The 69,703-nt window shown below is 41.3% G+C and overlaps 6 protein-coding genes across 21 annotated transcripts; 2 read left to right on the top strand and 4 right to left on the bottom strand.

Annotated features, from left to right (window-relative positions):
- Positions 1 to 1,259: 1,259 nt before the first annotated feature.
- LOC105055516 (uncharacterized) lies at positions 1,260 to 1,936 on the bottom strand. Its single transcript, XM_010937357.3, has one exon. The coding sequence runs from the start codon at positions 1,793 to 1,795 to the stop codon at positions 1,388 to 1,390; it is 408 nt and encodes a 135-aa protein (XP_010935659.1). The 5' UTR covers positions 1,796 to 1,936; the 3' UTR covers positions 1,260 to 1,387.
- A 4,792-nt stretch (positions 1,937 to 6,728) lies between these two features.
- Positions 6,729 to 17,077, bottom strand: LOC105055370 (uncharacterized). Of its 5 annotated transcripts, none has more exons than XM_029267653.2 (10): positions 16,898 to 17,077; positions 14,699 to 14,786; positions 14,462 to 14,588; positions 14,144 to 14,257; positions 13,439 to 13,637; positions 13,274 to 13,319; positions 10,794 to 10,869; positions 7,825 to 7,982; positions 7,650 to 7,719; positions 6,729 to 7,239 (listed from the first exon to the last, which is right to left on the bottom strand). In XM_029267653.2, exons 2-10 carry the CDS (start codon positions 14,753 to 14,755, stop codon positions 7,226 to 7,228), a joined length of 861 nt encoding a protein of 286 aa, XP_029123486.1. In that variant the 5' UTR covers positions 14,756 to 14,786; positions 16,898 to 17,077; the 3' UTR covers positions 6,729 to 7,225. The 5 variants fall into 5 exon arrangements, with proteins under 5 accessions (XP_029123486.1, XP_010935444.1, XP_010935441.1 ...); XM_010937142.4 differs by having other exon boundaries at positions 6,729 to 7,208; XM_010937139.4 differs by lacking the exon at positions 6,729 to 7,239 and having other exon boundaries at positions 7,547 to 7,719; positions 14,699 to 14,793.
- Positions 17,078 to 19,854: 2,777 nt separating this feature from the next.
- LOC105055371 (uncharacterized) lies at positions 19,855 to 25,470 on the bottom strand. Of its 8 annotated transcripts, none has more exons than XM_073246960.1 (8): positions 25,192 to 25,464; positions 24,874 to 25,015; positions 24,328 to 24,424; positions 23,692 to 23,833; positions 22,681 to 22,782; positions 22,487 to 22,580; positions 21,687 to 21,864; positions 19,855 to 20,490 (listed from the first exon to the last, which is right to left on the bottom strand). In XM_073246960.1, the coding sequence occupies exons 4-8, from the start codon at positions 23,710 to 23,712 to the stop codon at positions 20,424 to 20,426; spliced, it is 462 nt and encodes a 153-aa protein (XP_073103061.1). In that variant the 5' UTR covers positions 23,713 to 23,833; positions 24,328 to 24,424; positions 24,874 to 25,015; positions 25,192 to 25,464; the 3' UTR covers positions 19,855 to 20,423. The 8 variants fall into 8 exon arrangements, with proteins under 8 accessions (XP_073103061.1, XP_073103059.1, XP_073103058.1 ...); XM_073246958.1 differs by having other exon boundaries at positions 23,692 to 23,758; positions 24,874 to 25,020; positions 25,192 to 25,463; XM_073246957.1 differs by having other exon boundaries at positions 23,692 to 23,758; positions 25,192 to 25,463.
- A 24,870-nt stretch (positions 25,471 to 50,340) lies between these two features.
- LOC105055373 (inactive leucine-rich repeat receptor-like serine/threonine-protein kinase At1g60630) lies at positions 50,341 to 55,034 on the top strand. The gene is made up of 3 exons (XM_010937153.4): positions 50,341 to 50,541; positions 50,801 to 52,506; positions 54,016 to 55,034. Exons 2-3 carry the CDS (start codon positions 51,120 to 51,122, stop codon positions 54,711 to 54,713), a joined length of 2,085 nt encoding a protein of 694 aa, XP_010935455.1. The 5' UTR covers positions 50,341 to 50,541; positions 50,801 to 51,119; the 3' UTR covers positions 54,714 to 55,034.
- A 932-nt stretch (positions 55,035 to 55,966) lies between these two features.
- LOC105055374 (uncharacterized) lies at positions 55,967 to 60,331 on the bottom strand. Its single transcript, XM_010937155.4, has 5 exons — positions 59,924 to 60,331; positions 59,198 to 59,320; positions 57,511 to 57,610; positions 56,921 to 57,036; positions 55,967 to 56,360 (listed from the first exon to the last, which is right to left on the bottom strand). The coding sequence occupies exons 1-5, from the start codon at positions 60,254 to 60,256 to the stop codon at positions 56,124 to 56,126; spliced, it is 909 nt and encodes a 302-aa protein (XP_010935457.1). The 5' UTR covers positions 60,257 to 60,331; the 3' UTR covers positions 55,967 to 56,123.
- Positions 60,332 to 62,120: 1,789 nt separating this feature from the next.
- On the top strand, positions 62,121 to 67,131 carry LOC105055375 (uncharacterized). 5 transcript variants are annotated; one of them, XM_019853968.3, is made up of 7 exons: positions 62,121 to 64,653; positions 64,861 to 65,208; positions 65,326 to 65,360; positions 65,617 to 65,701; positions 66,397 to 66,542; positions 66,652 to 66,757; positions 66,870 to 67,131. In XM_019853968.3, the coding sequence occupies exons 1-2, from the start codon at positions 62,135 to 62,137 to the stop codon at positions 64,985 to 64,987; spliced, it is 2,646 nt and encodes an 881-aa protein (XP_019709527.1). In that variant the 5' UTR covers positions 62,121 to 62,134; the 3' UTR covers positions 64,988 to 65,208; positions 65,326 to 65,360; positions 65,617 to 65,701; positions 66,397 to 66,542; positions 66,652 to 66,757; positions 66,870 to 67,131. The 5 variants fall into 5 exon arrangements, with proteins under 5 accessions (XP_019709527.1, XP_073103025.1, XP_073103026.1 ...); XM_073246924.1 differs by having other exon boundaries at positions 65,601 to 65,701; XM_073246925.1 differs by having other exon boundaries at positions 65,326 to 65,532; positions 66,667 to 66,757.
- Positions 67,132 to 69,703: the final 2,572 nt, after the last annotated feature.

The raw sequence follows: 69,703 nt of genomic DNA, 5'->3' as shown, positions 1-69,703 counted from the left end.
TGTTTTGATGTCTGATCCTAAAAGTCTATGGGATTCGTAGGTGGGGCTCAAACAAACAACTAAATAAGATTAGATTAAAATTATAATTATAAGAATCCACAGGATCATAGAAATCTTTTTTTCTCCCAATGGGATTTTGGTCGGCCCTTTTCAGTAATTTTCTGAGTTCTTATCATTATAAGCGTAAGTCAATCTTATTTAGCCGGCTGTCAGTTTCATAGGATTTTGAGTTTGGATATCCAGACAAACCCTGATATGTTGGTTTGCAATTTGACATAAGAATTTCAAAAGAGTGATGAGAAGATCAAAATATAAAAGGGGAAAGTTCATTTAGATTGTTTGACTTGGACAATCTCGATAACTATATCAGCTTAAAGTAATTCTATTAGACCTTGTAAAATACTTGTACAAAGTTCCTCCCAATTTGAGAAATCCGTGTATACCAATCTAAAAATTTTTGATGGTCTAGCAATACCCTGCATCTTGCCTTGGCTTCACTTTGATCTCCCTTGCTATTTTTTCCTAATAGTCTTATTTACTCCTAAATTTTTTTGCAACCATTGTAGCTGCATCATGCTTGATGGATCCTCATTTTTTAAATTTTCTTCCACTTCTTAAACTAGTATGAGATCACACAAGTTCACCGCAATACTTGCATTTGATTAGTGTTTATCATGAAATAGTAATTCCAGCTGATCACCAACCGCAGCATTTGACTATGATGATTTTCATTTTCCAAACTTGGATTCTAAGAGAGCTCGCATGATTGGGCATTCCTAGTTTGTCGACAACCTAAAAGACAGTTTTGTGGTTCTATCGAATTCTTTTTTTTTTAACAAAAAAAAAAAAAAAAAAGTAAGCAACAGTGGCGGGCGGAATGCTTTATATGACCAGTGGCGGGTTACAGAAGAAATTATAAAACGTAAGTTTGCTACAAAACAAACCTTTTTCTTGCAGCGAAATCCACCAGAAGATCTACGACTTTTATCATCAACTTGATGGCTCATTGTAGTTGGACTCTATTATGGGTTTTTGACCATGTTCTCCCCTCCTTCCTTCCTTGCCAAGTCAATTGTGTTATTTTAAAACAAAAATAGCTGAGATTGCGATTGAGCCTTGGTTCTCTGAATAAAAAAATTATAGGTTTGAGTAAAAGGAATCATTTTGATCCCTAAACTCCAAACAATGATAGAAAAGAAGTAAAAGAGGAAGAAAAGAAAAGAAAAGAAATCCTTAGATGAATCGTATTTCTGATGAAATCATAGGAACAAAAAACTGAGATTATTACTCCCATCACAGCATATACATTACGAGTTTATTACTCTCGACACACCAACAAATCTTAATATTTTTGTTTACAACTTCCACTGTTTTTCTTATTAACAACTCATTTTTGGATATCCCCGGGTGGAGAGCTGGGTGGTGGCGCCGCCGGCGCCTCCTCAGGGTGGCGGCGTTGGGCGGCGCTGGCCTTGATGGCGAGGAGGCAGAGGTCGGGGAGGGAAAGAGGATGGCGGGAGGAGGAGATGGGGAGAAGGAAGTAGAGCTGCCCCGGCTGGAGTTCCTCCGCCTCCGCCACCCCCGGCGGGTGGGCTCCGACCTCCATGGCCTCGCCGGCGCACAAATAGCACCCCGGGCTCTTCGCCGCCACCAGGCCCGCCCTCACCGCCCCATTGTACTCCTCCAAACTCCCGTCCAAGCGTATCACCTTCGCCGTCACCGTCCCCACCGCCGCCGCCGGCCGGCGGTCCCGCCGTTCGACACTGTTGCTCTTGGATGGGGCACAGTTTCCCATGTATAAAGAAGCTTGCCAGGATGGGAGCGATGGGTTGATTAAAGATGCTCGTTTACGCCGCAGAGACGGAGATATGCCGAGGTGGTGAGTGAAGGCCACTAATAACGGAGCGAGCGAGATTTTAGGCCCCTTCGATGGTGAATATCATAAAAAAAAGTTCGTCAATTTTTTTACCGATCAATTTATCAATATTTTTATATTTTTTAAATTAGATGAGTTATTTTTTTATAAATAATATTTATTTATAAAATAAAAAATAATTTTATCCATCTAGAAAGGGGCTAAATCATTTTTCCATCAGGAGTAGATCGGGTATTTAATCTTATTCTTAAAATATTCCATCTTCATTTTCAATATTTTCATCGTTCAATCCAATAATTCAATCATTTACTTTTTCTAAATAAAAAAATAAAAAATATTATAAAAAATAAAATAAACTAATAAAAAAATTTTCATTGAGTTAAAACTTAAAAGCAGCTCTTCATTTAAGTTTCAAATAAAAAAATACTCTCCATCTGAAACATAACTTAAAAGCAGCTCTCTAAATGGCATAAAATGATCGAATTACCTCTACAGTTACAAAATAACACTATATTATTATAAAATAATACTGCATTATTATAAAATAGTACTGTCTTTTTATAATATAATACTATTTTATTGTAAAAAAATACTATCTTATTGTAATATTACACTAATATAATGTAATACTGTACTATTATAAAACAATACTGCACTATTATAAAACAGTACTATCTTATTGTGAAGGAATACTGCCTTATTGTAATACTGCACTAATATAATGTAATACTACCTTATTGTAAAGAAATACTGTCTTATTATAAAAAGATATAAGGATATAAGGATAATTTCAGCTAAAAATGGGGAGTTGCTTTTAATTTATGTTTAGAATGGAGAGATATTTTTTCATAAAACTCAATTAGGGAGCTGTTTTTAAGTTGAAAGTAGAACTAAAGGTTTATCCCTAGTTTTTTATAAAAAAAGATGGATAAATTTTAGCAACATATCTAAGAAAGTAGTAATGCAAGAAAAATATGGATAACAAATTTCAAAGTCATTTTTCTATATATAAAATAATATGGATAAATTAATTTTTTATATAATTATTATTTAGAAAATATTTACCTAAAAAAATAGATTTTCAGATGACTTTTTTATTCACAAAAGAACAGGCCCTTAAAGTTTTTATGTAATAATGAAAGTAACTTTCATCTTATCTGAATTTATGAATTTTGTTTTAAATTTTTTTAAAAAATTTTTTTAAAAAAAATAATGCCTTAAATCATAATCTTTTATTATACAAATTTTATCATCTCAAGGCGCACAGCATGACAAAATTTTATGTCTTAGTGAGATAGAGATATTCTAAGAAAATATGATCGAGATAGACTCAAGACTCCAAAACCTACTCACGTTAGGAGAGAAGAAGAATTGAAAAAAAGAAAAAAAAGGAAAAAAAAAGAAAGAAAAGAAAAAAATTTGAATGAAAAGAAAAGTTAGATGAAAGAAAGAAAGGAATGGAAAAGAAAAAGAGAAAAAAAAAGGAAAGAAAAAAAGATAGAGAAATAAGAAGAAATAAGAAAAAAAAATATAAAAATATAAAAGAAAAAAAGAAAGAAGGAAAGATGGAGAATATCTAATAGAATACATGACTGGGATCACTGTACAAAGGGGATGGAATAACAGGGCATCTAGTTTTAAGAAGAAATTGGATTATTCGTATCTTATGGTAGTTAAAATCTTGGGCTATGATGATAATAATATTTTATTTTTTAACTTATTCAGGCATCGGGGTATGTTGCAAATGTAGCCTATTTGCATATTTATTTATCAAAAAATTCTATTTACCTATGCCTCTCAAATTATTTTGTTTTTGCATGTCCACCAACAATATTAATAAAAATTTATTTTAAATATAAAATTACTTTATTATCCTTTTACATTAATATGTTTGAAAATTTTATATAAAAATATAACTAATTTCTAAATATTAATTTTCCAGTAATCTTATAAAAAGAAAATTGAAAATAATTATTTATTGCACCATCAGTCAAGGGGAGCAACGTGCAAACATAGAATGATTTAAGAAACTACAAAGGAGGATAATAATCATATCCACCGCCATTTCTCATGGAATGATTCATCATATTTCTTTTAGTGGGCTTACTTTTTAAGTATTTAACATTTTGAAACTATGAAGAGTAAAAAATTTTGAAAAAAGAGAGAATTTGATTACAGCAGTAGCAAGTTACATCGAGCACCACCATCATTGAGGGCAGGAGCAAAAATGCTATGGCTTCTCCAAAGCCTTATCATTTGATCAGGTCAAGTCACTTGAACTGAATGCAATGCTTAATCGTTTAATTTGTTTAACTTGATTCAATTCATTATAGATCAGATTCAATCTATTATAAATCAGATTAAATTATCTATTTAATATAATGATCACACTCAAAATTAAATTTTTAATTTATTTAATAAATAAGTTATTGACAACATTTTGACTTATTCTGTATCCGATCCTTATGTGGATCGGATCCTTATATTGCACGGCGCAACCCATTTGCCACTCCTAACTTTGAACCAATGCATGTAAAAAAGCACTTGAAGATGGGTTCAGATCCCCTCGAGCACCTAAAATAACCGAACGGCCATGCAAGTGGATCCCACAAAGCAAAGAGTTGGTAACTTAACAAAATATGGGACCTCTTTTTACAAAAAAATATTTGTGACAACGATGATACCATATCAAATTTATCGATTATCATGTATTTCATCGATTTCTATAATGATATCCTATACTGCCCTACTAATTTCTAATTTTTTATTAATTTATTGTAAATTTAATATGATATCATCATTGCAACAAAAATCATCTTCTATTTCTACTTCCACCACATATTTCATCTTGTCAACCTACCTTCCATTGATGAGTGGAAGCTCCTCCTCCTGTGGCGTAGGGTGAATAACTAGACCATCCAACTGATTCAAAAACTTGGGTTCAATGTTCTCGAGGGCGCACGGTTAGTTTCTCTATCATTGTTACGAGACATTTAATAGTATCATTCTCTAAAAGAAAAAAATGATGGTGTCTAAGGTTGAAATCTGAGAGCACAATAAAATAACATAATTAAAAAAAATAGTTGTGCCCAAGACTGGCTCTCAACACTCCTCTGCTTCTTTTAAACAGTGGTTCAAATTCTTTTCCACAAAGATTAGTTTAGGGCCGAATAGCTCACTGCACCTCAGTTTATAAAGTTACTTGGATTCCGCCTTACGGTAAAGCACCAAAAAAGACGGAGGGTGATAGGATGAAATCCAGATGTAACTGTCTATTTTATAGATGAAGATAAGGATTTCTTTTTCTAGTTTTTCTTAAGCCATATATGGATATTGGCATATTGTCCACATACAAAACGGATATATGAATAACAAGTATGAATACGGCATATCAACATACATAATAAATGTGCACATGGCATAATTATTTCTAAATTTATAAGGACTCATTTGATTGACAAAAAATGAAGGAGAGAAGAAAAACTTCTTGAGAAGTGGAGGAAAAATTATTGCATGCACCTGATGTAAGTGATCCAGTGAAAATCCCGAAGCATATGCACGATGGAGAGCACGCAATCGAGAATCGATGAAATACAAAAGGTAGCATGGCATGTTATCCACCGTGGGATTTGCACGGTCCAATTGCACCTAGTACATGCAATACGGAGGCGAAGTAAAAAGAGGATCTTTGTTTGATTGAAGTTTTAATAAAAAAAATAATGAAAAATTTTTTTTCTATGAAAAGTCATTTTTCACATTTCATGAGAAGTGAAAACCCACACGAAATGTGAGTTTTGACACTTCCAATAAGATGAAAAGTGATGATACTTTTTTCTTTTCCAAAATATTCTTTTAAGATCTATGACCAAGATTTTATAAAATATCAATCGATGAATACGATGAAATATGAAATAATGATATAATATTATATTAATATTATCCTAATATTTATATAATATTAATATTTTAATATTTTAATATTTTAATATTATTTTAATATTTACATTAATATAATATTTTTATTAATATTAATATAATATTTATATTAATATAATTTTATATTTAATATTATATTTATATCGCTATTAATAAATTTATTATATTATTATAATATTAATTTATATTAATATTATATTAACACAATAAATTATTATAGTCTAATATTATATTTATATTAATGTAAATATAATATTAATATTTATATAAAATTTAAGAATAAAAAAGTATGGTCTTATATCTACTAAAGATATAATATATATTTTATATAATTTTTTTAAAAAAATAAATATTCAACCATATATATGCTAATATGTAATTAGCCATTTTTTCATGATCAACCAAATGTATGAAAATTCTATTTTCAGAAAATAAATTTTTAGCAAGTTACTTTCTGATAAGTTATTTTTCAACAAAAAAAAAATTTCTTACGAACCAAATGAGTCCTAAAAGATTAGCCTATTAGTACATTTATCATTCGTCAACTATATTTTTTAAATCCAAATTATTTGCATAAATTACATACAACAATAGTAAAACACATTGTAACTTTCCCAAGTTGTGTCTGTATTCATTGTTTCAACTATCACAAAGGCCTAGGTATTAGTATATCTAATGCATAATCCACATTAATTCAAAATGACTATGGACATATTGTTTAAAACAAGTGCACCTGCACCCAGTTTCACCAAATAAATGAGCATATCAATATCAATATACAAAATCAAACTAATGAATCTCGACACCAACATTATCTTTTTCTGCTGGTTTTTTAACCATCTTTCGATTTAGATATTTATTGAAAATAGACCTAGGATGTTCATGTAACTTCACAGCGTAATTGCAAGATGATATGTATGAGAAAAGTCCTTCAGAATTAGGAAAAGGAACTACTATGTGACAACAAAACAAAAACAATTGAAGCGCACAGCTATAACATATGCTGAAGAATATCTGCCGCTAACAAGATTTTCTATATCTTGCCAATTTTTCCAAAGTTTCCATGCTTGAAATTACACTGCATATTAAAAAAAGATTCAGAGCCTACTTAAACATGCATTCAATCAGGAACTCTCATTTGCAACAGCCAGAAAGCTGTTCAGTGCACTGTACTACCAATACTGGTTTGACGGCCAGACACAGGCATTAAGACCGCAGTGAACTCACAGACCATGTCTCGAGAGGCGTAGCTTCAACCCCTCCAAGAACATGGTCTTGTATGACACAAGGCACCTAACAAGGAGATGGCAGCTTGTCACTTTCTCATGGCTCTAAACTGTGTGCTGAAGCGTACGCCCCTTTTTTCCTCCATCGGCAGCTCAGAGGTAAATGCTCCCTAATCATACGCAAAACTTAAAATTCATGGCCTAGTTTGAACATTTGAGAAAGTTTTAGGGAACATGCATGTTGCTGAATAGCCTAGCAGGTAAAAACAGACATCTCAAAAAAATTGGGTGTCAACCAATGATTAGAGAATTTTTTGCAAAGATGACAAAACATATTAAATAGCAAAGGGGGGTAACACCAGAGATGCATATCATAGAGGATGTAGCATATCTTGATAGAGCAATTATTATGTAAAAAAATTCTCTGAAAGTGTCTTTGCTGTCTATGGTAATTACACATCAACAATGGCTGTCCCAAAGACACCACTTAGCTAAATCAACATCTATGTAAAAAGAAGGGCAAATACTTGCAAAACTGAAATGAAAGATTGGTCATACTGAATCCAACTACAGCCCACATCGCAGGATTAGAAAGGGTTTTCCATGGGTACCTGTTGATCTGAAGAGAGGCTTTGAACAAGCAGCCAGCCCGAAGCATTTAACAACTGTCAGTTGCTGGTGCTGAGTTTAGAAACCAAATATACAGTCAGAAAAACCAGATGAAAACAGGTACGCTAGAAACACTTATTCATTCAACAGGTGTACTATCTCATTAAAACCATTAACTGCCACAATCTCATTCTGATGGCTAATTCCTGTCTGTTTATAAAATGCTTCTTTTTGAGCATCCCATTCTTTCACAATCTCCTGTACCATGTCCCCCACCATTTTGTTATTTTCTGCTATATGCTTGATGTCTTTGATTTCCACTGCATGGCTAGCCTCTTTAAACAGGGAAAGATAAGAAAATAAGTATATCATCAAAGAAAAGAAGGCACTTGGAGATCCAGAATAACAAAAATAAATAAAAAATAAATATAAATATAAGCTTTGTTAATCAAATAAAATGATTTGCATTAATGTTAACAGATAGCAGGAATGATATTGGAACTTTACAATCCATATCGCAAAACTAAATAATGTCAGAAGTTTTTAAGATTACGCCATGTGACAAGCTGTTTTGCATGGCAAAATTTTAGGATGGATAAGGCTGACTGACTAGCAGATGCTAAAGATTTTATGATTGTATGATTAAATAGTGTAGAGGTTTTATTGCAATTTCATATGAAGTAATTCTGACAAACAGTTCAATCAAAAAATAGTGTGGCTCTGTTATGCTTTTGCTACACCCAAGAGGCACTTAATGTGCCTTTCTGCAGATTGATCGGAAAGGAGCTTTCCACTTCTGCCTCCTCTGTTCCAGATCTTAGAAGCCCTCAGATGAGCACAAGTACAACAAACTTTTGAGACACTCCACAAGAAGCACTGCAAGACTTCACACATCCCAAGGTGCAGCTGCCAATCCTTTTTCAGCTGCTCATTACAGCTTAGAAAGAATGTTGAGTGATGCTTTTTTAAAATCAGTTACAGAATTTAAGCCCAAAACTGCCTTAAGGTACCTGTGCCTTATAGGATTTAAGATCCAGCACAAGTAGATCAAATAAATCAAGAAGTGCAAGCTAGCCGCTGTTTGACACCAACATTCCAACCACGGGGATTGGGGATTAACCCAAAGAATGTAGTCCACCGAATATTCATGTCTTAACCAAAGTTATGTGATCAACGTTCTTAATTTTTTAAAACAAAACAAAACAAACCCAAGGACTGTGTATTGCCTAGATAGCTTCAGCACCAGTGGATTAAATAAATTGAAAGTGCAAACTAGTTGCTGTTGATATCAACATTTCAACCATGGGGATTGGGGATTAACCCAGAGAATGTAGTCAACCAAATATTCCTGTCTTGGTTAACAAAGACCAAATTGTTTCTCCCTACCTTTCAGATGAAGCAATTTAAGTAGCAAAAACTGACTATCCAGAGTGCATATCCTAAGGGATGGTAGAAGAATATCCCTAGTCAATGTTTGCTGCGTTAAGAACGTGCCACTACAAGATTTAAGCTGAAATCTGGATGTCAACCGACATGAATCAATTTCAACCATGACTGATCTGAAATTGACTGAATTTTTTGGTTTTGTTCAACTTCAGCCAGTTCTTGCTGAAACCAATCGAAATTGTTGTTGCTATTCTCTTGTGACAGAACTGCTGTTATAAAGGGTCTAGTCTCAAAAGATCCTGCTCATCTGATTATGAACAGGCTTCAAAGTTCAAACAAAATCTGATCACAAAAACTGAATCTGATTCATACATCAAGCATCTGTCAACTTCCAATCTGTTTTTTTTAATCTAATGCATAGGTGAATCTAGTGTCTAATTTCTACTAAAGAGATAATAGATACTGCCGTTCTAAGTATAAATCTTAAGAAAACTAAAAGGTTATTATATTTGAACAAAGGGTTGGCATGGCTTTTATGATTTAAGTGCTTATAATATCTTATGGAAGCATGGACATAGCAAATTAAACTGCTCCCTCTTAACTAGACATTAGGCGGGATTGCATTATTGCTTTGGTTCTTGTTACTCATCAACTATGTTCCGAATGGCATGACTTTGTCAAGGTTATGCTAAGAATAAGTGAAATTCTAAATTTTTATTCAAGAAGCCGCTAGTTATTCTCTTCACCATCTCTTCAAAAAATTAGAAATAGAGAAAAGTCCTGCACATGTACTATTTCTTGTTCCATTCATAACTTAACAGTTCCAGGCAGCTGTGTTGAAGATGAAGCTATTGAATAGATAGAGTGCAAAGATACAGAGCACTGGATTACTCAAGCTACAAAATTTATAATCATAAATAATTCAAAATATAATAAAATGATGCGAAATAACTAGCCTTGATTTTTTTTCCCTGGCTTTTCTATATTTTGGGATTTTATTCAGATTTATTTGACCGAAACCTAAAATTCAAAGCAAAACTGCTGAAATAGCCAACTTCATCTAGGGGACTGAAAACAAGTTTTAAAACCTTGATCAAACAATGATTAAACACAATGCTTCACTATAACAGCTTAGATGTGACAAATGACAATATCCAGCCCTCATGAAAAATCACAAGCATGGCACATTCCATTGCCACATCAATCGTTACATTCCTTGTATTGCATCACTGCAAAACCTTGTAACCATGGTCTTCGATAAGCATTGCCAGGGTAGGTGGAACTAACACAATTTTTAAGTCAATCTTTGTGAGCTATAGTAGCTCTTATGGAGGAAAATAAGCCGTTCATCCCTAGAATACCATACTAAAAGGAATCCTAGACAAAATTTTCAATTATAGTTGAAAGATAACAATCTAATTTTCAACTTGAAAGATAACAATCTAATTTTCAACTATAAGTAAAAGATGATAATCCAGAAAATGGACTATTTATCCAGATTGAAAAAAGTTAAATAAGTCAAGTGTGCCTCGGTCAAGCTTATGATTCTTTTTTCCCACTGTCAATATGACTCATCATCAGTGGTTCGGGATAATTTAAAACTTGCTAGTAGTAATTGCCCATTAATAAACTAGGCAAATTGCAAATATTCACACAATCAAAAGTATAAGAACCTTATTTGATATACAAAAACAGTTGATACCGTAATTTCTTCAGCTACTATGCCATTAAAATGTTTAGGAAATGAGTAACGAAATTACCTTGGATAGCCAGTTCCTTCACTTTCGCATATTCTGTTGACATTTTCTTGAGTGTTTGCAGCTCCAGTTCTGTGCCCTGAAAGGGCAAGGGTCAAAAAAATCAGCCACATTAAATAAAGAGAAGCAATAATTTGCAGATAAACAGATATACCAAATATTCTGTACCAATATAACATTTCAAAAGGATAAAAAGGAATAATCCAAGCTTTTCTATGGCAAGGGACTCAAAGTTGACATGCCAGCTTATGTTCAAAAGTTAAACATGGTTATCAAAATCACACCCTCACATGTATCTGCAATATTCTAGTTATACAAAGTCCTAGACATGAAGATAAGGTTCATTACATAAGTTTACACTTACAGTATTGCTGAACAAACAATTAAAGTTTCAAAACAAAAGAGCCCCTTAAAGAACTTAAGAAACATGGTTACAAGGCCTTGTTATAACCACCTGTCGCAACTTTGACAAACCTCTGCCAATCATCCACTACTAAAGGGTTACCTTTCTATTGCACAAGCTTTTTATGGTCCTAACTAACAACTCAGTCCGTGATCCCTTCAGCTTCCCCTATCGCCTGTGACACAAATCTGAACACCTCAATCTACTGGCGCTGCCTTATTATTTATTTTAAACGCCTATACTATCTTTATCAATTCTCCACTTCAATCCTCAATTGGTTGTTTATAGAATAAAGAAACTTAGGTGAATCCTACTATGTATTTTTCATCAGCAGACTATCATCGTCAGAAAGGAGCATCTTCAAACTTTTCTTCACAGACTTTATCATAATCACAGAGAAGTGTCACTTTGGAGGAAATAAACATCTTCAGTTTCTACTTGTTCTTGCTTACCAGACTCACTTATAACAGATCACCATGTGAAAGCATATTCGACAAGTTCGATGGTGTCAAGATCTAGCTTTTTGATCGTCAGAAAACCCTACATCTAATCAAGAAATTTCGAGCTACCAAATTGCCCTTTGAATTCAGAGATCCTAAAATTTGTACCCTCAGTTACACTCTAACTTGCTGATTATTCAATACTATGAAAATGCTCTCTGTCACTGGTCTCATCAAGAGTAGTGCCATGGCACAGAGGGAAGGCAAAAAGCAAGATTTTATCAGCCAACAATCTGAGCAACAACCCAAACATCAATATATCTAAAACTCCTCCCCAACAATCACTAAACATTAATATAATAGCTTGACCACACCCATTAAATGCTTAATTGCTTCACTCCCACTGACTGGGATAAAATTGATATTCTGGCTTGCATCAGGTCATGGGGCACAATGATAGAGTTTTTCAAGAACAAAACCTCCAAATATGCAATTCATTGGCTATTTTAATCAGCAGATCTTGGCCATGTTTCAGTGAAAGATAAAATAAGAGAAGAAACTTGTCAAGAACATCTTGCTCAATGACTGGGTTTGTTCAAGAATTATGGAATCTTGCACCACAGGTTGTTGAAGCTCTGACATAATCCTAGCCTTTGATGGGCACTAATATTTTGAAACTTGACAAACAGTAACCCATCAAGGTACAAAGTCCATCAATATGGCAACAGTGGCTTACATGTAAGGAGCAAGGTATCACTCCAGGGCTATACCTATACAAAATCCATGTAGCTAAGAAAACTACAGAGTCACAGAGATCTCATGATTATACATATACTAGAGTATGCTACAAGCATGTAAAGCTATAAATAGTTTACTTTATTAATTATCTCTCATACACTCCTAACATGATTCATACCATTCAACAAAAGATACATAAAGAACATTAGAAAACAGACCTTTGCTAACAGATAACAAAATGGGAAAAGTACTAGTTATGTAAAAGTAAACTAAGAGAAGGTTGGAATTGTAAAAGTTATCAAAAATGCTACTTCAGGTAGCATAATGTTTTTTTTTTTTTTGTGCATGCTACAAGCCAATGATGTGTCCTGGCTATCCAAAGCTATGTGACTGATGCATCTAATGGTCTAGTAAATATATCACCTGTGACATAAAAATCCCATGAAACATTAGGCGACAGCAGGCATCAATTTTAGGTGTAACTAAAAGAAACACCTGATATAATTTCTGATATTTGTTTACCATGTTTCTGAAATTTCAAAAATTCGGATGCTTTATTCTTGTCTGGTACATGGTGGTCAAAACTCCAAATTACCGTGTCACAATCTGACAAATAAATACACAGTGACAGCTAGGCTCAAACAACTGACAAACTTTTACACTTCAAATCCATAAATAAAAAATAGTATATACACTGTATTAGTATGGTCTTCTAACAATCAATAATGGACAGTTGTTAGCAAGTTGGCATGCATTGACCAATCAGCTATTCTGGTCCCATGTTTGAATTCTTATGGAACCTTATTGGATGATCATCAGATTGTTCTTGTGATTCTTTCCTATAATTATGCATAAAATACAGGCTCTCTCTTAGTATTTAACTAAAGAGTAAAATCACTTACAAGGTCCATCCGCAGGTAGTCCTCAATATGAGTATTTGTTAGTAATCTGCCATTGCAAAAGAAAGAAATCACTGCATGCTACTACAAGTACAATATTAGAAAAGAGCTCAGCGATGTGTGGGTGCATGTGTGTTAGAGAGAGAGAGAGAGAGGAGTAGGAGTTACTTTTCACATGCAATTTGTGCCCGCCTGTGCTGTAGCTTTGTGATTTCATCAACTCTCTGAGTTACAGAGCCACCAACTATATCAACAAAACCAAATAAAAACATGTTCCCATCTAGCATCCTTTTGACTAGCGCAGGTGCAATGCCCATGTTATTTTCTTTTGCATCAACAACCAGAGCTTTTAGCCTCTTTAACTCTCCTATTACAAGAAATAGGAATTCAGGTGAAAAACATAAACAAAGATGCATGAAATCCTCAATCTAAATAATTCAGTTTTACAGGCAAACAATAGGATTTCAGGTTTGTGAAAATTTTGCTTAAGATCATAAGATGTAAGTAAATCACAAGCATAAGAATGACAAGCAAAGGATTCCATCAAAAGACAATATTTATTTTACTTCCTCCAAAAAAAAGGTAGACAACATTTATTTGCCTCGACTCTCTAGTAAAAAAAAAAAAAATTCTCTGTAAGTTAGAATAAATCCAAGAAAGATTATGCCTTTTATCTGCCAACACCAAATACATAGGATAGAAGAAATTTTGCAATATAAGATGATACATTTACATTTGCAAATTACAAGAAACATTAACAATCTCCATAAGATTTAGTTAGGAACAAAATGACTCATCAGCTTAAAGCAATCAACTCTAATTGTTAATGTAACTAAATAATTTTTTAAAAAAATATCCAAGTATGAAGCATACCAAGAGATATATAAATCTTGAAGCGAGGTTTGTATGGTTGAATCTCATAAAGACAGTAAAGGCAATAAAGTCCACCCAATCTCCGTGATAGAGAACTAGTAGAACTCATATGACCTGCATAAGAGAGTACGTACTCACTAATATCCTGAACAAAGGAGAATTCATGGTAACCTGAGTATAAAAAAAGAAAACACAACACAAAAAAGGTATACTTCCTTCAAGTCTCCAACCATGATATCATTATTATTTTCTGAAAATCGGTCTTGACTCATGATGTTAAGAAATAGCAAGAGAATAGGGAGGAGCATGATAACATACTGATGCAATGAGCATAGAGGGATTGCATAAATAAGGCTGAATTGGTAGTTGGTTTTGCTTCATAGATGTAAGAAAACTTCTTAGCCATCCACACCTTCTTCATATCTGCCAGCGTGGTAAAGTTCCCCTGCCAGTTAAAATCATGAACCCATTTTATTTTATTTTTACAGAATCAAAATCATTTAGCCGTAAATTTAGGAGGAAAGCTGCAAAAATGAAAACAGACTAGGTGAGGACCTTGGTGAACTCATCTAGAAGTTCGTCAATGTCCAGCTTCAAGGGTGAAAGGTCCATATCAATACACCTTCAGAACTGTAATCAAAACCTGCAATCTATATACTGATTATCTATAAAACCTCCAACTGTTCAATATATATAAAAATATAATGAACAATACTTAGAAATTGGATATAATTAAATATCTACAAACTTAGAAATATTTAAACCATGGTTCGTCGTACCGCCCCATACCGGATAGTATAGGGCATACCGGTACCATTCCGATCGGCCGAACCTTCCCATACCGACACAGCCATACCATACCGTACCACGTACCTATATTATAATGAGACTTCATCAGTATGGAGTTTGGTACCAAGACGGCGAACCTTGATTTAGACTATGAAAATGCTATATCATCCATTCTACTCATTATTCATGAGTCCATTATAGCTTCAAGCAAGAGCTCATAATTATAGGACTCCACTTTCTCAGTTTCAACCACCGGGACTACCATTCTCCCACTCACTATGACTTGTTTACTATCAAGTCATATACTACCGCCAATAACTACCTTTTTGACCTTGTTCCTATGTCACAATCCCTTTGGTTAGGTAAATGGGTAGTGAACCATTGTTCAATATGCACAATCAGGCCAATTCAACATTATCTTCAGTCAACTCTCTAATGGCTACTTGGTCTATTAGTAATCTTACTTGATCTGTTAAGTGACATTCAAGCCGCTTCTTGGTTAACCAGTTTGTTCCTCGGGCAAGACTGAATGACAGCAAAGCTTCAGTCTTCAGATATTTGGCTTAGGTACTTGGTTCGAGACTTTGCTTGATTTGAAATCTTTGCTGCATTCTATCTCAGAGTGCATGTACAATTATTCCCAGCTGTCAGGATTTGGTGAAACAAGAAAAGTATAGAGAAGGAGAAATAGAGAGAGCAAAGAATGGAGAGAGATAGAGAGAGAGATAGAGAAAGAGAGGGCAGGGAATTTAGTGTGAAGAGAGGGAGTCATACATCTTTCTTCAGTTTGATCTCTTTCTTTTGTTTCCTTTCAAGACATGGAATGAAATGAAGAGTAGTAAAAAATGGAGGTATTAGAGCATTGAGATCCACGATCAAAAATGGAGGTATGGTAAGTCCTGATGGGGGCCCGATAACGATGATTTGAACGATTGGAAATGGTCTATTATCTACAAACTACTTCCTGTTAAATGATTATATGATTTGGAGATCCTTGGTCTATACATCCAGTGATTAGAGAATGGCCAGTGCAGCAAAGTGGATATTTTTAGCAAGCCTTTAGTAAGGAAACTTTTAAGGGGTAGGTGCAGGTTCCTGATTGTAGGGAGATTCCTATGTAGATGCCTTAACTTAGGTAAAAGATCCCAACTACTAAGTACACCTTCAGTGCCAAGCATCTTACTAGTGGATTAGTTGGGTATCGACTATGGAGAATACATATATCAAGTAGAAAATCACCCATGAAAATGCATTTACAAACGAAAGAATTCCATATAGGATGTCAAGAAGATAAACAACATGAAGTAAGGTGAACAACATAAGCTCCTGAAAAAGAATCTAAGTCCACTTTTTCATCTGGAAATGACATTGAAGTGTTATCATAGCATAAATAATCTTGCTGCAATTATTAATCTAATACTTGCATACTCTATAACCATATTGTTCCCTAGCTCTGATGCCCCTCTAGTCTTGCAGCAAGCCATTTGCATGCTTTCACAATTGAAGTAGCTCAAGATCTGATAATCCCCAAAAAGTTTGGGACATTTTCAGATCACTCTTTTCTAAGTTGATTACAGGATCATTCATGTGTATAACGTCAGGATTCCCCTTCCAACTAAATGACAAATACCACCACTCTCAGCTGCCGAATCTAATTATTAAAAACGTAGCCATCTTGCAGTCAAAAACAGAGAATAACCCACAAAAAACATCACTAAATAATCATAGCTTAAAACAATATCATCATGATTTTAATCAGTAACAAAACACCATGCAAACACCCGAAATCGGCACGATGAGTACTATTTCCCCCAAATAACCAGCTAAAAACCACAAGAAACATACAAAACTCCTCAATAAACCCAAATAATCACGATATTTCAGACCAAAATCGAGGATTTCAGAGATATAGAACAATATTGAACTCAAGAACGGCGATTTAAAGAACGGGATCAAGAAGCTTACATCGAGGACACAAAGGTCAGAGGGCTTGGACTGCTCCTTGATTTCGATCCAACGGGAGAGGTTTATCTGGAGGGATGGGAGCGCGGTCGGATTTCGTGCGACGCGAGTTGTGGAATCGGAGGAAGAAGAAAAGGCGGTCGGGGAAGGAATCCTCCTCCGCGAGCGTTTGCGTCTTTCCTTGGGGAGCCGACACGGAGAGCAGGAGGGCCGACTGATTAGGGTGCACGTGTCAGCGTATTGGACTATGTCTGCTCTGTCTTGTATTGCGATCCAAATTTCGGATCCGGTGATGCATTGGTCACCCTTTATGTTCCGCCGTTAACAGTTGGGATGGCAACGGGGAGATACCTGCAAAATTTGATCTACCCGTATCCAAATTCATTTAAAATCTTACCATCCAAATCCGTTTACAAAATCGACCACAAATCCTAAAGCCGTTCTCTTTAAACTTGGTATATCGTTGGATATCCGAAACCGTCCTACCAATCCTCATTCATATTCGTATCATCATGGAATAAAATTCATAAATTAAAAATTTTTGTCATAAAAAAAAAAAATTTTCGATCAAAAATTTTTAAATCTTACAAAAAAAAATATCATGCTTGTACCCAAATTAAGCTCTGAAACCTCAAGAGACCAACTCACAATACCATAATTCTCACAAAATCACATATCCATGAGAAAAAACTCCAACCAGAACCTAAAAAGAACCCCTCCGATCTCCCTCAGGTGCTCTTCTTCCCCACAGGTCTCAAAAAAAAAGAATAAAATCAAAATAAAAAGAATTAAAAGGAAAAAAAATGATCCACCAAAATGGAAAATGATCTTACTTGTTAATTTTTTGTCTTTTCTTTATTTTTATTGATTTTTTTTATATTTTTTCTCATTTTTCCTCAACTTTTTTCATCCAGTTTCAATCAAGCAGAGGCTTGATTTTTACTTGTTAATCTTTTGTTTTTTCTTTATTTTTATTGATTTTTTTTATATTTTTTCTCGTTTTTCCTCAACTTTTTTCATCCAGTTTCAATCAAGCAGAGGCTTGGAGCGGCCAAATAAGAAAGCTTGGATAGTGGCAAAAGTTTTGCATTGATATTTATACAGAAGAGTTAAATGATATAAATAGATTATAAATTGGGCCGAATTGGGCTTTGCTGGTTAAAGTAGTGGTCATATCTTAGATGATATGTTAAATGGGTTTTATTAGGATTTGAGATGGATTGGATATTTAGAAAAATCAGACATTTAAAAAAAATCATCCGAATGCCATCCCTAATTAATAACTTTTAAATGATCGAATTGTTGTTCCATGGACAGCGGTGAAAGCAGGGTTGTTAGACTTAGATCTAATCCATGATCCTTGCGGGATGCTGGATCTGGTCTAACAGAGATTTATTTTAGATATAAGTTCGCATGGCTTATGTGGCATCCAACAATTGGTGTCGTGCACAAATGATCCATAATGTTTGTCGAGATCCAATCATTAGTATTCACATCGATGATCGAACCAATGAGAACAATGGTATGACAGGTGATGTCTCACATTTTTATTTCTACTTGGGGGGTGTTTGGTTCGCAATAAGAATCAGAATAGGAATGTGAATCAGAATGGCTTAGAATCGAAATCGAAATGATCAAATCTCTCGAAGCATTTAGTTCATGACCAGAATCGAAATTGGAATCGAAATTAGAATGAAAAATTAAATCCATAGAAGAGAGTAGGGATTGAGTTCTATATCGATAGAGCCATTCCTATTTCATTCTGGAATCGGAATCGAAATGGGACTCCTCTTAACCAACGATTGGAATGGGAGTCACCCATTCCGATTCTAGATCCTTACTTCTCCGAACCAAAAAACTCTTTAATAAATCCCTTCATCATTGTCAGTTGTATTGCAGTAAAATATCATTAAGGTTATTGGCCGGATATTTTTCAAATTTGTGCCTTGCCCATTTTCTTGAAATAAAAAAAGGAAATGAAAAGGAGGCTGCTTTCTTAAATTTGTGTGGACTAGAAATATGTGGAAAATGATTAATCTTACTCTTACTGTGTTAATGCACTTTCATAATCTATAAAGCTTGGTGGCTAGCCGTTGCCCGGATGTTTATGTTTGTAATCATGTTTGTAATCTATAATGATAAGAGGCTGAATTTTCTCTTGAGAGAAGAATGGGAAGATAACCTGGTATCCTGCATCACGTCAGATCTCAACTTTATCGTCTATATTTTCGTTTTCTTTCTTTTTGTTTTTCCTAAACCATCACAAAAGCCCCTGAATGCGCGAGGTCAACGGCGGATGTAGAAAACGGTTGATTTGGATTTTAACGGTGTAATTGTTATAAAAAATAATTATAGAACAAAAATCTATTTTATTTTCATCGACAATACTATTATTTCCAGGGGAGACGGTGTATTTAAATATTTAGCATTTTCAAAACTAGTTGTGTGCTCTCTGAGGATCGGTGCATAAACATATCATTTTCCAAAAATAAGTGATTGTGACAAGTTTTGACAAAATACCATGCAATTAAACAACTTTGGGAGTCATACTCTGTTTGATATACGTAGTGCAAAATGAAAAGCAAAGAGAAAAAAAGAAAGAAAGGCACCACTAATAAGGAGGCCTAAAATGTTCTATATTTCATCAAAGTTACTTTATTAATTAAAAGTCTAACTCTTTCAGTGCAGAGGCAGGACCAAATCCTAGAAATCTGACCCAGAATTTTGGAGCACCCCTCTGTCTTCCCATGATCCTCCTTTTCTTTTCCTGTGCCACGCACTAGGATCCCGTAAAGCAAAAGCTAGGTCTGTTATCAGGATTAAAATTTCTATCTTGCTCCGACCTGTTCGCAGGGCAGAGCAGTTTTTAAGCTGGAGAGATGCAGCACTGATCTTTCATCCATGTATACAGTTGAGAAGGTAAAAAACAAAAAATAAGCAATCATTTCAAAAGCCTTGGATCACCAATAATTATGTGAATTACGTAAATCTCCCACACTATAACATTTACGTAAGTCTTCACATGATCATATCTCCAAACTGTAGCCGAATCATAAAACATCACCACCCAAAAGCACAAGTCACCAGACCAATTATTGTACCTTGGTATTCACTAAACATAGCAAAAGATATCCATAGAGGGAAAAATAACTGGAAGCAAGAAGACAGCCGTTCAGGAATGAACATGGCAACGCACTCGAACAGTATCATTGTGGGGCAGTGCAATGAAGGCAAGCTCTGAAGATATTCAAGACAATTCACTGCTTCATGGTACTGAGTTTTAGATTTTACAGTTGGGATTCAGCAGTTAGATCTTACAACACAGTACAGAGCGATGCAGTTCCTTCTCTATATGCTTCTACTAATTGCTCGTTGCTCGTTTGCAGAGATAAAGTAAAGCGCAGGGACAAAAGAATCATAACCTCCTCTGCAGGTAGTTAATAGTTGTATCTGCTGTGCTGCTCCCCAACAAAACCTTTATAAAGGTAAGTAGCTGAGCTGTTCTCTCACCCAACCTTCAAAACTGCAGTTAAGGTCCACCTCTTCGGTTAATGGCAAGCGTGAAATATATCAGAATCATAGACCCCATGCTAGACCTGTAAGACAATTTCAGCAATTAAATAACCAAAACCAAATGGCTTGTTTCTCATACATGAATCAAGAAGAGGATGATTATTGGGTGATCATATATTCTTCTTATGTCTTTACGGAGGGGCCTCAGAATTCAAACTATCCAAACTTCAAATTCTGTTAGATATCAACAGCTCTCAGTGAACAAAGCAAATAAAAATCATGTATCGGTGTCAGTAGCATAAATAACATAAATGTGTGCTTCGGCAATTTGAGTTGCACATCTTCTACCCTCAGAAAAGAAGATGGGACCATGGGGTGCCAGTATTGTTAATGGAGCTCAACCAAGGGGACCACAATGGCAGTAGAATCGCCACAAGTAAATACTAACTAGATGCAGTGTCGCAATCAAGTTATATTTCTCTTGGTTCATGTAATGCACCTTAGCATGTGGTTCTTCGGATTTATATGAAAAGTAATGACCATGGGGGCCATCGCCTCAAGGGACCACGAGTAGATGGACAGCAGAAATGATGTCAGCCACTTATCTACCGAATTCCCTTCAAGTAATAATGTTGTGAAGAGTTTGTAAGTATGATAGTATTCACGAGGATGGTGATGTGACATTGCAGGTGATGCCATGAGTCATAGTCATTAAGTAATAGGGACACTTTTAAGGGTGCATTTAATGATCACACCTTCATACAATCACACATATAACAATACAATGTTCTCCAACTATTACACCTTTATCCCTTTTTTCTTAACTTAGTCTGGAAACTTGGGGCATTTAGGTTATTTGCCTGGTGTATCATACCAAGATGAAGATCTTTGTAGGTCTGGGAATTAAAATTTGTAAGTCCACACAGGCCATAGGGACTGGAGCATGGAAGCACAACTGATGCCTGCTGGGGGTGATCATCACAACATGGATAGTCTAAGGTTTGTTAAGTTCATCAACCATTCATCCTGGATTTATTAAGTTCAATTGTCCAATCAAATCATTATACTCAAGACACCAGTTCCCAAACACAAATAAACCATGGTTAGAAAATTTATTCTAAGCAATAATGTGGGTAAAGGATCCATGAGTTGAATAGATGAACTAGAACAGCAATAGAAACCGGTCTCCACAATAAATAAAAGGCCCACAGTGAGTTGATAAATCTGAATTGCCATGACAACCTTTGCACATAATAGGAAGAGTCTTAATGGCACTTACATGGTTGCAAAGAAGAGAAGAATTTTCCTTGGGTGGATGGTCGTTAAGCGATTGAATCTCTTATACCTTCCTTCTCCAGAATCTGCGAGAACAGGGCTATTAGCTGCAAATGGTGCAGCTACAAGAGCTCTGTTTGGTACCAAGGGCTGCTTCAACTGCTCCAGCTGAGAAGGCACCACTGCAGAAGTGAAAGGTAACAAGTAAAAACCTTGGACAGCATTGATACTGTTTGATGGTCACATGCCTTGGCTAAAACATCGAATTCAAAGTGATCTCTTTATGGAAATGCATAATTAAATCTGGATGGTTGGGGGTAATTGAGGAATGAAGATACACATACATACGAATAGATATGTATACCAGGTTTGTGTTATAAGATATCTAACATGTTAGTTAAGGTCTTTTTGATTTGCAGACCAGACCTCAATTTATGTGAGCTCACCAAGATGAAGTGACCCATCAGATATATGCAGTAAGATTTGCAACCTGGTTACTTAGAACATTTCAAGCTTAAGTGCATGATAGATGAAGAATGTTCACACTCGAAATTGGTTTGTCAGGCAAGTTATTGGTTGAGGACCCCGACACATGACAGGAGGTCTTGAAAGGGCCATCATCTGGGAAATATAGGTGCTGCTGGCACCAAGATCATGTGCATTGGAACAACGTAACTTAGCAGGAATATACTATACAAGGAAAAAGATACACCACCCACCTTTTCCATGCTAATAGCATGAGTCCAACAATGATAGAAATATTCAAGAGAAACAACACTTGTGGAAAAAAAAATGAACTTGTACCTTTAACTATAAGCTTTTTTGATGCATCATCTGTTTCTTGCTCCTCACCTGCTCGCCTCTCCATGCGGTAGGAACCCTTACGAGAAAGAGCCTTCTGCAGATCAATCCCAGCAAAATATACCAGCGTTGGATATAAATTCTTTCTTATGGTAACTAAGACGTCGATGGGCTAATATCAAAAAGGAACCACTCACAGTCATTTTTGGACTTCCAGTGCAGCATTTATCAGGCGGCTGTGTGAGACTTTCAATATCCAAAACTACACTTCCTGCTTTATCCATGGCTGTAATATGGCTCTGTGAAACATGAAGGCATATTCAAAAGATTACCCCAAAAAGGAAAGTGTTAAGGTACTACAAAACTTTGCAATGGTAACTAGTAGTAAATAAATATGCCCATTTGCTACTCTCAGAATCAATGATCCAGAATCCAGCTTGTTTTCTTTCAATCTGACGTAATATATTCCCAAATGGAAAGCTTCACCCAACCTATCTTGTCAATACCATCATAGAACCTCTTTAGATTGTTCCGGCATGTTTTTAGATCCCATTAATCCAAATTGTGGTGTAACATTAATTGACAGCACAAGACCAAACCATCATGACCAGTGCTAAAAAGGGCAGCCTAGTACATAAGGCTCCCACCCTTGTGAGGTTTGGGGAGGGTCAAATATATGCAGCCTTATCCTGCATGCAGAGAGATTGTTCCGTATTTTGAACACATAACCTCCAGGTCACAATGGAGCAATCTCGCCATTGCACCAAAGCTAATCCTCCACCAATTGTAATATCCTTAACAGCCAGAAACTTCTACTTAAAGTGCCACAAGCCCGTAACCACTTCAAAGTCTATCTAATAACTCGCTCCTGCATTTGTTCCATAAGTGTTCTTTTTCTAGTCTTTTGAGAGATATACTTCCCTATATTACACCAGAATCTTTTTGATGCTCCTTCATTCTCTGCTAATTCAGATAACTAAGCCTCTATCACTTTCTCCTTACTATTGTTCCCCTTTTGTTTCTATTATTGCAGTCCTTTCCAGCTATATCCGTCCTTATCCACATCAACATCATATTTATAACAATCTCATAGCCTATAATTTGTCATGTTAATATTTAAAACATCAATTCAAGAAATTTACCGGCCATAAAGAAATCATAAATGAATCATTTGAATTGGGTCCTATAAGTACAGTTTTTATTCTTACCTGCATTAAAACCTCATCCATTTTCCGAGTTACAAGTAAAAGTTCCCAGGACTGGAGTCCACGCCAACTGCCACCAAATATGAACAGTTGGATTGAAAGGCTTTGACATAAAAAAGAGCTTCAAAAAGAATATATAAGCAGCCTGGCAAGAGGCACAAATATTACTTGTCTATTAAAACAACTCATCCATTAAAGTTCCTATATCCCAAAGTATAGATCAAATAATGCAATGACTCATTATATTTGCCAAATTAATATAGATCAAATAATCCAATGACTCATTATATTTGCCAAATTAATGAGATAACATTGTTGACTGATATTTCTGGGTCCATCACTAGAAGAAGCCTATCAATCCAAATCAATTAATCAATCACATAAATGTAAAGAAAAATACATATTAGTACCACTGGAGGGCCTAGGTCATCTAGAATATATTGCTATTTGGTGTAGCCCACCAATGACATCCATCAATAATTAAGAGAACTTCATGAGATTAAAGTGAAAGCTATAAGGCTTTATCTGTTAAACATCATGATCAAATTAAGCTGGTCCATTTTGTGTTGTCAAATCCATCCAGCTTTGTTGAATATCTTGAAAGAGGGATAAGGACAGGAACAGATGAGATCGATATACCTCCAAACTTATTCTCTTTCACAAATTTTACAGAGTTTCAGAAAAAATTGGCCGCAATTCCTCCACCATCCGGAACCCCATCCTCCGCTTCAAAGCTCTGTAACATTTATAAAAATAAAAATAAAAAAAGAAGAAGCAGAAGAAAAGAAAAGAAAAATCCATCATTCGGATAAAAAAGATATTAGAAAGAAAATGTTTTACAAAAGTAGATGACAATGAGATAGATGACGAAGATCCAACAAAGCGGGGGAGGATAAAAAACGGAAAAAGGAGAAAAAAGCATGGAGAAAAACCTTGGATTCTTTCTATCCATTATTGGGAAAAATGAAAAAAAAAAAAAAAAAACAGCACTAGCAGAGAATCATCTAAAACAATCGGGAAAAAAAAAAGATTTATTTTTCCCATCAAATTTCTTTGGAGATTTTCTCGTAGAAAATAAATGAGGGAAGAAAAAAGCCTCCTTTTTTATAATAGAATACAGATTGCAGCAAGGAAATATATCGGAAAAAAATGACGGAGAGAAGAAGAACGTCCGAATGTTTGTACCTGAGCGAGGGTAGAGACCGAGGAGACAGAGGGAAGGTTGGGCGGATTCCTTCATTAATCTTAGAAGGATAGCAAGGAGAGCGCAGAGAGAAGAGAGAGAAGATGGCAAATGGCAATCAAAGCTCCCCAGAAATCGAAGTCTCTTCACTTTTTTATTACGAAAAAACGATTTTTTATTTAAAAACCAGCGGATTCCCAACGAACCACATTTCTCTTCTTTTCTTAGGAATCTTAAGCTAAAAATCATACTTTTTGCCATCAAAAAGAATCTTAAGCTAAAAATCCTAAAAAAATTTATCTGTTCAATAAAAATCATACCTTTTCTTCTCAAAGAAACTAGATCGGCTGACGCAATAGAATCGGACCAAAATGGAAGAACCGAAGACGAAGGAATAGCCGTTGGATACGAATTTTTTCCTTTAATCTGTTTCGTGAGCGTTCCTTTCTCCAGATTGGCGACACAGGTCCCGGGCTTTGGCTTCACGGGGGCGGGAGTTGGGGGGAGAAAGAGAGAGAGAGAGCGAGCGAGTGAGCGCGAGCGCCTGAGATTTGGACAGAGCACTGCAGCCCAGAGGTCAGGTGTCTCTTTCTCTGTTATAAAGGACCCTCTCTCTCTCTCTCTCTCTAGTCTCTCTCCTCTTGACAATTATATATGGAAGAATTATGTTGAGAATAGATTGGAATATTGGATTGCCCTGGCTTCAACTTAAATTTTGGATTAGACATGTGTTTTGTGTTTTGGCCCAATATGTGAGCTTGTTCTCCAACTAAAAATAGGGAAAAGGTTAAAAAATCAAAATCATATGAGAATTGCCAAAATTAACCCATCTTGACAGCTTATAATGACAGAAACTTCAATGAAAGGTAGGTTGTTGGTGGTTGGGTAATTTGAATTTAGGTTAGGTTGGGTCAAGCTGTGGTTGTGTGCACTCCAACCAATATACAGTAAAAAGTTGTGCTTGTGGCTAGGTCTTAGTCTTGCACAACTTGCAGGTTGGTCCCCTTCAAGGATTCCAACTTAGAATCAACCAATCCTTTCAATCAATCAACATGTATGAAAGGCAAATATAATATGTAACAACAAAAATATTCTTGCAAAAGCCAACCCACTCTAATATTGATACTAGTATGTGGCACGAATTGTGGAAATATGTCATTGACTAGAGTGTATCTAGCCCTCCAAACCCATGCACTTTTTCCATTCTTGGACCTTCTTGTCCCTCATCCATTTTATGTATCAAGCATAAGATCAACTATTCTAATTCTTCTCTTAATATTTATTTATTTATATTGATATGTTCTTGTATGAATAAATTTTATTCAAGTTAAAAAATATTTTCATAAAATTATCAAATATAATTTTAATATTTATTTTATAAAATTTATTTTTAATTAAAATAAAATAATGGCTATTGCAGATGCCATATTCTAGTGATAACTTGTTCTCCATATGTTCTTTATTCCAATTATAAGTCCAAGTAAAATCAAGTTCACCTACACTAAGAGACCCACCAATCCATGATTTATGGGTTGGTAAATGATTCAATTTCTTTATACTAATTATTTATCGTATAAACTTATTTGGAAAGTCGATATGAAAGAGAGATAAGATGCAAAAATTAATAAAAAAACAGGCAATTAGAGTTCACACCATTGATTGTCATGAGAATGCTCAAGGATGCAAACTCTAGCACGTAGAGATCCCACTTTGCAGGTGGATCCCATAGAATTTTCTCTTTTTGGAATAAATAATCTTTGAGATCCACTTGTGTAAGATTTCTTGTATATTAAATCATTTCACCATGTAGAACATTTGGAATTTTATCTTAAAGATGTAAATAATTTGGTGCTTTACGTGACCCCATAAAGGCCACACTTGCCCTTGTGGGTTGGGTGGGTAACACATGAAACAAACAATAGCAAGGACAACCCTAAACACTTTGTTAAAATTTAGAGCATTGTCGGTGAGAACTGGTGGGTCTTTTTTTTTTATTTGGCAATTAGAACAGGCTTGTCTTTGCCGGAGGCATCCGGCCTACCTGCCAACAATGACAATAAAAAGCATAAACCCACGACTCACCTACCTCTACGATCAACCTCAGCTCTGCAGCTTCTTCTCTTGAAACCAAATTTTTCTATTTTGACTCAGAGTTTTCTCTCACACCAACCATGGTGAGGTGTCAAGGAGCCGGCTCAAATCTAGCTCAAACACAGTTCATTTTGTAAAAGAAAGGCGCATTGAGCCAGCGTATTTAATCTCGAGCTGAGTTTAAGCTATTCACGAACAATTGACTTAATGTCTAGTGAAAATGCAAGATTATTTGAGACTTCCATTTATCTAATTCGAGATAATAATGTTGATCATATTTCAAAATTGTAGCTATAATATATTCTATTCTGTATAATTTATAGTAATATAATAAAATAATTATTACATGATTATAATATTATTATTTATGTTATGTGATGATAAAAATTATTTATATTATTTATATTAGCATTTCAAACTATTTTAAGCTAATTCAAGCGAAGCTTGAGTGAGCTAAGTCTCACTCTGGCTTGACTCTTTTTTAACTAGACAAGTCGTACTCAAGCTAACTCATTTACCAGCCTAAAATGGAGTGAATGGAAAGAATTTTTTTTTTGGAGACAAACATAAGCTTGGAAGATAAAATGAACCTTAGCTTCCTTACATGCACAGTTTGCGAATAAGACAGCAGACAAGCAGCATTTAGAGGTACCAAATGTGATTATAAAACCAGTGGACCACATTAGCTCTGGGAATCCATAGGACCTGCAAGCCTTGCACGGTAGAAGACTGGTAGATCATTGGATGCTTCAAATAAGTGGAACGGAGTTTTGGCTTATTCTGGATCATTTAGGCTCTTTGACGTGGGTAGCCTGGAATCCAAATACTTGAGCAAATTATGTATAAATAAATAGTTTCTGCTGGCTCCAAATCATTTGGGTCCTGCGGCTCAGTTGTTTCAAGCTCATAAGACGAACTTTGACCTTATCTTCATGTATCCACCTGTGCCCCTGACCCTAAAGCATGGTAATCTGTCCTTTTTTCAGTGGAATAACTGTTGAAAGAGAAATAATTAGCCCCCACATGTGGGTGGAGTTTAAATCTAATTAGTAACATTCAATGACTGTGTCCTTCTCTTCATAAGACCTCCACACCAGTATTAGTTAGCATAAATAAATAAATAAAATAAAATAAAAAGAAGCAGCAGTAGCAATAGCAGCTAATCACTCAGCCTCTGAGGCGTGGCATGTTGTGATAATTTGCAGACACAAAAGGTAAATTAAGCATTATCACAAGCCCGGGAACACCTGGTCTCAAAATTAGCTAGCATGCATCCTACAGTGTGTTTGTTATATAATGTAACTATTTGGGTTTTTTTAGAAATAAGCATGCTTTGCCTTTTTGTTAAATTGAGTAAGAATAACAATAAGCAATTCTCAAACTATTTTTCAGATGCTACACAATACCCCCTTCTTTTATTATTTTGTATTCTTTTTGATATGTTTTAAAGTATGGTTTCCACTTTCCAAAATTGTCTTAGGCCTCCCCCTATAAAACATGGTTATGTATTTATACATGTATACTTCCATACTATGTATAATTGTATTTACGTGCAAATAAAAACTAGTATATTTATGCATACAAATTTATCTGTATAAATATTTTAATATACGGATAATCCATATGTTAATGGGATGTGACTATAGTTTTAACTGATCGTTGGCCTATCACGACGCTTCTTTATCCAGACTTGGGACTAGTTACATACAGAATATAAATGAAACTAATTTGAGATATGGTTGATGCACATGCTTATGCATTCCATGGACTAATATAGTTGGCCTCAGAAACTATATATTTTTCCATTTTCATCAGCTATGCATATTTTCATCATTACTAAGATGTTCTTGCTTGGTAGTAGCTTAAGAACATCATAAGTTTGCATGATAATTCAAATTTGATGCAGGATATATTCGGTTGAAATATATGTGAAATGGTGTTTGGTTTTCCCTATTTTTATAATACATCTGCCATTGGTTTGGGTTGGATTAGATGGTTCGTATCCATCACAAACAAAGCTGACATTTTCAAAACTAGCTTCAACGTAAAGTCTAAGCACACAATGGCCCTATACAGCCCATGATAGCCTAACAAGTTGCCCCTGATTGGGTTCTACCTAACCAAACTCAAATTACCTCCAAATCTTGGGTCCTTGAGTTATCCTTCAACTCGGACAGAAACAGGATCGGATACCATTATATTTATATATATATTTATTTTATCCGATAAATATTATTGGGTGGATGTTTGGCCAGGATACCACCTCCCAAGATCTTTTCAGTACCACGCGATGCAGCAGGAAGAAAGAAGAAATAAAACAAAAGGAAAACAATCAAAATACGTGGATCAGCCACAAAAGGATTCGCCTCCACGGGACATGCAAACTTCACCATGAAAAAGAAATTTTACAAGAGGAGACCTCACCCTCAACCCTTGTACACCCAATTCTCTCTCACCTGAAGTTCCCCTCACAAAAGCTCTCTCTCTCTTGGAAAACCCCCTGAACCCCTGAAGTGCCTGACGACCGCTGTCCAGGAGCCATGCTCCTTCTCTCACAGCAACGCTTCTGCCTCTCTCTTCTCTTGGATTCCGTACGGGCTTCGTACGGTGCAAATCCAAACCACTGCTTCCTCTGTTCGTCACAGGGTCCTTTTAAAGGGTTAAAGAGAGTTTAAACCTAATTAGATTAGGTTTAAGAGTCCTAAACAAGCCAAATCACGTCCCAGACCGTCGGATCAAGACCGGGAGCCACCTGGGCCCTTCAATCGCGCTCTGGCCCACGGAATAGTGCCGTGGACCGTGAGAAACGCGTGGGAAACGCCTACACGATCCACAGGCCCAGCTGTGGACCGCCCGGTCCACGGTGGATCGGGGCAAAGGGGCCAGCAGGCCGCCTGGGCCTGGAACGGCACGTGCGCGCGGGCCTGGGCTGCGCCTGCGCACGGGCCCGCGCGGGGCTGGGCCACGCGCCCGCCTGGGTCGCGCATCCCGCGCGGGCCTGGGTCGCGCGTCCCGCACGCCGCCGCCTGCGGCTGCGCTGCTGCCGCCCGCCGTCAGTCGCCGGTGGTCCTCCACCGCCTCGAATATTGTACCGACTTCAAAAGCTCGTATCTCCTCTATTCGAGCTCCGTTTCAGGTTATCTTGGTCTCGTTGGACTCCATTTTTCGCCGCGAACCTCGCTGTGGGCTCAATGTGGACTGAATCTCGAGATGTCAAATCCTAACAATCTCCACCTCGACTCGATATTCGGCCTCCTCCAAACTCTGAGAGCTTCTGGATCTCCTCGCCTCCATGCCCTGGGGCAATCGCCTGCTGATCATGGATGGACAAACATGGGAGTCGAGCCAGGCTGCTCGATCCCATCTCCGTCGTATGCTGTGCTCCTCCTGACCTGAGATCTGCTCGGGGCATCGTCCTGCGGCAATAGGAATCTCACCTTGCGACGTCGCCTCTCATCCTCCCGAGTCTCCTGTCTCGTGCCCGATCCGCCTCCTGGGGCTCCACCTCGCTCTGGGTTCCACCTGGCTCCCGAAGCTCCACCTCGCACTGGGCTCCCCGCTAGGTAATAATGTCCTCTGCTCTCCTTTTTTCCCTCTAGCACAATCCTATTGCCACGTAGCACCCTCAGGATTCCTCCATCGGCTACCGTCCTGTAGCCTCTCGAATCCAGTCTGTTAAGTGAGATAAGATTTTGCCTAAAATCGGATATGTATCGGACCTCCCCCAATCTCCTCACTGCACCATCATGTGTCCTCCAGTTAACCGTCCCAATGCCTCTGATCGCACAACTCGATCCATCCGGCAGATATACAGTGCCCTCACTGTTCTCTAGGGAGTCAAACTGTTCCTCTCTGCAACACACATGATAGGGGCATGCAGAATCTAATATCCACTGCTGGGAAGAAGTAGATACCTCGTCAGATATCTCCAGGACATCTTCATCTGAATCGCTGCCGGCCGTCGCTACAGCAGCCACCATCCGATTTTTCAGTTGAGGGCAATCTCTGGCTAGATACCCCAACTCCTCACACCGGTAACACTTGGTTTTGCTCAAGCCCCTCCTGGACTTAAACCGCCCTCGTTGCGATCTTCTGTCGCTCCGTCTACCGCCTCCTGCTCCTCCAGAAGCCACCAAAGCTGAGCTACCGCCACCTGAGCTCGAAGCTGGGTTCTCCCTCCTGAGAACCTCATTCTGAAGTATCGCCACGGTGATCTCGTCCATTTTGATAGTGCTCTTCCCCACTAGAAGAGCAGTCACCAAGGACTCGTACGAAGGGGGAAGCGACGCCAGCAAAACCAGCGCCCTGGTCTTCTCCTTAACGTTCTCGCCAACGCTAAGAAGGTCGGTAAGGATCTTCTGGAAGTGGCTGAGATGCTCCTGCACGCTCTGTCCCTCAGTCATCCACAGTTGGTAAGACTGCCTCCAAAGGAAAAGAGTGTTGGTGAGAGACTTCGCCATGTACAACTCCTCGAGCTTCGACCACAGCACCATCGGGAAAGTCTCGCTCAGCACATGGATCACCATCTCATCCGCTAGGTACATGCGGATGGTACTCACCGCCTGCATCTATAGCCGTTTCCAATCCTGCACCTCCATGGTGGTCGGCTTCTCATCGCACAAGAGAGCATCGATCAACCCCTGTTGGATGAGCACGTCTTTCACCCTTGCCTGCCACAAGGAGAAATTGCTCTTATCATCAAATTTGTTGATCTTCATCTTGATTGTTCATGTTGGTGCAAAAATCCGCTTGCGCCGGAGAAGCTGGAGTCGGAGAAGCCGCGGTCGCCGCCGGGACCTGCAAGGGAAGTCTAAACCGGAGGTGGGGTTGCTCCGGCAAGACCCTCCGACGCTCAAGTCAGTTCTCTGCCTCAACAAGAATGGAGTGCTCGAACGGAGAATTTAGCAGAGTTTTGAGATAAGGAAAATGAGCTTAAAGAATAACGTATCTGGGTCCCCCTTTTATAGGCGGAGGAGGCAACGGATTGATGGCGACGTTTGTAACCGCCTGGTAGTGGGCCGCCCATGGTCAGGGAAATTGATTGCGAAAGATAGTGGGGTAGACCCGTGGCTATCGTCATAGCCCGCCACGTAGGGCCTGTTGCAAGTAGTGGAGCGGCGTCCGTTGCCGCTAGTTGTCAGCGAGTAGTGGGATCGTGCAGCACCTGCCGCAGGGAATGGAGCAGCATCGTGGCCGTTGACACAGCCTGTCAGAGAGTAATGGGTCCGCCGTAGGGGGCGATGGAGCCGCACGGAATCCACTACAAGAAGTGGAACAGGATCATGGTTGTTATTGTGATCTGCCAAGGGGCGCGGATCTGTTGATCGAGGCTCGGCAGTGGTCGAAGTTTGGCCTTTGTAGGAGTCCGGGAGGGGTCCTCCTTTCGGTTGAGGTCGTGGGTGGAGTCCGGCTCCAGCAGCTGATACTGAGGGCGGAGCCCGGCTCCCGTAGGAGTCCGGGCGAAGCTGTCCTGCTGTCGATGGCGGAGTCCGGCTCCCGTAGGAGTCCGGGCGAAGCCGTCCTGCTGTCGATGGCGGAGCCCGGCTCCTGTAGGAGTCCGGGCGAAGCCGTCCTGCTATCGATGACGGAGCCCGGCTCCCGTAGGAGTCCGGGCGAAGCCGTTCTGCTGTCGATGACGGAGCCCGGCTCCCATAGGAGTCCGGGCGAAGCCGTTCTGCTGTCGATGACGAAGCCCGGCTCCCATAGGAGTCCGGGCGAAGCTGTTCTGCTGTCGATGACGGAGCCCGGCTCCCATAGGAGTCCGGGCGAAGCCGTTCTGCTGTCGATGACGGAGCCCGGCTCCCATAGGAGTCCGGGCGAAGCCGTTCTGCTGTCGATGACGGAGCCCGGCTCCCGTAGGAGTCCGGGCGAAGCTGTCCTACTGTCGATGGTGGAGCCCGGCTACCGTAGGAGTCCGGGCGAAGCCGTCCTGCTATCGATGGCGGAGCCCGGCTCCCTTAGGAGTCCGGGCGAAGCCGTCCTGCTATCGATGGCGGAGCCCGGCTCCCGTAGGAGTCCGGGCGAAGCTGTCCTGCTGTCGATGACGGAGCCCGGCTCCCGTAGGAGTCCGGGCGAAGCTGTCCTGCTGTAGATGGCGGAGCCCGGCTCCCGTAGGAGTCTGGGCGAAGCCGTCCTGCTGTCGATGGCGGCTGTGGGTATTTTATACCCAACAGTTCCTATCTTCTTCATCTTCAGTCTTGCTCACCACCACTGCAATCTGCGTCCTTGTACCGCCTTGCTCTGATATCACTTGTTGGGTGGATGTCTGGCCAGGACACCACCTCCCAAAATTTTTTCAGTACCACGCAATGCAGCAGGAAGAAAGAAGAAACAAAACAAAAGGAAAACAATCAAAATACGTGGATCAGCCACAAAAGGGCTCGCCTCCACGGGGCATGCAAACTTCACTATGAAAAAGAAATTTTACAAGAGGCGACCTCACCCTCAATCTTTGTACACCCAATTCTCTCTCACCTGAAGTTTCCCTCACAAAAGCTCTCTCCCTCTTGGAAGACCCCCTGAACCCCTGAAGTGCCTGGCGACTACTGTCCAGAAGCCCTGTTCCTTCTCTCACAGCAACGCTTCCGCCTCTCTCTTCTCTTGGATTCCGTACAGACTTCGTACGGCGCAAATCCGAACCACTGCTTCCTCTGTTCGTCACATAGCCCTTTTAAAGGGTTAAAGAGAGTTTAAACCTAATTAGATTAGGTTTAAGAGTGCTAAACAAGCCAAATCACGTCCCAGATCGTCGGATCAAGATCGGGAGCCACCTGGGCCCTTCGATCGTTCTTCGGTCCACAGAATAGTGCCGTGGATCGTGAGAAATGCGTGGGAAATGCCCATGCGGTCCACAGGCCCAGCCGTGGACCGCCCGATCCACGATGGACCGGGGCCAAGGGGCCAGCAGGCCGCCTGGGCCTGGGTCGGCCCGTGCGCGCGGGCCTGGGCCGCGCCTGCGCGCGGGCCCGAGCACCTGCCTGGGTCGCGCATCCCGTGCGGGCCTGGGTCGCGCGCCGCTGCCGCCCGCCGCCGATCGCTGGTGGTCCTCCGCCGCCTCGAATATCGTGCCGACTTCAAAAGCTCGTATCTCCTCCATTCGAGCTTCGTTTCAGGTGATCTTGATCTCGTTGGACTCCGTTTTTCGCCGCGAACCTCGCTGTGCGCTCAATGTGGGCTGAATCTCGAGGCGTCAAATCCTAACAAATATAAATATGAATACGATATCATTCAGATGCAAAAATTTATATCAAAATTTATTGTAAATGAATATAGATATAATTCGGGTATCAGAGGAATGCATATTGTTACGGATATATGTTAGATAATTAAATTTTATAATTATAAAATTAAAAATATTATTAAGTAGATGATAAATTAATAACATATTTATATAATTATATATTTTTTAAAAAAATTAATAAATATTATATAAAATTATGTAGGGTTACAAGTAAATTTGGATATTCGGATATGGATCGCATAGTTATCTTTTTTTTTTTTTTAACAAATATAAATATGGATATAAATATTAATAAAATTTTTAAATTTTTATTTATATTTAAATTGATTCAAATATAAAAATAATTTCGAATAAATATTGATCATACTACTTTCATCCGTCACCATCAGGCTGAAGTTACCAATCTGCACCTCAAGTCCCGGGTCTTTGGTCCGGGCCTGCCTCCCTAACTTCCTTGGAAGTTGCATTGCTGTGGCATCGAGATGCCAAAGCATGAGAACGTGGTTGACGTGAGGATCAAAGTCGTGCCGTGATGGGGAGCAGCATCTCTGCTAGCGTTCACATGTTTGGGGTCCATCGGTCGCACGGTCACTCGGCTGATGCACCTCGACGCATAAACCGGTTCGTAGCATTGTGAGAATTTCAAAATACTGCTGGTGAGGAAAGTATAGCCGTCCAGATTCCAGTTCTATCAGCCTTTTAACTCCACAGGTCAAGAACAGTAGGGTTGGGGCTGTATCGGCGCGGAAGAACGATTCTCTTACTCGAGATTATAATTGAAGCAGTTGCATTTGTCTGCCATGATAATTGGGTGGTCAAGAAGGGATAAGTTCTTATTTTTCAGGACATTTGGAAGCTGACAAGGGAGAGCTTGTCATTCTTTGTGAGGATGGGACCAGCTTGAGAAAAAAAATGGTTAGATTAGCTCAATAATTACGATGAGTTGCTTAAACAATTTCAATCAAATTTTTTCACGATGAAAGAATAGACGATTATTATTTACATCAAAGCGCATGAATATTTTGATCCGTTAAAAATTGAACAGGTAAAAAAATTTTCCGTTCCGTTATATATTTCATCAACATAATTTGCTAGTCTCGGATCACTTGCTTTCATCATTTTGCTATGCAAATCATTAAGATTAATGGTTGCAGTCATTTTAAGACATGGTTGCAATCTTGTTGGGCGTTTCGTCGAACTCCCTCTACTCTGGTTCCTTGTAGTGCAAGCGATGATGGTATTCCACCGGGCAATGGTGTACTTCATCATGCCACCAAGATTGACTAGGATTCGAGAGGCAGCAACCGGCATAAGCGAGGATGTCGAGGAAGCACGGCGAAAAAGAGAGTGATGGGATAAATGAACGAGAATGGAGGAGGAGAAACGAGGGTGACCGGTTTTGATTCCAAGACACGCAGAAGATGGCGTAACCTGATAGAAGAAGGGAATAAGGAAGTGAAAGCGGCCAGGTTTCGGATTTCGATTGGACGATTTAGTAAAGAATAGGTGAGTGTACAGGATTTTGTTGTGATTTGGATTTTATTATAATGATAAAATCGCATTCCGCATTTTTGCGTGTTTAGATAATGGATAAAAACTAAAAGAATTAATCACAAGAAAAATTCTGAATTAAATTTTAATTTGATACAATTAAATCATCAAATTTTTAAAAAAATTTTAATTCGGATTTCGATTGTTGCGGCCAATCCCCTCGTCGCCTGGTCGCCGGGAACAAGCGCCTGCAAAAGAAAGTCCACGCTGACCGGAGGTGGCTCCGGCGGGACCCTCCGACGATCAAGTCAGAGAGGAGACTGGGCAACAGTGAAAAAGAGACAAAGAGCTCTACGAGAGAGAGAGGGAGAGCTTGAGGGTTTTTCGGAAGGGACCTCTAGCACTGTTGCCTTCCCCGATTTATAGTAGGAGGTGGTATGGCCTCGCCGTCGGTGATGTAGACAACTGGAGAGTTGTCATATCGTCGGAGATTGTCACGTCGTTGACAAAGCTGACAGGTCCTAGGAATTAATTCTCGTCCTTAGCAGGACAGCGCCCCAGGCTTCCCGGCAGGACAATACCCCCTGGCGTTCGTACGGCGTTTACTTGATGGGACTGCAGCCCACGCCGCTCATTCAGCGTCTAGGAGGGCCTGCAGAGGTGGGACGTCAGCCGTCCAAACCGATGGCGAGTCAGCGGTGTCCCACCCGATAGAAAGTCGGTGATCGGGGGTCGGCTCTCAGGCGATCGGAGGCGACGTAGGCTCGTTAGGCCGATCCGCTCCGGTCGGGGCACAATCAGTAGTCGGTGTCGCCCACCGTCAGTTGGGCGGAGTTGGTCGGTCGGATGAAGTCGGTCGGCCGGATGGAGTCGGTCGGTCGGATGGAGTCGGTCGGTATATCCCAACAATTGCCCCCCCCACTCCTGAGCCTGAGGTCGCATTGGCCCGCATCTCCACGCGAGTGAGACGTTGGGCGAAAGGAGTGGATTCTTTACTGCGTCCTGGCCCGAGTTTGCTGATCTCACCGACGGACGGTCCGGGCAAGTTGATGTCAGGTGTCTCGTTGTTCGATGACGTGACGTCAGACAATCCGATGTCAGACGATCGAGTGTCGGACGATCCGGTGTCAGATGATCGGGTGCCGGACGATTCGGTGTCAGGCGATCGAGTGCCGGACGATCCGGTGTCAGGCGACCGGGTGCCGGATGATCCGGTGTCAGGCGATCGGGTGTCCGACGCCTTTTGGGGAACGCAAACCGTCATCTGGCGCCGATTTTGGGAGCGCGGGCCGCTGCCAAGCGTCCCATCGGGGATGCGAATCAGCACGGGTGATTTAATTCCGAACCGCGGCCCTTCCGTCACGCGTCAGAGGTTGTTGGGCCGACGTCCTTCGCATTAATGAAGGCAACGTGGCCCTTCCGGGATGGGTGCGCCGAACCGCCGGACCGAAAGAGGGCCCGGATGCTGCCACATGTCGCCCAACCGAGAAGTCTCGGTCGGTGCGGCGACATCCCGACCGTCGAACAGTCCTATATATATGGGGCCACTTGTACTCGAAGCTTCATTTCTGACGGTTTTGCTGTGGAGACTCTGCCCAAACGGTCTCTCCGTCGTCGCCGGCAGCTGCCCCCACCCCCACTCTCGTAAGGGTTCGTCCGGGGTTCGTGCCCCCTTCTGCTTTGTTCTTGCTTTCCTTAAAACCCTTTCTTTTCCTTCTCCTTCTTCTTCGGTCTTGTCTTCTTTTTGGTTCTGGTGTCATGGCTAGAACCTCACCTTAGGAGGCTCGGTCGGAAAACCTGATCGATGACCTTCGGTCGACTCCGGAAGTTGAGATTTCCTCGCTTTCGGGGTCGAATGTTGATCGGCTTCGGGATCAGTATCATATCCCGGAGCAGTTCCGACTTTCCGCCCCAGGAGTCGGGGGTCGGGTTAACAACCCGCCCGTGGGCCAGGTGGCATTGTACATCGAGGACCTCCAGACTGGTCTTCGGCTTCCGATTCCGGAGTTCGTTCGGAATCTGCTAGATTATTACGGACTCTGTCCGACGCAACTGGCATCGAACTCGGATCGGCTGATAATCAGCTTCACCCTGTTGTGTCAGCTCCTGCCGACCAACCCTCGGATTTCTCTCTTCCGGGCATTTTTTATCCTCCGACCCCACCCTAAGGCCCGAGGGTGGTGGCTCTTCAACCCCCGGAAGGGTCTTTCCTTCGTCACTGGCCTTCCATCGTCCATCCACAGGTGGAAGAACTAATTTTTCTTTGTTTCCTCTTCTTCTCCCTGGGGCTTCCCTTCTCACTGGGGCATGCCTCGAACCGAGGCAAACGAGAACAGCCGAGTAGAGGCGGACGACTGGGAGGACTTCCACCGACTCAAGGACATGTCGGTCCCGAAGCAGAGGGAGCTTGTTACCGAACAAGCCCTCTATGATGCTGGCCTGAGCCTGGTCCCCCGTCTAGGTATCGCCCGATTCATCAGTTGTCTTTTTATTTGGCATTTGTTCTCGAGCATATACTGATCCTCTTATCGGAATCGCAGGGACACCGCCGAGGATGAGGCCAACCGACGCTGAAATCAGACAATATGCGGTGAGGAAGAGGCCGGCGTCCGGGGTCGGGCCCTCACGACCGTCGAAGAAATCCTCAACAGCGGCGCTGACCGTCGCAGCGTCGGCGACCGATCAGTCAGAGCTGGTGATTGCACTTTCGGCTCCGACGGTGCAACTGGAGGAGCAGCCGGCAGAGGAAGCGGTTGAAGGAACGTCGGCGGCTTCGTCGATGAGAGTGGTGTCGGATGCCGTTCGGGAACCCGAACGTCATCCGATGGCGTCTGCAGCTGCAACGGGGGGGTGCTCAGTCAAGCTCGAGCATCCCCTCCTTACCTGATCTACGGGCTGGGACAGCCGATCGGGGGAAAGCCCCGATGGCCCCCGTCGATGACCCAAGGTCGGGAAGTCGCATCGCGTCACTTGGCGCTCAGGCCCCCGAAGGTGCGTCGGCCCTGGTCGACCACAACTTGGCCAGGAGGCTATGCCAGGGGATCCTCCTCCCAGCCGACGTGGAGGTCCTGAAGTCTCGGTAGGTGACCGAGATGCTATCTTCATTCTACCCGACCATGGTCGGGGTAAGTTCCACTTCGTCTCTTTCCTTCTTACTATTTTCATTATTTCGCTTTCCTGACGTAGCGTCCACGTTTGCAGCTGATTTATACCATGTCCGAACTTGAGGTCGGGTACCGAAGGTTCGAGAACGTCCGGGCGGCCTGGAACGACAGGGCGACGGTCGCCGAAGCCGACAAGGCGGTGCTGGTCGAACACCTAAAGCAGTCGACCGACCGGAAGGTGAGGCTGGAAGATGAGGTCTCTCGCCTCGGGTCCGAACTCAAGTCGGCCCGAAAGGAAGCCAAGCGCAAGGGTCGGACTGCGCACCGTCTGCGACGCGAACGGGACGGCGTCGCCGCCGAGCTCGAGGCCGAACGTGAGCAGCTCCGGATCAACCTGGAGAATCTCGCCAAGGCTGAGGAGGACTTGTCGATTGCCCAGGCCGATGCTGACATAGCGAAGGCAGAGGCTGAGTCGGCGAAGGGCTCTCTCGATCGGGTGGAAGCGGAGGCGAGGTCGGCGAAGGAGTCACTGAGTCGGGCGGTGGACGACTTCCGTGGCTCCGACAGGTATCGGGAGGAGCTGCTGGAGATCGGCTTTGCATCGTACCGGGTGGGGTACGAAGACGGTTGGGACGCAGTCTAAGTCCTGTACTCGGAGCTGGACCTTAGCGGTATCATTCCACCGGGGGCCGAGGACCAAGCTACGGAGGAGATGGCCGACCCGTCGTTGGGAGACGCCGCTGCGGTGGGAGAGGCTGCCCCGGGGTAGATCGCCGAAGGAGAGATGACCCTGACTCGTGACCAGGCTCCGACCCATGATCCGACGCCGACCGTCGACCCGGCATCGACTGTCGATCTAGCGCCGACTGTCGATCCAGCGCCGTCCGTCGACCCAGTGCCGATCATTGTGGATACACAAGTCATCCCCGAGCATTCATCAGTCGAAGAGATTGACTCCGAAGGATGATCGCGGCCTTATCTTCCTTTGTTGTTTTTTGTTTTTCTTTGCGCACCTGTAACCGGGCTTCGATCCGATTTTGTAGACTTAAATGGACTTAAGGAATTTTTAATTTCCTTTTCGACTTCTTTTTCTTGCCTGTCAGGATGTACTTGTAGTCGTGGGGTCATAAGGTTGGAGAGTCGCAGTCCCGACGTACCGCATTAGGACACTCAACGACATCCCAAGTTGTTAAAAGAGATAGTCGGTAGTATGCCATAGGGTAAGCAAGACGAACTCCGACCATTAACCGCCCGACCTAGGACCCGAACCGAACGCCCATCGTTAGGTTGTAAACCGGACGCCAGAGTCGAACATACGTCATCTTGGTATGAGTCGGGGGTCGACCGACTTTCGGGCACGAGTCCATTGAGTCAGTCGTGCCAGAGGAGTCGGAGGTCGTTTGTGGGGACGAAGGTCGACCGACCTTCGGGCGCACCCCGATGACCCCAATGTCGTCCGATGGGATCGATCGGATTGCGACTGACACATCGTCATACGACGTCGACGTGTTTGGTCGAAAAAGCGATGGTAAGTCGAGTTCCTACTACCCAGTCTTAGGTCGGGTACTTGCGTCGCGCCGTGTGATAAACGGTGGCAAGCCGAATATCCTTCGATCGGTGTCGACCTGGTCGGTAAGTCGCGAATGCGACGTCGGTTGCGTTGGCGCTTTGCCTATCCCGATCGAAGCAGGGTCGGCAAGTTGGCCGATCGTTCCGCTCGATCGTTTTGGCTGAGAGATTCAAATGCCGAAGGAGTGCAACTCCCGTTGTCGCGGATGCGCCGGTCCTTTAAGCGTCCAATGCACCGTTGGTGACCGGCCTAACGGCCCTCAGTGGAACGTTAAGTCCAAGTTGGGACATCGGGGACTCACATCCCTTGGTAAGCGCCGAACAACAGTCGAAGAGTCGAAGTTCCAGACTCCGAAGTTTAAAACTGAGGTCGCATTCCAAGCGAGGGGGATACAGAGTTCACTGATAGTACATCCTCAGATTGTCGGCGTTCCAAGTCCGTGGGATGGCCGTCCCTTCTAGGGTCTCCAATCGGTAAGCTCTCGGTCCGTAGGTGTCGGCTACCCTGTAGGGTCCCTCCCAGTTTGGGGACAACTTTCCCCGATCCAAGGGTTTCGAGACCTCCACCTTTCTCAAGACCAGATCTCCAGGCCAGAAAAGCTTCGGCTTCACCCTGGCGTTGTAATATCGGACCACCTTTTATCGGTAGGAAGCCATACGAAGTTGTGCCTCATGTCGGAGCTCAGGTAAGAGGTCCAGGTCGGCTCTCCGACACTCAGAGTTGTCCGGCTCTCGATACTGCTCAACCCTGATCGATGGTAACCCGATCTCCAGCGGGATCATGGCCTCCGATCCATAGGCCAAGCTGAAAGGCGATTCCCCGATCGGGACTCGGGGTGTCATCTGGTACGCCCACAGGATGGAGTTCAGCTCCTCGACCCAGAGGCCCTTGGCTTCATTCAGTCGGATTTTGAGCCCATTCAGTATGGTCTGATTGGTCACCTCGACCTCGCCGTTGGATTGTGGATGCCCGATCGAGGTCAGTCGGTGCGTGATTTGAAATCTTGCACAGAAGTCTCTGAAGTCCTGGTTGTCGAACTGTCGCCCATTGTCGGTAACGATGGTGTTTGGCAGTCCGAACCGAAAAATGATGGACTTCCATATGAAGTCCTCCATCTTCCGCTCAGTGATTTGTGCTAAGGGTTCGGCCTCTATCCACTTAGTAAAGTAGTCGATCGCGACGACGATGAATTTTCGTTGTCCGAATGCCGGAGGAAAATATCCGAGTATGTCGATTCTCCAATAGGCGAAGGGCCACGGGGCGACGACCGGAGCAAGTTAGCTGGCGGGTCGGTGCAGTATGTTGGCATACCTTTGGCATGGTTCGCACCTCCGAACCAACTCGGCGGCGTCCTTCTTCATAGTGGGCCAGTAGTAGCCCTGTCGCAGGACTTTGTAGGCTAAGGACTTGCCTCCCAAGTGATCGCCACAGATTCCTTCATGTACTTCCCTGAGGGCATAGTCCGCGTCGGTCGGCCCCAGGCACTTCAGCAGGGAAAGGGAGAACGACCTTTTGTATAGTCGGCCGTCGATCATTACATATTGGGAAGCTGCCCACCGGAGTCGCTTGGCTTTCGCAGGGTCTTCGGGGGTAGTTCCGTCGGTCAGGTACTGAGCGATTGGGTCCATCCAGCTCGGCCCCGTCGCCAATTGCAGCACCTCTTCGACCTGGTCGACGCTCGACCGTTCAAGACTTTCCACGAACGTCCGGCCCAAGGTGCCATAGTCGGATGTCGCGAGTCTGGAGAGCACGTCGGCCCGAGCATTTTTCACCCTGGGGATGTGGGAGATCTCGAAGTACTGGGAGGGCGCTACGAGATCTTTTACTTTTTGGCGGTATTTGGCCATGGTCGGATCCCGCATTTCGAACTCGCCTCTGATTTGCCCAACGATCAGTTGGGAGTTGGAGAAGACTTTGAGTCGGTCGACCCCGAGCTCCCATGCCAATTTCAAGCCCGCGACGAGCGCCTCATACTCGGCCTGATTGTTGGAGGCCTTGAAGTCGAACCGGAGGGCATGCTCGGTAACCACTCCTTCCGAGTTGGTGAGCAGAAAACTGGCCCCGCTTCCTTGAGCGTTGGAAGCTCCGTCGATGTGCAACACCCAGGCCGAATCGGGGTCACAGTCGGAGGTCCCGACCTCCACGGGGCTCCCCTCCCCCGACGGTAGGTCAGTCGTCGGGCATTCGACGATGAAGTCGGTCAGAACCTGAGCTTTGAGAGTAGGTCACGGTCGGTATTGGATGTCGAATTCGCTCTGTCTCACAGCCCACTTCGCCAGCGGTCCCGATGTGTCAGGGTGGTGCATGATGGCTCTCAGAGGTTGGTCGGTGAGGACCACGATAGCGTGTGCCTGGAAGTACGGACGGAGTCGCTGCGCTGAAATGACCAGAGCGAAAATTATTTTCTCTGCCTTCGAGTACCGAATCTCAGCTTCGTGAAGCACTTTGCTGACATAATATATTGGTTGGTGAACTCGGTTCTCGTTCTCTCGGACGAGCACCGAACTAACTGCCTCCGAGGAGGTAGCCAGGTAAAGATACAGGATCTCTCCGATCTCTGGTCTTACCAGGAGCGACGGAGAAGCTAGGTATTTCTTCAATTTTTTGAAGGCTTGTCGGCACTCGTCCGGCCAGGAGAAATGCTTGGCTTGTCGCAGGATTTTGAAGAACGGGAGACATCTCTCAGCTGACCGAGAAATGAATCGGTTGAGCGCGATGATCCTTCCGTTGAGCCGCTACACCTCCTTCTTGGTGTCTGGATGTCGCATATCGACGATGGCCTTGATCTTCTCAGGGTTGGCCTCGATTCTCCGTTGCGAAATGAGGGACCCAAGGAACTTCCCCGAGGTCACTTCGAAGGCGCACTTAGTCGGGTTCAGCTTCATTTGGTGTCGTCGTAGAGTGCGGAAGGTTTTCTCGAGATCCCGCACATGATCCGAAATTTGCGGACTTTTCACCAGCATGTCGTCGACATACACTTCCATGTTGCGCCCGATCTGGTCTTTAAAGATCTTGTTGACTAGTCGTTGGTAGGTGGCGCCAGCGTTCTTCAGTCCGAAAGGCATTACTCTGTAGCAGTAGAGGCCTTTGGCGATCACAAAGGCGGTGTGTTCCTCATCTTCAGGCACCATCCCGATTTGGTTGTACCCTACGAAAGCATCCATGAAGCTGAGCAGTCGATAACCGGATGTCGCATCCACCATCTGGTCGATCTTCGAAAGTGAGAAGCTGTCCTTCAGATAGGCCCGATTCAAGTCGGTGTAGTCAATGCAAATCCTCCACTTTCCGTTGGCTTTTTTCACCATTACGACGTTGGCGAGCCAGTCGGGATAGGTGGTCTCCCTGATAAAGCCTACCTCGAGTAGCTTATCCACCTCCTCGTCAATGGCCTTCTGTCTTTCTGGAGCGAAAGACCTTTTCTTCTGCCTTACCGGCCTTATCGCTGGGTCGATGTTGAGTCGGTGGGTCATCGTCTCTGGGGGAATTTCTGGCATATCCGCCGCCGACCAGACGAATATGTCGGTATTTTCCTTTAGTAGCTCTGCCAAATGTCGTCGCTCGGGGTCGGGTAATTGAGACCCGACCCACACCTTTTGGTCGGGGTTTCCCGCTATCGCGATGGGAACGAGCTGTTCGGCCGACTCGCCCCGCTCTTCTTCTTCCCGTTGGTCCAGCTTGTCGACCGTCGGGGGGCCCCTCGATTCGTCGCTTCGAGCAGAGATCTGAAAGAATCGATGGGCGAGGTGTTATCTCCGCGCATCTCCCCGACGCCGTTTTTGGTCGGGAACCGAACCAGGGATGATACGTGGAAACTATCGCCTTGAGGGCGTTTAGTCCGGGTCTTCCAAGTATGGCATTGTAGGTCGAGGACACTTGGACGACCGCAAAAGTCAGGTGGACTGTGCTTTATCGTGGTTCGGCTCCAACCGTCACGGACAGGGTGACCTCTCCTTCCACCGCGACAGCGTCTCCAGCAAAGCCTATCAGGGGCGTAGAGACTCTCTTGAGTCGGTCAGCCGATAGTCGCATCTGGAAGAAGGCCGAGTAAAACAAAACGTTCATTAAACTTTCATTATCTACAAAATTTTTTTTTACATCGTAATTCGCTATTGTTGCTGAGACAACAACAGCGTCATCATGGGGGGTTTGGATGCCCCGAACATCTTCTTCTGTAAAAGTAATTGCATCGTCCGAGCGTGGCTTCTTCACCGGCTCCCCTCCAGCAGACGTTCCCGGGCCTAGCCGTTCGGAAATCATATTGATGACCCCGGCCGTAGGTCGGTTATTAGTCGCTTCTTCAGTCGGCTGGGGTCGTCGGTCGGCAACTGGTTGGGTCGGCGGGTTCCTCCAAAATTTATCGAGATATCCCCGGCGGATGAGAGCTTCGATTTCATCCTTAAGTTGAATGCATTGCTCGATATTGTGGCCATGGCCCCGGTGGAATCGACAGTATTTTCGCCGGTCGAGGCCCTTTGCCTTCAAAGGCGGAGGCCGTCGCAGGTACTCTTCCCCTTCGATCTCCATCAAAATCTGCGCACGAGGAGCAGAGAGGGGAGTGTAGGAATCGTACCTGGGGCGTGTCGGCCTTGGGCTCCGCCGTCGGGGCGACCTCTGGTTCCGTCGTAGGGGTGAGACCCGACTGTCGGTCGGGGGCCTGCTAGGCACTACAGGGTCCCGACCCTTCCTCCGCTTCTCCTTCGGGCCTTTGGGCTCGGCCAGATGCCGGTCGGAAGCTCCCTCGTCCGCGTGCATGTACTTGTATGCGCGCTCCAGCAACTCAGCATACATTCGGAGGAGGGTTTTGTCCAGGGAGTAGGTGAACCAGGACGCCCTCAGCCCGCGCTTCATGGCCGAGACGGCCATGTCCTCATTGAGGTCCCGAACCTCGAGTCGCGCCACGAAGTGTCGGAGCATCTCATTTTCTCCTTGTTTAAGAGAGAAAAGGCTGTCCGATGTTCGGGGCGGCTTTCGGCTGGTGCTGAAGTGGACCACGAAAGAGTGCTCAAGCTGCCCAAAGGAGTGAATACTTTCCGATCGAAGATCGGAGTACCAGGCCCTGGTAGTTTTGCGTAGCGTGGCGGGGAAGCCGATGCAAAGGAGAGCGTCGGTTGCCCCTTGGATCATCATGAGAGTTCTATAGCTCTCCAGATGGTCGATTGGGTCGGTGGAGCCGTCGTAAGGCTCCACGTGCAGCATCTTGAACCGACTGGGGATCGGTTCGTCAAGGATGAGTCGAGAAAGAGGTTGGACGGTCTGGAAGTCAACATCGTTCGAGGACTTCTGTCCGTCCACCTGCAACTGGGCAAGCTGACGGTTGATCTCGTCGAACCTGCATTCGTAGTCGTCGATCCATCGGTGCTGGGAGATCCCAGGAGTGGAGTCTCCAGAGGAGTCCGAGAGAGAGGCGGACGACGTTCGCAGTCGCTTCTCCTTCCTTGCTCGTTCCAGCTGGGAAGGGGAGGGTCGTCGAGACCGACGGGCGTCACACCGTGGGCGCACCTCCTCCCGGTGGGAGCGGCTTGCCAGGGGCTCCGGAGAAGGCGATGGCGATCAGTGCGGGCGCCAGCGGCTGCTCCTGGAGGGTATCGGATGTGCCGCTGGTTGCTCGCCCGGTGAAGGCGGCAGCCGGATCGATTGTTGCTGAAGGCTTTTGACCGCGTCTGTCAGCACGGTCATCTGCCGAACTATTGCCGCGATCTGCGCCTCCGTGGTCACTGCGGGACGCGGAGAGCTGGGTTCCGCCATGGAGGGTGGAGGGGAGGCCTCTTCCCAGTGGGAAGAGCGCCTCGTCGATCCAGTGACCCTCGATCATTGAGCTCTTATCTTTGTCATCTCCAATTTCGTGGGGATAGTGTACCGTTACTCTCCCTACCTGGCGCGCCAATCTGTTGCGGCCAATCTCCTCGTCGCCTGGTCGCCGGGAACGAGCGCCTGCAAAAGAAAGTCTACGCTGACCGGAGGCGGCTCCGACGGGGACCCTCCGACGGTCAAGTCAGAGAGGAGACTGGGCAACAGTGAAAAGGAGACAAGGAGCTCTACGAGAGAGAGAGAGGGGGAGAGAGAGAGGGAGAGCTTGACGATTTTTCGGAAGGGACCTCTAGCACTGTTGCTTTCTCCGATTTATAGTAGGAGGTGGTATGGCCTTGCCGTCGGTGATGTAGACAACTGGAGAGTTGTCAAATCGTCGGAGGTTGTCACGTCATTGACAAAGCTGACAGGTCCTAGGAATTAATTCTCGTCCTTAGCAAGACAGCGCCCCAGGCTTCCCAGCAGGACAATGCCCCCTGGCATTCGTACGGCGTTTACTTGATGGGACTGCAGCCCACGCCGCTCATTCGGCGTCTAGGAGGGCCTGCAGAGGTGGGACGTCAGTCGTCCAAACTGATGGCGAGTCGGCGGTGTCCCACCCGATAGGAAGTGGGTGATCGGGGGTCGGCTCTCAGGCGATCAGAGGTGACGTAGGCTCGTTAGGCCGATCCGCTCCGGTCGGGGCACAATCGGTAGTCGCTGTCGGTGTCGCCCACCGTCGGTCGGGCGGAGTTGGTTGGTCGGATGAAGTCGGTCGGTCGGATGGAGTCGGTCGGTCGGATGGAGTCGATCGGCCGGATGGAGTCGGTCGGTGGGATGGAGTCAGTCGGTCGGATGGAGTCGGTCGGTATATCCCAACACCGATCATAGAATCTGTCTAGCTTCTATTACTAAACAGTCATGTGAGATCACGTGACCGAGGTATGTGGTAGAAAGAATTGATGTGGACAAGTTATTTCTCTCCTTTTTTTTCTTCTTTGTTTCATTTGTATAATCCGATTATTTCTTCCATTCCGATGGCTCAATATCGGTGAAGCTTGCGAGAGTGGTGGTTCGTTGGTCGGCGAGAATGCAGTGACCGATCTTTTATTTTGATGACAAAGATAATTTTCTCATCTTTTGTTCCTTCTTGCCGATAGGATTTTATCTTTCTTAATCCATCCATTCTTCCTATCGATGATTGTTGATAGATTCTGTTTGCAACTTGCATGAGTTATACATCAGTAAGGGAAAGATAGACGAGAGAGAGAGAGAGAGAGAGAGGGAGTTAAGTCAATCTTTATTATTTCTTTTCAAGATAAAAGAATTATGGATCAATCTTTATTGCTAATATAAGATGTAAAATTATTTTTTTTATAAAAATAGAGAATCAGTCACCGTCGAATGCCATTGTTTGCCGACTAGCAGACCACCACTCGATAAGGATCAATGAGATTTAGTTGCCAAATAGGCACATTTTAAATGAAAAAATATATATAAAAAAAAAATTTTTTGTCTACATAAATTTTTTTTGCCATATAAGCCATTTCTGCTGTATAAGGATTCACATGATCATTCCGTAACGAGAATCTGATGAAATTTATAGTTAGAATCTGAATTAAAATTTTTAAATATTTCATAATTTGATTGCATCAAATTAGAGTTTAAGATAAAATTAAATTTTTTTTATTAAATTAAATTTTTTTTATGATTAATATAAAATAAAATAAAATTTTTTTAAAAATAATAATAAAATAAAGATGATAATTTTTTTCAATTGCATCAGATAATTGTACTTCATCCCATCTATCCCTTGCGTGCAAGATACGCTAGTGATTTTAACATGAAGATTAAGATTGCGTAGATGGAATATGAAAAGCCAAAATTATTCCACTTAACCCCAAAAAAAAAACAGATATAACCAAAAGATAAATCTAACCAAACGATCAATCTATCAAACTCAATCGAGTCATTTATGCCGTAGCTGGGTCGCATCCCCCCGACAACATATCACCAAACCGTCATAACTAGTCGGTCGAACCCATGTTCTGCCGTCCACGGACACGATGCGTACCAGTAACGCTACGTGCCCCAAATGGGCAGTAGAGTGGATAATGATTATGGCACGAGGCCCCATGCACCATAACACGTGTCCACCTACTGCGCAGAAAGGAGGTCGAGAATAGTGCACCGTAGCGGAGAAGGCCTCGAGAGGCGAGGGAGGGGAGCCGAGGCTCGGGGTGGAGACGAACAAGTTGGGGGTTTGGCGGAGAAGAAGTTGAAAAAGATGATAGGTTGGAAGAGTATTTGGTTCGTGATTAAAATTAAAATTAAAATTAAAATTAAAATTAAAATAAAAATAAAAATAATTAAAATTTTTAAAATATTTAGTTTATAATTATAATTATAATTAAAATTAAAATTAAAATTTATAGAATAAAATAAAAATTGAGTTCTATATAAATTGAGTAATTTTTATTTTATTCTAAAATCGGAATCGAAATGGGATTCTTTTTAACTAAACAGTTGGAATAGGAACCATCCATTTCGATTCTGATTTCAGATTCTTATTCTTTCCAACCAAACACCTCCTGAATAAATATGATGTTGGCCATTTGACTCCTCTCTCTCTAATTTAATTGGCGGAGTCCCGTAGTATACTCTCTTTGATTTGATTAGCCTTTATGATATGCTCTCATATCCGTATAAATACAAACTTATCATCTGAATATTTGAAATATAAATATATATTTGATCTGTATTTAATTTACTTTCAGTCATGCGTAATCTCGCATGAATTTTGATAAGCTTTGCAGTGGGATTTGTTACGTGACTAGTTGCCAAGATATCTTCCATTTTTCTTTCAGAAAGTGACATCCCTAATTTAATAAATTTTATTTATAAGTTTTACGATCAAAAATATATATTTTAGAATTTTGATCATCATCTACTGAAATGATTGTTTTGTTAAGCGGATGTGACTGTATTTTTGCTTATTTTTAAAATTATTTATTATATTAGATAAGTAAAAGAGATTCTGAAAACTTATGTACTTTGTTTAAATTAATAATGTGAGGTGAAATTATATTGTATTCCAATAATTAATACATTGTCTCAAAGATATTACGCATATAAGATTAGTATCTAGATTTATCTTGAAAAAAAATACCGGCATTGTTACCATATATGTATGTCCAAGGATATTTTCGTTGTTTAGCAAAAAAAAAAATATTTTAATGTTTCCTACTTTAATTTTATGTGGAGATTTATATGAGATCTTTTTATAGCTTAATAAAAAAATAAAAATATTTAATATATAAATATTTTAAAAAATATTTTTATAATTTAGTAAAAAAAATAAGAATATTTAATTACTCTCTACGCCAGCTTTATACGAAAGTTTATGTGATGGATCATTTTGTAGTTTAGAAGATAATGAAAAATATTTTTATAATATGATATTAATATATTAAAAAATTAATAAAAAAATATATAATTAATATATTAATAAAATATAATATATATTAATAAAATAATAAAATAATATATTAATAAAATAGTATTTTATAAAAATAATAAAAAAATTTATTAATAAAATATATTTTATTCTAAATATTTATATAATTAATAAAAATAATATTTTAAAAATAATATATCTTGTAAATAAAAAATAAAATCCATGTGCGGGTAATATCACAGTACTTATGATTTACGAAGTGAAATTGAGGCATTCTAGTAAAATTGGAATTTATATCTAAATTTGTCAAATAAAATATATACAAAATATTGATGTACTAATATCTTATTAATGCTCATGTCGTTTTTAGTACAGTATAATGATATGTGATTTGGGATCAAGCCTAGTCCAGCTAGACTTGGATCTCCATCCTCTTATAATCTATAATGTGATCAACGTTGCAATTTTGAGTTGCACTTGAATCTAATAAATTAAAACATTTTAGATCCAGCTCATTACAAAAATAGTATATTGCCAGTAATTATGAAGATTTTTTAATATTTAACAAATTAAATTTTATTTTCAGTTGATATTTTTCTTCCATATAACCTATGAAATAATTTGGATACTTTAAATGTCATATACCTAATTGTCGGAAATGTTGAAAAAGATAAAATAAGGAATAGAGAGAGGAAGGACAGAAATGGAGGAAATCCTAATCTATGATCGATAGGATTAGTTACCATGGATTTTTCCATCGTGTATTTTATCCTAAGTTCTAAATCTCCACTCCTTCGACGATTGAGCCGTCACCTACCTCTTCCTCCCTCCCTCTTTGATCTCTGCAATGCCTCTCTCCAATAGCCATGAAGATGAAGTGTCGGAAGCTATATTTGTCTGAAGAGCTCCTAAGTCTTTTCATAGGATTAGGTTTGTCTTTCTGATCAGATTACATCTAGCTTATTCTTCTTCTAGTTCTGAAGTTTTTGGTTGTTAGAGCTGCTCTCTTTGTTACCGTTGGGAGGCATCGATTCTCTCACGACCATGGAGATCTGAAGGCCCCATCGGATCCCATGCCATTGAGAGAGAAAACGGTCGAGAGAACGCCAGCAATAAAAAATGGACTTTAATATATCCCGAGGTGCGAGTGCTTAAAAATCGGTTTTTTTTTTTTTTTTTGGTAATACAGCCAGGATGGGGCAGAAATAGGAAGAAAGCCACTATCGTCTCCTCTGCTGTCTTTGAACCCAGTTCACGTGAAGCCATTCCAATGCTCACCAATCGACGGATTCGCTCGACCGAGCTCACTCGGTCGTTCTCGAAGCCATCCGCTCTCCAATCTCGTTGAAAGACCGAATCTTTCCCGTTCCGGACGAAGCGATGTGACTCGGAAGAAAAGCCATCCCTTTCTCTGATCCATGACGGCTTTCAATCCATTAGAGAGTAACCTCTTGCCGTATTGAACACCATTTACTTGTGTCTTTACTCTTCTGCTGGTATTGGCCTCCATGGAGTCGGAGCCCGTCTCTCCAAGGTGTTTGCTTCTCTTCCTCCTCTTGCTTTGTTTCTTTTTTGCTCGCATTTCCTCCATTAGAGCTAAATCTAGCGATGCGGAGGCCCTTTTGGCTTTGAAGGCCTCCATTGATCCTTTGGACGCCATCCCGTGGCGACGAGAGGCCTCGCTGGAGCTCTGCAATGGGTGGTATGGGGTAAAGGAGTGTGCTTCCAATGGAAGGGTCAGCAAACTCGTGCTCGAGTTCCTCAACCTCACCGGAATCCTAACGCCGGAGATCCTCGCCCCCCTCGACCAGCTCCGTGTCCTCAGCCTCAAGTCTAACTCCCTCTTCGGCGCCATCCCCGAGCTCACCGCGCTCGTCAACCTCAAGTCCCTCTACCTCAACGACAACCGCTTCTCCGGCCGGATCCCGGCCACCCTCGCCGTCCTTCACCGAATCAAGGTCGTTGTTCTGTCCGACAACCTCCTATCCGGTCCCATTCCGGTGGCCCTGGCCGGAATCCCCCGGCTCTACACCCTCTTTCTCCAACACAACCGCCTCACAGGGGAGATCCCGCCTTTGGACCAGCCGAGCCTCCGCTACCTGAACGTCTCAAACAACAACCTCTCCGGCGAGATCCCAGCCACCCAAGCCCTCTCCCAGTTCAATCTCTCTTCCTTCCACCACAACCCCAACCTCTGCGGCTCCCAAATCAAACTCCCCTGTTCTAAAACACCCACCTTTCCGCCTTCCAACAGTCCAAAATCCTCCATTTCTTCGACCATCAATGCCTTTCCTCCTATTATCGCTTCCAATCACAAAAAATGCGGTATCAAAAGACTCATTGCCATCGTCGCCGGCTCCATCGCCGGAGTTCTGGTCCTATCTACGTGCTTAGCATTAGCCGTATGCTTGGTGTTGAGAAGAAAACGGCAAATCGTAGCAGCGGGAAGCAGAACTCAGGGAGTAGGAGTAGGTAAGTCCTTAGAAGAAGGCTGCGGCGGCGGAGGAAGCGGGGTGGAAGGTGGCGGTGGCGGTGGAGGAACGAAGGGGGGGTTCTCGTGGGAAGGAGAGGGGCTTGGAAAGCTGGTATTTTGCGGCTGTTTAGGGGAGATGTATAGCCTGGACGAGCTGCTGAAGGCGTCGGCGGAGACGCTGGGGAGGGGGACGGTGGGAAGCACGTACAAGGCGGTGATGGAGTCCGGCTTCATAGTGACGGTGAAGCGGCTCAAGGACTCGACCCAGCCTGGCGTGGAGGAGTTCCGGCGACGGATGGAGGAGCTTGGCCGCCTCCGCCATCCCAATCTGGTGCCTCTGCGGGCATACCTACAGGCCAAGGAGGAGCGCCTCCTTGTCTACGATTACTTCCCCAATGGCAGCCTCTTCTCCCTCATCCATGGTACGCCCTCTCTCTCTCTCGTCTCTCTCTCTCTGTTTTTTTTTTTTCGTATAAGTCCCTGACAAATTCTTGATTTCTGACGGAGTCCTTATCTTTTTGTATTGAATATGATGCAACGCTTTCCTCACCATTCCCTATCCAACTTGGCCGGAGACTAGTGATGACGTTGGTTCATTCATTGGATGCCACGTCATAGCTACATGTTATGGGGAATGGAGTAGTGTGGGGAGATATATTTCTTTTATCAGTCCCTGCATCAAAAACTCCGCCCTTAAACTCTAACTTACTGCTTAATTCATGGCAACAATCACGTTAATTTATTGTCTTAGTCACATTGTATGACCATCGGCGTCAAGGAATTGTTATATAAGCCCCCTATAAAAAATGGACAAATTTTGAAGTAATGAACAATGTGACAAATTTTTATGTTTATAAATATAGAATGTGTAAGGGGTTGTTTAAAAAAAAATCCACCCTCCATGGCCCATTCCACCTTTCCCTCCACCCAGCGAGCGTCATGGCGAGAGAGGGATTCTGTTAGCGACGGGACGAAGAACCCTGACCATCAGATCAGTGCTTCTTTGTCTTACCTTGGGCCGTTCCCTGTACTCCCTTTGTCTCATCCTCTGGGCTGATGCGACTCCTTATGAGTGCCATCCCTAGCGAGTCTCGGAAAACGTACGGTCATGATCACCGAGACTGCTAAACTATTCCACAAGTTGCTGGGTAATAGTACTCGTCATTGGTGCCCACAGATAAAAACACAACCGAAACGAATCACGAGTAACATCCCAAGTCACGGAGTCTCAAGACTCCTTTTGGGTCAAAAGATACTGCAGCCTGTGACCGGTTCTCTGACCGAGTTGAAACATTAAGGTCCATAACTGTTATAATTAGATAGCCTGCATCAAGGTAAGCGGCAGTAAATTAGTAATACTCATTTGGCCATGACCTGTCTCAACTTTCTTGTTGGAAATAACCCCTCGCCTACTTTCTTTTCTCGTGAACCTTTTAATGTGCAAGGGCAGTGCTTGAGATTGTCTGCAATCATGCACCAGACTTCTCAGAGGTGGTCTCGTCCCTTGCCGTATAACCTGGTCTTCTCTGGAAAGGCTTGCACTAATTTGGCTGCTTCCTGTTTGTTGGTTTGCGCCACTCACTCTGGTGCGGTCTTCCTCCTGTTTCCTTGATGATTCCACTTGCTGCTTCGTTTGAACCCTCTGTATCCAGTGAGGATGGTCCACCTATCGTTCCCCACGTCCAAACCAGGTGATCTACATGTGAAGCAAAATGCATTAGTGAACTAGATTTTGGAATGGTTACCAAAAAAACTAGTTTATGGAGCACAAATTATTATGTAGGCATGTGATTGCACATGGAACAAAGTATAAATTTTGTGATTCCGTATCTGATTAATGATTTTTTTATTCGTTATAATTCCATGTTATGCATGCACTTTTCTGAATGGGAGGGTTCATGAGATGTGTGGCTGTGATTTGATGTGAGCAGGATCCCGGCCCTCCGGCAGCGGTAAGCCCCTCCACTGGACGTCGTGCCTGAAGATCGCCGAGGACGTCGCCGCCGGCCTCCTCTACCTGCACCAATCCTCGCCGCCGGTCGTCCATGGCAACCTCAAGTCCTCCAACGTCCTCCTTGGTACGGACTTCGAGTCCTGCCTCACCGACTACGGCCTCGTCCCCTGCCTCCTCCCCTCCGCCGACGACGACCACCACCTCCCCACCTCCTCTTCCCTCTTCTACCGCGCCCCCGAAACCCGCCACCCCCGATCCCGCTTCGTCACCCCCCACTCCGACGTCTACAGCTTCGGCGTCCTCCTTCTGGAGCTCCTCACAGGCAAGACTCCCTTCCAAGACCTTGTCGAGGAGCACGGCGCCGACATCCCCCAGTGGGTACGCTCTGTGCGCGACGAGGAGAAGGAGTCCGGGGAGGACCCGGTGTCGTCCGGGAACGAGGCGTCGGAGGACAAGCTGGCGGCGCTGCTCAACGTCGCGATGGCATGCGTGGCGGTGGACGCCGAGCGGCGGCCGGCGACCAAGGAGGTGCTGAAGATGATCCGGGACACGCGGACGGAGGTGATCGTGTCATCGAACAGCAGCGACCACTCGCCAGGGCGGTGGTCGGATACGGTGCAGAGCTTGCCAAGGGAACGTGGGCCAGAGCATTTGAACTTTGGAGAGAGGGACTGATTCCGGTTTTTTTTCGGTTTTTAAATGATTCTTCTCTTCAACGGCCAAGTTGTAGAGTCCCTGGAGTGTGGTGTGCTACTTTGAGATTTGAGAGATTATTCGAGATTGGATTTTTCCTCTCTTTTTTTTTCTTTTTTTTTTTTTCTTTTTTCCTACTGGAATCTGGCCCCACTTTGTTCTTTTCACTTCTTTGGCTGTTTGATCTTTCTCCGCCTGGATTGATGACTTACCTGTTAGTACCTATGGATCTCAAGGGTGCATGAAATCCCTCCAAAAGCTCGTATTTGAAAGTAATGTAAGAGTAACAGATTCTGATGTAAACACTGTTTGACAGGATACATCCATATGATATATGGGCCCTCACAAATTTGAAGGGGACTACTGTTGAATCGTGATACACTGGGGGACATGAGGGCCCATGATCCTGCTCTTGAAAGGGACAGACATGTTTGCTGGAAAGTGTATCTATATGCACGTCGTATCTGGACGAGTGAGGATCATGGAGTGATGCTCCAGTATAAGAAAGATGGTTGCCACCCAGCAAAAGACAATGAGGCCATGCTACTCAAAAGAAGACATATGCAAGATGTGCATGATAACAATAAGGAGCAGTTGATTTCAAAATAGAGGTGCGAATGAGTCGAGCTACTCAAGCTCGGCTTGAGTCTAAATTTGATTCAGCTTGATTATTATCAATCAAGATATTGACTCACAAGTTCACAAATCTATTTAAATTTTTATTTTTTAATAATATTATTTTTCTTATACATATGTATACATATTAGTATGCTGAGGCTCAAATTCAAATATAAATATGATTAAATTGATATTTAAATCAAATCAAGTCAATCTCAAATTTTTTTTTTTTTATATATTTCAACTAGATCAATCTCAAATCGAGATTCAAATTTGAATATTTTGAATCGAATCGAACCCAAATTTCTAACTACTTAACTCAATTGAATCCCTATTTTTAAGTGAGCAATAAGGATACAACCGCATGGTCCTGACATGAAAAAAAAGAAAAAAGATATGTTGAAATTCTGCGAATGAATGAAAAAGATGTAGAAGTTTTGCTGGGATAAAGATATCCATGTCCAATCATGTACTATGTGAGAATTACACTAATATAGATGAAGATAATTGCTACATGAGTGAGGATGTGTCGCAGAGCACAGGATGAAACAACTAGGATGGCTCCACATCTGTGGTGGAAATTACATCCAAAAGAAACAGAACTTCACTACTTCAGATTAGGCAGTCTGTTAATGTTTGCTTAATTCCATGTGAACATGACAAGCAAAAAAAGTTGAGAAGTTTTAACATAAACAATTGGGAGGCTTAGCTGTCTGAACAAAGCAAATTGGCATTCGAACAAAATATTGTGACGCACAAAAAGGAAGAGAACATTCAAGGAGCCTGTGAGAGACGAGAACGAGCTGCAGCTCTTTCTAATGCCTTTAAGCGGTTGGCTTCCATGCGGGCCCTTTGCTCTTCAGTAATCTGAATTGTGCTAGGCACTGTCGCAGTATTTACTGCTGCTTGATTTGATGGCTCTTCCAAAGATCTAGGCTCCAGGTTTACTTCCGAAGCAGCTATGCCTTGCGAACCTTGAGAAGGTTCCTGCTGCACGGAGTGGTTTGGTTCCTGCAGTTTCAAATGGCAATTTCAAAAATAGAGCTGTCATACTCTGGATGATGTGTATAAAGAGATTTGCAATTGGCATGCAAGTAGAAATCTCCAGTATAAGTTATACTTCTCATAGTCAACCATATCCAAGACTCCAAGTTAGAATATCCAAGTTAGAGTAATGTTTCTCATAGTCAAGAATATATAAATACAATAAATTGGGAAAATTCCATAAATAAATAAATCTCCATTTGGATTCAGCAGATATCAAATGTTAAATCGATAAAAATCTGGTAGAAATATAGTTTTCTATTCAAGTCATGGTCTCCTAATATGAAAATGAAATTCCTGACAAAAAAAAATCTGAGTTGAAAAATGAGAGCATGAGTTCGAGTCCACTGAGATACTAGTTGCACCATTTGATTAACAATCTAGTATTCACAAATTTCACAGAGCTTCTTTACAAAGCAACCATCAGCAAACAACTCAAAGGAAAGAACAGCGACTTTGATTATGGACATGACTGCCCAGATGGTGTGTCGGTCTTGTTAGGAATATCAAACAGCTGAACAACTTACCTCAGTAGCCTTTTGGTAAATCTCATTAAACATATCTTCTTGTATATCATCACCATCATGACTCTCCAATGGTGGATCTATAGTATCAGTACTTTGGTCCCCCATGGCAGCACCTTCTGTGGCAATAAATTGTTCATAAAAATTAGATTCATGAACATTTCCTCCATCTACTGTTTATAGCTTCTGTCAGACATTAACTGGCATTAAGAACATGACACTAATGCCATATGATGGTGGTTGCAAATAATATGCAGTGTTAATTTAAAGACAACAGCTGTTCACACATCAATAGACACATATAATCCGGTAAATATACATCTTATGCATTTTGACATTGAAAATGGGCATAACACGCTGCTAAAGTGGTGATGCTGTCATCAACAAGGGCCAAATTTTCTTTTATTGATGATAACACAATATGATCTGATTAATAACAGCAATGGGAATAACTGTATTTTAGTGGGATGTCTGAAATGCAAATTTTGCAACAACATAGTAATATAAACAAAGATGCTTAGTGAGAAATAGTGTTTATACAGTATAACTTCAAATGGAGAATTCATACTTAGATAAGGTTACATGTTATATACCTACTTCACACTCCGGAGGAACTTGTTCAGCTGGTGGTTCATGCAGCTTTGTGGGGTCTCCTCCTTTGGCTACTCTATCCCTCAGTTCTGCAATGCATCTCTTCATGAAAAGAAAATGAAAAAAAGGTATGAGCGAGAGAAGATTAGGCAATACTACAATTTATCGTGTGAGGTGCACATGTCGCTGCCCCCAAAGTTTGCACTATAATAGCAGAGATGATACATGAATAGGCTTGAAAGCTGTAGTTTTTTTGATAAGTGGCTTGAAAGCTGTAGTTGAAACCTAAAAAAGACCAAACAAGAGGGCAGATGGGAGAAGAATGAAGATGACAAGTTTGATGGATTTCCCTATTTATTCAGAATCAAGATTCCAACAAGAAAGGGGAAAAATACACGTGCAGTCTTCCCATAAAAAGCCACTAAAGCAATTCCTAGACCAACTTTGTAACTTATTGATAAAGAAACCTACAAAGACATTGCAGCTAGAACTCATAAATAAACCTTATGTTTGCCCAAGGATAACAAACAACCAAGAATCCCAATCTATGTAGATCATGTTAGTTGACATCAGCTGTTATCAAACTCCACATATCAATTAGAAGAGAGAGAGAGAGAAAGAGCGAGAGAAGTTTGCACTTTGCAGATGCAATGAATAGAAACTAAAGTTTAATTGTTTGATGAAAAGTAAAAAATCTTCTTAGAGATTTACCTATGACAACTGGCAACTATTAGATATCTGAATATCTATTTTCGGAAACTTTATTACCCACAAAATTGTTTGCCAAATGGGTAAACCAGTAACTGTATATAGCAGCACAAACTTAAATTGAATCAAGAAATCACATGCTTTTACAATTGAAAATAATTAATTATAACAAATTAACACATGATAAACTTGCATTTGTTTTCGATGCTTGTTTTATCTTCCTAAGAACAATGGAGCAATCTTTTATCCCCATCTAGACATTGGTCAAGATTGATTCAATTAAGATGACGGGAACCTGAAACTATTGTTTTCTATCAGGGGAGAAAATGGTTGCAATATTAATGTTTAGCAATTAGGAAAAGTATCCCACAACACACAAGTGATATGTCCTTCACAAAAAAAGAGACAATTAATTTCATACTTGTAAACACGATCAAAATATAAAAGCCATTGTGGTATATCATGAAAAAAGTATAGCAAGTCAATGTTGAAACATCATATATATCTCCTAGATGACCTTGCAATTGGAAAGATAATACATATTTTATTCTGAGTGAAAAAAATAAAGGACAGCATACACATAAGAAGATAAGAAGTTGCTTCTAAGACTTAGCAATACCCAGCTAAAGAGGGTAACTTACTAACTTTGTTTGAAAAGCAGCAATAGGCATGTGGAATGGTTCTATATGAAGATTTTTACAAGTAATTTCAACTCCAATGTTGACATAAATACAGAGCATGGCCTTGATAGCCGAACTTGTTAGGCTTTTTCTTGCCCATGCAAGAAACCGACCATACCTTATGCCCCAATTAACTTCTATAACAACATGACAGAAATATCATCAATGCGCGGCATCAAGAGACATAGTAATGCATCATAATTGTAGTCTAAAATCTTTGTAAATCCTTCATCTAAGTGTGATAAAAAAAATAATTTTTTTTTAAAAAAAAAATCTTTACATCTTCATAGAAAAAGCTTACCCTGACTCGGGTGGTGGAACCAACTTTCTCAACTTTGTGCACAAATTGATCAAAGGAGTAGTATGGGATCAAACGAGCATGCCATTGTGCGTACAGATTAATCAAATTACCCAGATCACTGACCTGCGCAAGCAAGGCAAATACTCATTCCTCATCGGAGGACTGAAGAAAAAGACTTACTGGACAAAATTCATAAGTTTGAAGTAAATTCAGTCATAACAACTCAAACAAGCTGTAGCCATTTACAGAAGTAGCCCTATGGTATACCTTTGCCCAAAAAACAAATAACCACGAGTTAACAGTTCTGATCTAGCAAGCAAGAACTAAAAGTCTTAAGAAATTGAGGCCGGAGATCAAGAGAAATTTAGCAATCTCAATCAGAGGAAAAAACATAATGAATAACATCAAATTAAAATAGGCTTTTTTGTTTTGATAAAAAGTTGGGCTTTGCCAGCAGAGAAGATTTTAACTGCTAGAATGAAACAAAACGTAGGGAAATCTGACATGAGATAATAAGGAACCTACTAATTTGAGATCAAAGAGGACATCACTATCCACAGAACAAAAATTATAACAACCATAAATCAGTAACAAAAGACTGCAGATAAGAGAGCACGAGAGATGCAAACTAGCAGATTGCGTATATGAAGACGGAGATCCAGAAAGGATTTCGGAAAAATCAGCGAAAATCTAAGTTTTAAATCAAAGGCAAGATGGGAGCTTTACCTCATGACCGCGACCATGGTACTTAAAGGAACGGGGGAAATGGAGGAGGACGTAGCCGAGGCCGTCTTCAGAGAGGAGAAGATCCGGCGTGACCTTGGGCCTCGTCCTCGGGAGCTTCTTGGTGGCGGATGAAGCATCGGTGGAGGCCTTCCCTGAGGCTGGCTGCCGAGGGAATTTGGATGAGGAGAAGGGTGTCCTAGGGTTGGGATTAGGGTTAGTGTTGGGATTCGTCGCAGAAGAAGAAGAAGGGCAGTCTCGCGACCAGTGGCCGGGCCTCCCGCACTTGAAGCATCCAGTCGCCGCCCCGCCTCCCGCCGCCCCGGTCGCCTGCATCTCTCTCTCGCCCTCTCTCAGCCTCACGCTCTGGCTTTTTGTGGTGGGAAAGAAAGGCGCGCCGCGCGCGATGTCTCTATTTTGTAGCAATGGTGGCGCGGATTTACAATTGGGCCGAAAAAATTTTGGGCAACAACGTATCTCCTGGGAAGAATATTTGAATGTTATTTTTGAGAATACATGATTAAAAAATAATTATTTTAGAATAATTTATATTTAATAGAACATCTATTTTTTAAAAAAATCATAAAAAATATCTATGATATCCTTAATATAATAAAAAATTTTATTCTATTTAAATATTAATATCATTTGCAAATAAAAAATTATAATGGCTCAAAATACTTTTTGTCTTATATCATGGTAGTGGAGGGTTTGAGATATTGTAAGTGAGAAAATATTTATTTATATAATAAATTTTTTAATGATTTAAAAAAAAAAATTGAATTTTTTTTTTAAATTTTTATCTTATAAAAAAATTTAAAATCTATGTTATATATAAATTTTTTTTCTCATGAAACATAAGAATTATATTCTTATGAAAACATCTTTTTCCAATCTCCCTTCTTTAAACTCCAACTAAGCAGTAGAAATTTTTTCCACTTTTCATTGACTATATACTTTCCCCCTCTACTATTCGCAAACCAAATGAGTTTTATATAATCTATTTCACACATTTTACGACAGAATAAACCGAATTACACTCTGTGCTATTTGGAAGTTCCAACAAACTCCTTTAAATTATTCTAATTTTTTAGATAATTTAATTATTTATCAAATTTTGCATTAAAACCCTAATGTAAAAATGACGAGAGATTGGATTTCACCTCTGTTTTAAAATCTTGGGCATAGCAATAAAATTTTTGGAATCCATTACTAATTTTCCCTCCATATGACATAGTAATGATGAAAATGCCCATATAACCCAAGTATATTTACCAAGCATTCTAAATTTGTTATCAGTTTATCATTTCTCTTGAAATTATTTGGCATTAGGAGTACAAATGAATCAACAACTTAATAAACTGCTTGAGTCTGAGTTAGTTCTTAATTTGACTTAATTGTTTCTAAGCTCATATTGGCTCAAATAGTTCAAATAGTTTTATAAGTCAAGTTCAAGTAGTAAAATATTTGGTTTAAAAGATCACGAATATAATCAATATACATATATATAGTACTATATTTTTTTATTTATAATATACAATATTAATTTAATATTTTAAAATATAATATAATATTATGTTATAATTTATTTTAATCATATTTTTAGATTATGATAAATGTTTAAATTCTATTTTAAACTCGTGCTCAAATATGGTTTGATCGATATTTGAGTTGAGTCTATCCCGAATATTGCTTTTCTTGATTGAATTGAATTGGATCTTGGATGTTAAGGCTTGATCAATATCAACTCAAATTTTAAATTTTAATATTTTGAATCAAATTAAGCTTGAACCTCTACAGGTCGACTGCACCTTATTTGGGATCATTCTTAAAGGGATATTGTTTTCATGAAATCAATAATCAATATATTATTTGAATACAAAATTTGTTTACACATGATTTTCTTTTTTTTTTTAAAAAGAACATGATTAGCGGAGGGCTTGCGTCTAGTATTACATTAAAATAGATCAGTCGATCACTTCTTCAAACATAAATCTGCGGCATAGTGAATAAAAATACGTGCACGATCCTATCAGAAGATTTCATCAAAGTCGGCATACCAGGCGACTTAACAGGGCAATTCAGTCATCACATGTGCCGACTTTAGAGCAAATTATCGGATTCGGCCAAACGTGCCGACTTTAGGAGAGCCCCACGTCCCAAATAAAGAAACGACCGTTGGGAACCACGGGGAGACGCGAACTCCCCCACCCCATGAACTCCAGCAACCCCCGACGCCTCGTGGACGAAATCCTCCGCCGCAACGCCCGCAACCCAGCCCTCGCATGGCGTCTCTTCAAACACCTCCTCTCCTCCCCTTCCGCCCCTCCCCCTTCCCCCTCCTCCATCTTCTCCCTCTCCGGCGCCCTCGCCCACGCCCGCCTCCTCCCCGAACTCGACCACCTCCACCATCTCCTCCTCAACCTCCCCCACTCCGCCGCCCCCCACTGCCTCACCGCCCTCTCCCTCGCCTCCTCCACGGCCGGCATCCTCGACCGCGCCCTCTCCCAGCTCCAGTCCCTCCGCTCCCACTTCCCCTCCCATGCTCCCCCCATCCGCTTGTATAATTCCCTCTTAGGCTCCTCCCTCAAAGCCAACCGCCCCGATCTCGTCGAGGCCCTCTACAAGGACATGCTCCTCGCCGGAGTCTCCCCGGACACTTACACCTTCAATCTCCTGATGTCGTCTTTATGTAACTCAGGCCGGTTGGATGAGGCCCGCTTGTTGTTCGATAGAATGACGTTGAAGGGCTGCCAACCGAATGAGTTCAGTTTCGGGATTTTAATTCGAGGCTACTGCAAGGCGGGATTCAGTCTCCGCGCTGTGGAGCTTTTGGATGGGATGGAGAGAGTTGGGTGCTTACCGAATTTGGTAATTTATAACACGTTGATTTCTGGCTTTTGCCGAGAGGGCAGGATTGGAGAAGCTGAGAGCTTGGTGGACAGGATGAGGAAGGAAGGCCTTTTCCCTAATGTGGTTACTTTCAACGCCAGGATATCAGCACTTTGTAAGATGGGGAAGGTCCTAGAGGCGTATAGAATTTTCAGAGATATGCAGGACGATGAGTTGGGATTGCCGAGGCCTAATCAGATTACTTTTAATCTAATACTAGATGGATTTTGCAATGGTGGCATGTTGGACGAAGCCAGGGCCCTAGTTGAGTCAATGAAAGAGAGTGGATTTTTTGCACGGTTGGAGAATTATAATATATGGTTGTCAGGCTTGGTGAAGAATGGGAGGTTGCTTGAGGCAAGGATGCTGTTGGAAGATATGGTTAGGAAGGGCCTTGGACCCAACTTGTACTCCTATAATATTGTTATTGATGGGTTGTGTAAAGAGGGGATGATTTTTGGTGCTGAGTCAGTTATTAGTTTGATGAGAAACAATGGAATTTCTCCTGATACAGTGACTTATAGTACATTGCTCCATGGGTATTGCACTAAAGGGAAGGCCTCGGGGGCCAGCAGGATTCTTCATGAGATGGTTAGCAATGGATGTTTTCCAAACTCCTTCACTTGCAATATCTTGTTGCAAAGTCTTTGGAAAGAGGGTAGGATTTCAGAGGCAGAGATATTGTTGCAGAAGATGAATGAGAAAGGATATGGCTTAGACATTGTGAGCTGCAATATTGTTATTGATGGTCTGTGCGAAAATGGGAAATTGGATAAGGCAATGGAAATTGTTGATGGTATGTGGCAACATGGAAATGCAGCCCTAGGTGAACTTGGAAATGCATTCCTTGGTCTGGTAGATGATGGAAATGATAGCAAGAAATGCTTTCCTGATCTCATCACTTATTCAACTCTTATTAGTGGTTTATGTAATGCTGGCAGACTGGATGAAGCTAAGAAAAAGTTTGTTGAAATGACTGGGAAAAACATTGCTCCAGATTCAGTTATCTATGACACTTTTATACATGCATTCTGTAAGCATGGAAAGATGTCCTCAGCTTTTAAGGTTTTAAGAGACATGGGGAAGAAAGGTTGCAAACCGAGTACAAAAACATACAACTTGTTAATCTGGGGGTTAGGGAGTAAGCAGCAATTCAATGAAATCCAAAACTTGATAAATGAAATGCAAGAAAAAGGGATTCCTTCAGATGTAATTACTTACAATAACCTGATTCGGTCTCTATGTGATGGAGGAATGGCAAGAAAAGCTGCTTCACTATTAGAAGAGATGTCAAAGAATGGCATCATGCCTAATATAATTTCATTCAGCTTGCTTATCAAGGCTTTTTTTAAGACTTCTGATTTTGATGCTGCTCAAGCCATCTTCCATGGTGCTCTGACTACATGTGGCCAGAAGGAAGTGCTTTATAGTTTAATGTGCAATGAGTTTTCCATGAATGGAAAATTATTGGAGGCTAAGGAACTGCTTCAAATTGCTTTCGAGAGGGGATTTTCCATTGAGCGTTTCCCATACAAACATCTTGTTGAGGAACTGTGCAAGGAACAGAGGGTAGATGATGCACAGAGCTTACTCATTTCTATGATTAATAAAGGTTATCTATTTGATCCTGCAGCATTCCTGCCAGTGATTGACGCACTCAGCAAGAAGGGAAATAAACATGAGGCTGATAAACTCTCAGAGCAGATGATGGACATGGCAACATATCATGAAAAATCAAAATTTGTTAATTCCTATACTCAACATGGTGAGATGGGACCTAGACACATAAAATCAAAGCAAGATAGTTCCCGTGGAAGTGACTGGCGCAATCTGTTGCACAGGTATACCTGTATTGGTGTTCTTACTTTGTTGCACTTATTTTGTTTAACTTTTTAAGAGTTTCGTCTATCGTTTGGTTTGTACACATGTATATTTCCAAGTTCTCTGATTTTTTTTTTCCTGCAAGATGAAAGTTGAGTAGTCCCATTTTGGGCTTATATTATTAGACAGTAGAAAATTCACTGCTATGAATGTCTATTGATCTTCAGAGATGATGGAAGTGGGGTAGCTATGAAAGTTCTGAAGCGAGTGCAAAAAGGTTGGGGTCAAGGAAGTATACCTAGCCCGCGGCCACAGAATGTCGACCCCTTTGATGTATGGGAAAGCACTGGCTGATTCTATTAGGTTGAAGTGGAAAGCTCAACCTTGAACTGCTGATTGTCACCTGAAGTATCTGGTTCATGTGCCTAAATTGATTCCCTGGTGACTGGAAGCGTGCTGGGTGATTCCTCAAATATTATTTGAGATGTAGCCTGGAACCTCGGCACTCAGATTGCCCAAATCGATAGGTTCCAGACATGATCATGACATGCAGTTAGTCTTTTCAGGTTTTTGCGGTAATCTCACTTCTATATTTCCTATTACTTAAGGGAAATGAATATGCCCTTGCATAGCCTACTTGTGTCTTTCTTCACTTCTATTATGATGATTTTCTTTTTTTATATATCTGACAGGTTTGCTGTCTGAAACAGCCTCTTTACATGCATGGGTAAGGCTGCATGCTTCTGACCCTTCCCAGAGTCTGCAATAGTGGAAGCCTTATGCATTGGGCCACCCTTTGTCTTATTCATAACAGAGCTAGTTGATTTTAAGACATCACAGCATAATGCAACATGATGATACTTTATTGCTCATGACAACTTTTTGTCTGGTTTTGCATGGTACAGTTCTAGGGTTTATATCTTTTCACCTGAAGAACATCACTAATCTTGTGGTTTTGAACATTTAGTTTGTTTTGTTTGCAGTCCCAGAGGATATTTATTTCATGTTATTAAGATGTTAAAAGCTCAAGTCCAAAGTTTTCAGCCTTAATGAAGCATGGTGATTTTGGTAGTATCCTATTTCTTCAACTGCTTGCTCGATTTTTTGTCTTTTTGTATTCATTTATTTTGCATTTTCATTAGTATTAATTGCTTAAATCTTATGTTCATATGAAGGGATTTATTCGCTTTTGTTCTTTTCACTATGCTACTGTTGGAGAACACTTGTCTGCTTCACTTCGACCATGACTGCATGCTCAAAAAGGTTTTATTAATATGATGCTTCTGTATAGATGAGGGTAGGACCTTGGATATGTTGGATAGACGATTCCAATATTTTGTTCTTTCTTAGAATCTTGGTTGGGTTAGCCTTCAGTTTATTTTGGAAAAATAAAAAACATTACTTCTGAGTCAGTGGGTTAACTCTCCACTGTAATTGCATCTCAAAAAAAAAAAAAAAAAGAAAAAAGAAAAGAAAAGTTGTAATTCTCTTAAACAGAGTCATACCTTGATAATTTTGCAAAATTAGTATGTGTTGCTCTTTTTGTTTGTAATTTTGTTACTTGGTGACCATGATTCAAATTGCTTTCATATATATGGCTCTTTTAACAAATAGTAATTCCTTTTTATAAAAACTAAAGAAAATGCAGAAATCTACCATTTTTATTTTGCTTTATTTCATGACATTTTATTTCAATTTCATCAGGCCAATCATCAAGTTGAGGCTTTTAATATTTGATTCTTTTTTTTTTTTTCTGCGTTCAGAGTTAATCCAAAACCGTATTGTTCAATCAAAGACAAGTCACTTGGTGGCTTGTAGTCCGTGAGCTAATATAAGCTACTTCAGCGCAATTTGTTTGACTATGACCAGAATTCTCGGTATGCTGCCACATGCAGCTGGAGTTTCACAGGTTGGTTTTTCTTTTCTTTTCTTTTTTCCCACAGTAAACTACTGGAGTTTCGCAGTTCAGTTTGGAAAAAAGATCTCTGTAAAATTATATAGTAATTTGTTTGGATTAGTTACTCAACGAACAGAAGCTTGACGGACGACCTCAATGTCTGTGTCAAGCATTGCGCAGCATCGAAATAGAGATGTGTCATCATGCTTGCACTAACTCTCATGGAGGTGATTATTACAACTTGATGTCTTAATACATCAGTCTTCAATAACTTCGATCATATAAAGTCTTCGTTGTCTCATATCTTTTTAAATGATCATGTATTTTGCTGCTTTGTAGTTTGTCACCGTGGCTTCTGCGAGTATTCTGTCTGGTGGGATGAAAACCACCTGAATGAAGCAGCATATCAATACAGTATGTTGAACATATTTGTTATCCGCTATGGAAATTGAAAGAAAAAAAAAATCATACTAATAATTATATATTTGTTAATTGAATCATTTTTCTCTTTTTTGAGTAATGCAATGGGGACGCCGAGGCTGGTTGGCAACTAAATCATTTGAAAATAGATTGTCATCAAGCACAAGGTTTCGATTTACCATTTTAACTTGATTCCATGAGCAAAATATGGTTTCTACTCTATATACCAGAGTATATTAACCACCAAAGGTCACAGTTCTGTATCTGGCGTTATCTCCTCCTTGCTCTATCCAAACAAGAAAGTGACCCATCATAGACTGGAATGTACAGATTTTGCGCCTTCCATATGCTAAAATTTCAGTCCAAAAAGAAATCCAGCGGTTATATAATTCCATCTGAAACAAAACATAAATGCGAATTGTTGATATTTTAGATGATTAGCATGTAGATTTTTTTATCTTATAAAAATATGCAGCAGAAAGATAAAATTAAAATAATTTTAATTTTATTCACGTTCGGATTTAATCCTACAATCACTTAGGGAACATTTAACATGTCACAAAATAAATATTTTAGATCTGAAAATTAAACAGAGAAGAAAGAATGATTATCTTAATCGCTTTTCTTTGCTCTTATTTGGATCGGATCTGGCGGATGTTCGGGATTTCTGTTAGAGTCGTACAAGCGATCGGCCTTTGTTGGTATCCATACGAAGACGGCTTGATTGAAGCATCGAGGTCACCGGAGTGCTAACACTTTGCATATCTCGCTCCTTGGCTTGGATCTGGACTTTTTCTTCTAGATCTTGAAGAACAGGGTTGCAGCACGAATCTTTCACGCTAATCTGATAGGATCTCTTCAAGATGCTAAAAAAAGGAAGAAGAACTCTCTTCTTCTCTCTCTAATCTCTCTGTCTCAGATCTGATATGAGGATAAGTTGGGGCATGGGATGAAGGAGAGAAGAGAGGCGTGGATCTTATTTTGCAGCAAGGAAGACTAGCGCTCAATTATCTCATGCATGCCCTATTCCCATCTTAATTTTTGACGCACAAAAAATACTCCAACATCCAATTCTGATTAGATTTGATTCTCTTCCAGATAAGGAACCTATTCGAATCAAATATAGATAGAGATCTAGATCAGAGAGAGTCCCAAAGAGATGGGGCACCAACTATTGGCGCCTCCTCTCTTCATGTATGCAAGAAACAAGACATGCACTCTCTCTCTTTTCTACATGAAAGAAGAGAGAGAGTCCCAGGGAGAAGTGGATTGGCTTTCTAATTTGGTCAGATTTCAAATTTGGTTCAATTCGAATCCAATTTGAGTCCAATTCGAATCAAATTTAAAAAGACTGTCAAACCTGATTTAATCAGGATTGTAATCCAAGTCCAACTTAGATAATTAAACCCAGTAAGTCTTAAATTAATTCAAATTCAATTAAATTAAATCTGATTTAAATTAATTTGGACTTGATTCATAATTTATTTAAGCCCAATTATATTGCAACACTTGTAATTAAGTTTCTTTGCTAACATTTAGTGGTTTGGTTACTAAATATATAATTCTTACACAATTAGCAGTTTCTTAATTCAAACCATCGATTCAATTAATAATTTGATTATGATTCAAACTATTGATCAGGTCGTGCTCTTTTTGTATGTGATCCCTCAAGTTCTATTCTGTCTGATAGTGAGATATACTGTGATCTCCATTATTGTATCATCAAAACTCCTTTTGATGGACTGGAATGATTCCAACTCAATCCAACAAGAATCGTTGATCCGAAAATAATCTTAGTGAGTTCTCATAATCCACCAGTGACGCCTAGCAGCAATCCAGCAGAATAGAAAGATGAACCCCTAGGTATAGTTATCGTGTGATCAAATTTTTCTATCGAGAGTCCTGACAGGATGCAGGTCATGAAAACTCGTTAAATCCTAAGCATCCATCATATGTCAAACTTAATTAGCTTGAGTCTAATCATGAATCTCATGAAAATTCATTTTTCTTATCATGCTGCTATGGCCACAGACTTAAGGACTCAGCCTCTTAGATCGTATCGGACTATTCTTCAACTATTAAGGCTGATAGATCTCTTATAAGTGCACTCCTACTCCTACAGTAAACCTACTGTGGCTAACGAACACTGCAAGGCACTGAATAACTAGGAACCATTTTTATGTGTTGTCAAACTACAGCAACTTCACTGTAAGCAGTCGAAGCACCGTAGGTCAAAAAAACTACTCACACAACCATAGCATCGAGATAGTCACTGACGAGTGAGTAGACATCCATGTGATTTCTCGTTTTTGATCATATTCAGTACTATTGTTCTTTAACAACTATCTGCACTTTCGCTCCAATATCTCTATACTGTAAACTCAAGACCCATCTCTCAAAGGAAAGCCATCCGTGCGTCAATCTTGATGGTTTAATCACTATCTTCGTGATGATTCAATGATCGGGAGCAATTCAGAAGTTAATCTATAATGATATATGTCTCAAATTCTCAATTCTTGAAAATATGTGTTATTGACCATTAACTTCTTGGATGATTCTAGGACATATTATTCTAAAATAAAAATAATTACTTATTTTATTAATTTTTAAGATTAAGTATAAAAATATATTTTGAAATTAATATAATATGTCAGTCAATAATTAATTTTTCAAGTCATATATCTAATAACAAATCTCATGACCTCGTCACCTGAACCACTTTATTTGACAATATACAGTGCTCTCACATGCAT

The sequence above is a fragment of the Elaeis guineensis genome, chromosome 12 (assembly GCF_000442705.2).
Source record: "Elaeis guineensis isolate ETL-2024a chromosome 12, EG11, whole genome shotgun sequence".
Taxonomy (NCBI): domain Eukaryota; kingdom Viridiplantae; phylum Streptophyta; class Magnoliopsida; order Arecales; family Arecaceae; genus Elaeis; species Elaeis guineensis.
The sequence above is the reverse complement of the archived record's forward strand: the minus strand, read 5'-3'. Positions and strand labels throughout refer to the sequence as shown.

What these genes read in the sequence shown, in the direction of transcription:
- LOC105055516 (XM_010937357.3), bottom strand. Translation starts at nt 1,795, where the DNA reads ATGGGAAACTGTGCCCCATCCAAGAGCAACAGTGTCGAACGGCGGGAC.
- LOC105055370 (XM_010937139.4), bottom strand. Translation starts at nt 14,755, where the DNA reads ATGGACCTTTCACCCTTGAAGCTGGACATTGACGAACTTCTAGATGAG. An exon ending in GCACAAATTGCATGTGAAAA is followed by an intron (nt 13,320 to 13,438) that starts GTAACTCCTACT and finishes TTGCAATGGCAG; the next exon opens with ATTACTAACAAATACTCATA. An exon ending in GAAGGAACTGGCTATCCAAG is followed by an intron (nt 7,983 to 10,793) that starts GTAATTTCGTTA and finishes CCCTGTTTAAAG; the next exon opens with AGGCTAGCCATGCAGTGGAA.
- LOC105055371 (XM_073246960.1), bottom strand. Translation starts at nt 23,712, where the DNA reads ATGGATGAGGTTTTAATGCAG. An exon ending in TGGATGAGGTTTTAATGCAG is followed by an intron (nt 22,783 to 23,691) that starts GTAAGAATAAAA and finishes CATGTTTCACAG; the next exon opens with AGCCATATTACAGCCATGGA. An exon ending in CTTCTCTTCTTTGCAACCAT is followed by an intron (nt 20,491 to 21,686) that starts GTAAGTGCCATT and finishes ATTGTCTTACAG; the next exon opens with GTCTAGCATGGGGTCTATGA.
- LOC105055373 (XM_010937153.4), top strand. Translation starts at nt 51,120, where the DNA reads ATGGAGTCGGAGCCCGTCTCTCCAAGGTGTTTGCTTCTCTTCCTCCTC. An exon ending in CCTCTTCTCCCTCATCCATG is followed by an intron (nt 52,507 to 54,015) that starts GTACGCCCTCTC and finishes TGATGTGAGCAG; the next exon opens with GATCCCGGCCCTCCGGCAGC.
- LOC105055374 (XM_010937155.4), bottom strand. Translation starts at nt 60,256, where the DNA reads ATGCAGGCGACCGGGGCGGCGGGAGGCGGGGCGGCGACTGGATGCTTC. An exon ending in ACCATGGTCGCGGTCATGAG is followed by an intron (nt 59,321 to 59,923) that starts GTAAAGCTCCCA and finishes TTGCTTGCGCAG; the next exon opens with GTCAGTGATCTGGGTAATTT. An exon ending in GTTCCACCACCCGAGTCAGG is followed by an intron (nt 57,611 to 59,197) that starts GTAAGCTTTTTC and finishes CTTTTCATGAAG; the next exon opens with AGATGCATTGCAGAACTGAG.
- LOC105055375 (XM_010937157.4), top strand. Translation starts at nt 62,135, where the DNA reads ATGAACTCCAGCAACCCCCGACGCCTCGTGGACGAAATCCTCCGCCGC. An exon ending in TGGCGCAATCTGTTGCACAG is followed by an intron (nt 64,654 to 64,860) that starts GTATACCTGTAT and finishes ATTGATCTTCAG; the next exon opens with AGATGATGGAAGTGGGGTAG.